Raw genomic sequence first — 71,201 nt, forward strand, 5'->3', positions numbered from 1 at the left:
AATCTTTAAATAAAATAAAAAGAAAACACAGTTGAATAATAACATCCATCTCTCAATTACATGTACTGGATATATGTGATTTTTTTTTCAATCATACACTTTGCTACACAATATATTTGGTTCATAGTAACACATTCACACAGTGTTTGTCCTTTTGTGTCTGGCTTGCTTCGCTTAACACAGTGTCCTCCAGGTTCATCCATGGTGTCATATGCTTTATGACTTCATTTCTTCTCACAGCTACATAATATTCCATCATGTAACTACACTACAGTTTATCCATTCATCTGTGGATGGACACGTGGGTTGTTTCCGATTTTTGGCAATTGTGAATAATGCCGCTATGAATGTCAGTGTGCAGTGATTGGTGTCACTGCTCCCAGTTCTTCTGGGTATACACCCAGTCGTGGTATTGCAGGGTCACGTGGCAGAGGATTTCATAGTAACTAAAATCTGAGCATTGTCCTGAAAACTTCCAAATCTAAGAGCTGGAGATGAACATGGTAACGTGCAGACCTCCCTAGCATGGCATGTTTCCGAGTCTTTGCCACGGCGCCCACCGAGGCAAAGCTTGTAATTTTGTCATGAGTTTTCTAAGACGATTCAGAGTCTGGATTCCACAGTGTATTTCAGGGCCACGTTCTGGGTAGGAACACTGGATTCTCCATCCTTCCCCTGCCTGCAGGCTGAGGCCCAAAATTCTACCCTCAGTGTCTCTTCCCTTTGGTAGAAGATTTTGATCCCTGATAAAATTTCAATACCCAGGGAAGGGATAATGCCTTATTCTAAAACGGAGGCAATGCTACCTCAGAGTAAACAATCTGACAGCCGACTTCCCTGAGGTGAAGAAAAGCTGGAGGCTTGCTGAGGGAGTGATCGTCTGAGCTCAGACTACAGGTGCTCCGTGGGGCGGGGTGATGGCGTGACCGGCACTGACCCAAGAGGCTTCAAGTCCAAAACAGGCGCCGTCCTTCGCCTCTTCCTTCTCTCTCTGTCCTCTTCCCTGAGCGAATACCTCAGAGAAGAGCTGAGTGTTTCCACCTGAGTCACCCATGAAGCCCCGCAGATGCTCTCCTGAACAGCTCACGGTTGCCAGGGTGATGTAGGGGGTGGCCATGGGAAGGTGGGGTTTGTTCTAACCTCAAAAACCAGTAGACTAAGGGAGCGGAGGGGGCTCACACGATTAGGCGCCTCCCTCCTGCAAGGGAGGTCCCAGGTTCAGTTCCCAGATCTGGTTAAAAAAAAAAAAGGAAAAACACACACACAACAGACACAGCGAGCAACTGGGGTAGGGGTGTGGGAGGGTGGGGAGTGGCAGGGAGAAATAAAATCTTTAAAAAAAAACAACAATAGATTGGGAGCAGATGTGGCTCAGGCACTTGAGAGCCTGCTTTCCACATGGGAGTTCCCGGGTGTGGTTCCCAGTACCTCCTAAAAACAAACAAACAAACAAACAAAAACAAAAAGAAAAACCATCTCAGGGGAGCTGATGTGGCTCAGTGGTTGAGCACTGGCTTCCCACATACAAGGTCCCTGGGTTCAACCCCCCGTTCCCAGTACCAAAAAAAACAATTACAATAGACCCTTCTACTCATTTTTTCTGTTTCCCTCTGCAATCAGTTGAGGATATGCAAACTGTGAATGCATTCTAACTCTTCTGGTACTTATTCAGAAATATGCATTTGCATTTATAAATGTGAACGGTTGCCTCATCTTTAAAGAAACAAAAATTATTCTAGACCAAATTCTACTTTTTCCTTTTTTTTAATAATTTATTTTTATTATCTTTTAAAAAAATAATACATAGATCACTCAAAATGTTACATTAAAAAAAATGAGGTTCCCATATACCCCACTCCCCACCCCACCCCCATTCCTCCCACATCTACAACCTCTCATCAGTGTGGCACATTCATTGCATTTGGTGAATACATTTCAGAGCACTACTGCCTTGCATGGGTTATAGTTTCCATTGTAGTTTACACTTTATGGCAAGATATATAATGTCCTGCATCTGTCCCTGCAACATCATTCAGGACAACTCCAAGTCCCCAAAATGCCCCCACATCACACCTCTTCTTCCCTCTTCCTGCCTCAGCAACTCCCATGGCCACTGTCTCCACATCAATGATACAATTTCTCCCATTGCTAGAGTCACAGTAGTTCTATAGTAGAATACCAGTAAATTCACTCTAATCTGCATTTTATCCCTCCATCCTGTGGACCCAGGGAGGTGATGTCTACTCCACCTCTAAATCAAGAAGGGGCTTAGATTCCACATGGATGATGGAAGCAATTCTCCTGCTTGCAGCTGTAGACTCTCTTGGTTCCCTGGTGTGGTGGTTGACCATCCTCACCTCCCTGTTAGCTGACCTGGGTCAGTCCAGCAAACAGGAAAGTAGGTGTTGCAACTCGGCTGAGACTCAGGGCCCAGTTTAGACCAAATTCTAGTATCAATTGCTCCCAAAATAGATTTCTAGTAACAGGATTGTTGGGGCTGAATGATGTACCCCACAAAAGACAAATTCTTAATCGTAATTCCTGTTCCTGCAGGTGTGAAGCCATGGTAAACAGGACATTTTGAAGTTGTTATTATTAGTTAGGGTGAATCAGGGTGGGTCTTAACTCATCTCACTGGTGGTCTTATAAAGGGAGGACAGTTAGATTCAGTCAGAGAAGCCACAGGAGGAAGCTAGAACCCAGAAACAGAAGTCACAGGAGGAGACCAAGGACATCTTCCTTGGACAGAGGTTTCCCCCTTCTTTTCCAGGTTTAGTTGCTTCAGCTTCCTGCTTGTGGCTTTCTCTCTGTTTTTCCTTATTTGACCCATTTATCAAGGCCTCCAGTAAGAGGATTAAGACCCACGCTGGTCATGCCTTACTGAAGTAACCTCATCAAAAAGTCTCACCAGTAATAAGTTCACACCCACAGGACTGGGTCCGCTCTAAGGACATGATTTTTCTGGGGTCCACAAACGCCTCAAACTACCACAGCAACCCGCTGTGTGGCGTTCATCACAGCAGCTCCGGCACACTAAGATAAATGCATTGACCACATAGCATTTTCTAGACCCTGCTTAGCACTTCGAAGCCGTCATCTCATTGATTTCTCACAACAACCCTGTGAAGTAGTTATTATCACCCCTGTCTTCGATGGAGTTAAACGGAGGGGCAGGGAGGCTCCGGAACGGCTCAGAGGGGCGCGGAAGTTCTGTGGCATCGTCGGGGTTTGAAGCCAGGTCTGTCTGACTCCACAGACTGTGCACCACTGTGCTCTGCGGAGGCCTGGTGTGCTGAGAACTCCTGTGCTACTAAAGTAAGATAGCGGTTATTAACAGTGAAGAAGTAACAGTAAAATAGCACTGGCCCCTGTTCTGATTATGGGACTTGGGAAACAGGGCAAGTTGCATACACAACTGCGCTTGGAAACTTTGCACATGAGAAGCAAGGCAGGCTCAGGAAAGAACGGGGGTTAGGGTATGCCTGGGGCCAGGCTGCCCCCCACGACCCAAATGGTCGTGGCCCTGCTCAATGTTAAGGTTTTAAATGGATTATTCCCATGACAGTGAAGTAAATGATCAAGTCTAATCCAGCCTCTTAGGTTTTTATGAAACGTTTGTGAAAATGGAACTTGTTGGGGATGCACCATTCACTCCATCACCCAAAGTGACTTCTACCTGACTGAGCCAGCCTGACCGAGCCAGGCACACAGGATGGATTTTGTGCACTCTGAGCTCTGTGTATGTGTGTGTGCTCACATCTGACAGAGAGAAAAAGAGAGGAGAGAGAGGTACAGGTTTGGAAACAAAAACAAAAACAAAAAAACAAAATAAACCTATGAAGCAGTGAGTCTAGTAGAAATGAGAAGCCCTGGCTCAGGGTAACACAATTTGATATTGGCCAATGAGGGGGCTGTAGTTCTGTGGATCATGTGGTCAGAGAGGGCCACAAGTCTCACATGAATCTTGGGAACAGAGTGCCTGGTGGAAAAAGGCAGGTGTCGAGCTCCATGCAGAAAAGACTGGGTTCAGGAAGGGCCCCCTTAGTCTGGAGCCTGGATGCTTCAGCGAACATGGCCTGAAGTCCAGCCTTACCAGTGAGCAAAGGTGGCAGGGGCTGGAGCAAAGCCAACTGCTCCTGGGGTCCATGTGTATTTCTGGACACCCAGATCACAGCCCACCAGCTAGTGGGGAAGAGTTCCTCATATCCAACAGGGTGTTGGGGGAGCAGGGCAGGGAAGGCAGGAGCTGACAGAAATGGCCACACTTTGGCAATTCACCCTCATTCAGAAGCCAGTTCCACCTCACTTTCTCCATGTAAACCTAGTCTTTGGGTAGTGTTTCTTCTGGAAACAAATGCAAAGGGAACAGAAGGTGGCATTAGTTGAGAACCTACTTTGTACCAGGTTCTGTGCTGGCATTAGCACACAACTGATCCCAATTCATCCTCATGCAATCCTAGGGACAGGAGTTTCTATCCTCATATTTAAGTTCTTTCCCTTTCTAGCTCAATCTTACCTGTAAGCCACCTTGCGCCTAACACTGGTTAGCTTTGTAACAAACCTGTTTCCTCTTCCTCTTGAGTACATAAGTCAACTAAGCTTTCTAGACTCCCTTGCAGCTAGGAAAGTGAATGTGACTACCTCCTATCCAATGGCCCCTTTCATAAAAATCCTCCCACTCATAACCCACTGTTATTTTTGTCCTTCCACAGGCTTGACGCAAATGAGCATGACAGCCTCAGCATTCCTGTGTCAGAGATTACAGAACCTCGGATGGGAGGAGAGCCCCCTGCCTATCAGAACACAGTCTTAGGACTTAATGTGAGTGAGAAAGAAATGTCCCCATTATGTACTTCGGGGGTCTGTTTGTTACAGCAGCAACTACTAACTGACTAATACACAACACAGCCTGCCTCAGACAAGCTCATAAAGGCAAGTCATGGATATCCCATTGCGTCCATGATGGTCATCCCAGCCCCTTTGCCCTTGCCCCTTTTTCTACCCTTTGTCTTGAACTTTCCCAGTCTTTCTCTTGGACTTCATGGTAGCATCACCTCTGGGTCCTGCCCACAGCACTCTCATGAACCAGCCTTGGGTAGATGTGCTTTAGTGTTTCTTGGGTTGTTTTCCTCATCTAACACTCTCCTTGAGACCCATATTTGGTCCAGGCTCTGCCCCACTACCCTGTCTGGCCACCTGAAGCCCTTGCAAAGTAGGTGGGACAAAAGGAGTCAAACCACCTTTGTTCTTTCCATTCTACTGAGCTTGCTTCGCAAAGTCTGGCACAATCTCAGCTCTTGACTGGTTTTACTGTTTTGTTTTGTTTTGCTTTGTTTTGTTTTTAAAGCACTCTTCAATAAATTACGAAAATCCTTTTGCTGGTCATCAGAAAGTCTTTGGATCTTCAAGAATGTATCAGTGCATACCACGCTGTGGGATCCATTGTGGGGGTGACTTTTTCATGATTTTTCCTATATAATATTGGCACAATTTTCTTTCAGCAATGATACAGACTAGGGGTTGGCAAACTTCTATAAAGAGCCATAGTACATATTTTAGGCTTTGTGGGCCATAAAATCTGTCGCAGCTACTCAACTCTGCCACCGAGGCACGAAAGCAGCCACTAATAGTATGTAAATGAAGAAGCATGATGGGCTAGACTTAGCCTGCGGTCCATCTTTTGCCAACCCCTGTTGTAGAAGCATCTGCTGAAATAGGTTTAACGATCCCATTGCAGCTGGCAGAAATAAGCTTCCATGAAAATATAAATACATCAGCAGCAGGGTGCATGAGATTCTTAGGAAGAGAAGGATTAGGCAGTTGGTTCAAAAATTATCTTCACAAGAGCACCTGAATCTTACCCTGTTGATTTCTTAATGGGTTGTTTTTGTTTTAGCATCTTTTGTTGGTGCCTTATGCAAAGTAGCTCCAATATCATATTTCTGGTGAGGTATCTTTTGGTGGCAGGCTTGTGGCTTTGCCATGTTTTTGAAATGCCAAGTAAAGATGGGGTAAGGGTGGAATAGGTGATTTGAGAGAAGTCTGGCTCCAGCCCAGCTTCAGTGGCTACCCCCATCCCACCCAGGTGAGTTGGGGAGCCTCCAAATCCGAATTTACTCCTCGTTCCTGATGAGAAAGGAAACGACCCTGTAGGGCAGTCCCCAGAAGATCACGCTTCCTATACCCCACTGCTCTGCTGAAGCAGATAAGCCAGGCAGGATGAAGGCATCCTGTCTACTTCCTCATTCTTTTTCCTTATTTTCTTTCTTGGCCAGTGAGAGGAGAAATTCTTTCGGGTGAGTGAGAGGTTGGAAGAGCCCCCTGGGACGTTGGAAGAGCAAGTTGAGCCAGATTCCTGAGAGGTAAGCACACCCTTTTGGGGCCACAGCAGTGTGCTACTGGGACAAATTGTTGCTCAGTCCACCTCAAGGCACCCTTCTAGGGGAGATGGTGGTGCCTAAGACACACGGGGTCTCTCACCTCACTGGATCAGGGGCTCTGATACTTGTCAGGCACATCCCAAGAGGCTCCAGCTCTAAAGAACGAAGCTAGGAAGCAGATGTGGCTCAACCATTTGGGCGCCTGCCTACCATCTAGGAGGCCCCAGGTTCGGATCTTGGTGCCTCCTAAAAGAAGATGAGCAGACGCTGCAAAACAAGCTAGATACTGCCCCCGCAGCAAAATGAGCTAGATGCTGCCCCTGCCACAATAAGCAGAGGCCACAAGCCAGCAGACGCCACAGCCCGCTGGGAGCAGGTGTGGCTCAGGCCATTGGGCACTCACCTCTCATGTGAGTTCCTGGTGCCTCCTGGAGAAGGCGAGCAAACAATGAGCAGACAGACGAGAGAACCATCTGGGTGAGAGGGGAATAAATAAAGAAAAATAAGTAAATACGTAGATTTTTAAAAAGAGAAAGACAGAGAGAGAGAGAGGGAGGGAGAAGCTCCCCACCTGGGCCACTCAATGTAACTCTCAAATCTGAGCTGGAAGTGCAGCCCAAAGTAGAGGACAAAGGCCCCACAGCTCTGTGTACTTGCCCTTCAGTCAGGAGTGGATTTTAAGCTCAGCCTGTCCTGTGGGATGGCCACTGCCAGAGATGGAAAGAGTCAGGGGCTGTTTCGACAACAGTTAGAGAACACCTTCACTTGGATTGCTTCCATCCTTTGGCTGTTGGAAGTAATACCACTATGAACATCCATGTGCAAATATCTATCTGAGTCCCTGCTTTCAATTCTTTAGGGGTGTACACCTAGGAGTGGGATTGCCAGATCACATGGTAATTCCAAACTTAACTTTCTGAGGAACCACCAAACCGTTATACAAACAGTGGAATATTATTCAGCCATAAAAAGGAATGAAGTTCTGATACAGGCTGTAGCATAGATGAACTTTGAAGACATCATGTCAAGTGAAATCAGCCAGACACAAAAGGACAAATATGGTATGATCTCACTGACATGAAATAATTAAAATTTGCAAACTCATAGAACCAGAAATTAGAATAAGGATTACCAGGTGTGGTGGTGGGGGTGGGGAATGAGGCACTAATAATTTGTGCAGAGTTTCTGTTGGGGGTGATGGCATAGTTTTGGTAATGGATGGTGGTGATGGCAGCACCACATCGTGAATGTATTAATAACTAACACCGCTGAATTGTAGACTTGAAAGTGGTTAAATGGGACGTTTTAGGTTGTCTAGATGTTACCACAGTAAAATTTTTTAAAAACCCATTGAACTGTACAAAACAAAGGGTGAACTCTATATTATGAACGATGGTTAACAGTATACTTATAATAATATTGGTTCAGAAATTTTAACAAAGCTACCACATTATGGCAAAGCGTTAATAACAACAAAACTGTGTGAGCGGGGGGGGGGGGGGGGGGGGGCGGGGGGGGCAGGGCATATGGGAACTCTAGACCTTCTGCATGATTTTTCTGTAAACCTCCAGCTGCTCTAAAAAATAAAGGTAAAAAAAGAGAAAAGTAAACCTTCAAATACCAGTTAGTCCTCCCACACCTTCTTGCCGTACTTATTTTACTCTAATTATTTTTCTCCACCGTCTTTCCTTTGCCCTCTCTCCTCCGCGGCCCCTTCCCCCTCTCCTTTTTCTCACCCAGTTTGTTTTGCATGCCTGCCTGGGGTCTGCTGAGGACAGAGGCAGCCCCTCATCCTCCTCCCTGCACACAAAGCCCCGGGTGGGGTCTGACAGACGAGAGGACGTTACTCTTTCCTCCCCCTCTTCCTGCTTCCTCCACGCTTTCTCAAGACTGGATGTAGGTGATAATAGTCATGTTAAGGCGACACTCGTGCCCCAGGGACTGGAAAAGCCACCTCTCAGAGCACTCGTTCACGGGTTTTATTACAGGTGCCTCTCCCCAAAACAGCAGGCTCCTCAGCCGACGCAAAGCAAGCCAACTCTGCTCATGAAATGAAAAATGCACATTGGGCAGGGGATAACGGTCAAGAAAGACTATTTTTCCATGAGTCAAAATTTCAAGTAGCTGGGGAACGTTTTTAATCCAGGCATCTCATGGGTCAGGGCATTTCTGAGCACTCTAGTTCTGATGATGCCTGTTTCCATGTAAACACATGAGCAGCTGAGATCAGCAAAAAGCAAACCCACTCTGCTGGGTCGGGTGGAATGCCAGAGGGATACCTGGCCATTAAGATCCCTGTGAGTGAGGCAAAGTCAAGTCCTTTGGAAAATAAAAAATGCATTTCAAAACCACAAACACGAGTTACGTCCCCTCTTCTGCGTCAGACCTGCACTTGACACTCAGAGTCTTTATCACTATGACTAGTTCTCTCTCTCCAGAAAAGCTGAGCATCAAAAAAAGAGGCTCACGCCCTACAGCAGAAACTGTTGGCATCAGCTGTTTCAAGTCCAATCAGGGCCCTGGAGACTGTAACTTGTTTACATCCCCTCCTAGCACAGCGCCATGTTTTGTCGATAAAGGGAACTGGAGTGATAAGCCCAAATACTTACCACAGAGAATCATGAAGGGGACTGTAGGAGTGGGTGGGCTGACAGCAGTAATGGACCCAGTGTGCTGGCACCAACCTATGCTCATGCCTTTTGGTAGCTTCCCATGCTGACTCTGGCCGTGTGACTCACGGAAGCCAACGGGCCAGGAACAAACGTGGTGCGGAGACTTGAAAGTCTCTTTTCATTGGGGAGTGCCCTTTTCTGCTCTTGGACCCATGAGGTGCCGTGTGGAAAAGCCTAGACCAGGCGGCTGGAGGAAGAGACCTCCTGGAGCAGAGATGATGAGCCATCCCAGCTGAGCAACCCTCAGCTAGTGATTCCCCGGTGAGCAACCCTATGCCAGTGATTCCCTGGTGAGCCCAGCGATACCAGCCTAGCCCAGTTCCAAAAAGCAGGGCTGCCCAGGTAAGCCCCATCCACACTGCTGACCCACAGAATGGTGAGCGAATCGCTGTTCAGCCACTGCGTTTGGAGCTTGTCTGCTGCAGCAAAAGCTAACTGGTACAAGGGCTAATTTCCCTCCTATACAAAGAACTCTTACAAGTCAAAAGGAGCATATTCCATAGACACATTCTTGTTCGTGAGATGTTAGTTATATTCAGGCATATCCTTTGCTTTTTGTTTGCAATGGCATAACATCTGAAACAATCTCACTCATAGTCCATCAGCTGAGATCTAGCTTATGTGTAATATTACCTATGGAAATGCAAACTGGAACGACTCCTCAGGAAGGTAATTTGGCAGTACCCACCAAGTTATAGATTGATTTGCCCTTTTACTCAGCAATCCCATTTTGGGGAAACTGTCATGTAGTTGCACTGACACATGTGCATGTAAGAAATCACCTTTTGAACAAGCCTTTTCGCTACAGTATTGTTTGTAATAACAAAAGATTGGAGACAAGCCAAATGTCTATCAATAGGGTGCTGGGCAAGGTACATCCACTATGAAATATTTGCAGAGGCCAATAGAGAATGAGGAAGAGCTTTAAGAATTGACAGGCAATGCTTCCATATGGGTTCATCAACTGCAACAAATGTGTACACTAATGAAGGATGTTGTTATTGTGGGCAAGTATGGGAGGGAGAAGGAGTGGGGCATATGGGAACCCCTTATATTTTTTATGTAAAATTTATGTAATCTAAAGTTTCTTTTAAATAAATAAATTAATTAATTAATTAATTAATTAAACAAAAAGAAGACTGGATAGGTAAAGATCCTGAAGGTACCTATCTAAAGTGAAAAAAAAAAAAAGCCAGGTGCGGAGAAGTGTGCATAGTATGTTGCCTTTTGTGTTAAAAAGTGGAGAATAGGGAAGTGGACTTGGCCCAGTGGTTAGGGCGTCCGTCTACCACATGGGAGGTCCGCGGTTCAAACCCCGGGCCTCCTTGACCCGTGTGCAGCTGGCCCATGCGCAGTGCTGATGCGCGCAAGGAGTGCCCTGCCACGCAGGGGTGTCCCCCGCGTAGGGGAGCCCCACACGCAAGGAGTACGCCCCATAAGGAGAGAGCCACCCAGCACGAAAGAAAGTGCAGCCTGCCCAGGAATGGCGCCGCACACATGGAGAGCTGACACAACAAGATGACGCAACAAAAAGGGACACAGATTCCCATGCTGCAGACAACAACAGAAGTGGACAAAGAAGACGACGCAGCAAATAACACAGAGAACAGACAACCAGGGTCGGGGTGGGGGGGAGGGGAGCGAAATAAATAAATAAATAAATAAATCTTTTTAAAAATCATCTATTAAAAAAAAAGTGGAGAATAGATATATTCACCTTTGTTTACCTTTGCTTAAAACTCTTGATCTACAGATAAGAAATAAATAAAAGCAGCTATTGAGGTGGAGGAGGAAACCAGCAGATGGTTTCCAGGAGCGGGAAGGAGAATCTTCACTGTATTCTTTCACATTCCAGTCAGGTCTTCGCCCTTTCCATTTCACTGAAGCTGCTCTTGTCAGGGCCAGGAAGGATCTCCCCTTTGCTTGAGCCCGTGTTTCTCCTGTAGTCCCGCCATACTTGATTATCACCAAATGAAGCGCATTCCTGACTTGCAGGACTCCACATTCTCTAGGATTCCTCCTTACCTGGCTGCCCCTTCCCTTCTCACTCTTCCCTGCCGATTCCCTTCTCTCTCCCAGTTTTGAAGAGCCCCAGGGTTCAATCCTCAGAACTCTTTTCCTTCTAGCCCCACTGGAAGGAATCACTGGCTTTGATCCCTGGCTTTGGGGATCACTGGACTTGGTGAGCAGATTCAGTCTCAAGGCTCTCAATATTTTCTCTACTCTGACAATTGCCAAATGTCTGCCTCCAGAGTCGATGTCCTTCCCAAACTCCAAAACCCAGTCAATAATTAATATCAGCAATCATCTCAAATTTCACATGTCCAAGGCAGAATTCCTATACTTTTTTCCCAAAACCTGCTCTACTTTACGAGTTTCAGTTGAGAGAAACCTAATGATGTGGTGCTCAGGTCAGCCTTGAGCCTCTCTTATAACCCGTGCCCGATCTGACTGCTGCTTCCTATTTCCAATATTACCATCATGGTCTGCCAGTGGCCCTGACCTGGATACTGCAGCCTAACTGGATACCGTCTCCTTACAACTCCCCTGCTTCCACACTTGCCCCTTATCGTCTGTCCTCCACCCAGAGGCCAGAAAGTGAAAGTACTGGTCACTAGGACTCCCAAGTATTCTGCTTTCTGGGTCACTTGCTCCTATTGTAAATAAACGATCGGGGTTTCGGAAAAGTTCTTGGTACTGGATGATGACAGAGGTATAACGTTGTGAATGTAATTTGACATCACTGAATCATACACTTGAGGGTGGTTAAAATGGGAAATTTTGGGAAGCGGACTTGGCCCAGTGGTTAGGACGTCCGCCTACCACATGGGAGGTCCGCGGTTCAAACCCCGGGCCTCCTTGACCCGTGTGGAGCTGGCCCATGCGCAGTGCTGATGCGCGCAAGGAGTGCCTGCCACGCAGGGGTGTCCCCCATGTAGGGGAGCCCCACGCGCAAGGAGTGCGCCCTGTAAGGAGAGCCGCCCAGCACGAAAGAAAGTGTAGCCTGCCCAGGAATGGAGCTGCACACACAGAGAACTGACACAACAAGATGACACAAGAAAAAAAAACCCACAAATTCCTGTGCCATTGACAACAACAGAAGCGGACAAAAAGAACACGCAGCAAATGGACACAGAGAACAGACAACTGGGGGTGGGGGGGAAGGGGAGAGAAACAAATAAAATAAATCTTTAAAAAAAAGATGGGAAATTTTATGTTATATACACACAACCCAATAAAATAAAACAAAACAGTACAACACCAAGAATGAACTATGGACTTTAGTTAACAGTATGATTATAATAATGTTGGTTCATCAATGGTACTACATAAAGCAAAACGTTAATAATCGGGAAAACTGTACAGGGGAGCTATATGGGAACTGTGTGCTTTCTGAATGCTTTTTCTGTAAATCTACAGCTGCTTTAACAAAAATAAAGGGGCAGGCATCACAGTGCCTCAGGATTGTCTCATAGGAGGGCACCCACTCGATAGTTTGCTCTCGGGGTTTACTCTCTGAAGACCAAGAGCCAGTCCTTAGCTTGGGGGAAACTTGCCGCTTGGGGGAAACTTGCCATCTTCTCCTGCCTCCAACTACCCCTTTCTTCGCCTTCACCCCCAAAACAGACAGGAGAGACTACAGAAATCCTAACACTTTTCTCAGAAGTCTAATAAGATGTGGCGTATCTAAGATTTGGCAGTTACCCATTTTAAGATAGAACATGCCACGTATCAGCCAGCCTTCATTCATTCACCCTTCTTGGTTAGAAGCCATACTTCTCAAGTGGAATGCCTTGAGCAGAATGCCCGTTCCTAAAGTGCTTCACATAGAGATACATGTCTTCTCGATGCATTTGCATTGGCCACAAACACCAAGTTATATAAAGATCCAGAGGAATTCTTTTAGTTAGCGTCTAGAGAATATGCTCGTATTTTTTTGGTGTTTGCACGAAGAAATACTGGAAGGCTTCAAGCTAGTGGCCAGGAATGGGGAAGAGATTTTCTGCTTGTTCTGAGTACAGCAAGAGGACAGCTTCCCACCAACCTGGGAGGGATACGTCAGGCCAAAAAAAAATACCCGGACAGGTCCAGCTGGGCAAGCAAGTGAGCGCTTCTTAGGGGGCTTACGTGGGCCTCGCCGTCGGGGGTCGAGGGGAGATTCCTCTCTTGGAGAGCCCGAGCGCGGCCGGGGCCTCGATCCCCGTCCTTGGTGGCGGGAGGAGATGGGCACTCCCGAGGCTGGATGCTGCCCTCACTGCAGAGTAGGACACATCTACGTCTTACAAAAGCGTGATTCCCACAGAATGCAGTGTTCAGAACAGGCGTGGGCAGTCTCTCAGCAGCGCAGAAGTCACATTTTCACAGAAACTCCATAAAGGATCTACTGCCATGAAGGTAGTCAAGCAGCTCAGAGAACAGGTCATTCTTAGAGTTGAGACATCTAAGCGTTCATGATACAGAGTCTACTTATCAGTCACGAGTGCACAGTGATTTCCCAAGGCTTGCCGTGTAACTAGTAAGAATTGGAACGCTGCTGTGACTAGACGAGGAAAGAACTGGAGGGGCTGTGGGGACAAATGCAAAGCCCTAAAAGTTGGAAGTTGTTTTGGTGTTTGGACGGTGTGACTCTATTATCCAATCAGATAAGAAAAAGTAACGCCTAGATGCATATGGGGCCTTGTTCCTGCCGGGAGGTTCTTTACGCACGAGGCATTCAGACGTGTCTCATTTTTTGGTTTTCCCTGTGGCCCAAACTGGGGATAAAATCAGCAAACCAGGGGCTCGCAGGGAATCGTATGAGCCTAACGTCTAACGCTGGTGTGTGGGAGCTCACATTTGCATAGCTGCAATAAAAATACTCACCATTTGACAGAATGTCCTCTTAAATGATGGCCAAGAATGTGCTCTGTCCCCAGGAGGAAAAAGTGGGGAAGGTTAGACTACGTTGCTCGGGGCGTCGGGCTGCCAGCGTCCCCGCGTGTGTTTCTATTAATAAATGTTACAGCCATGAGAACTGTATGTTTATTAATGAGCTCACATCTGCTCTCCTGCTCTCCCACAGTGAGGGCGAGTCCCAGAGATTGTGCCACCTCCGCAGCAAGAGCCTGGAAGCAGACCAAGTCAGAGTTCCAGTGGTGCTTTTTATTTAAGCTCACCATCCAGGTGAAAAGCAGCATTAATTTACAAACACAGAGGGGATGTTGCTCTGCTCATCACCGGCATTTGCTAAAGATTCCCTCCAAATAGGAAATCGCCTTTAGGATGACTAAAAATGAGTTGATTGGCCAGAAAAGAATTTTTAAAAATTGCCCACCATTTTCCAGGAGCCTACCTAATGTAGAGAGGAGGTTCCTGAGAAAAGTCCTCACAATTGTTGGTGCCAAGGGTTGTGTGAGGGACGAGGCTGCAGAGCACAGGAGAGAAGCAGGTTATTCTAAAGCAGACTGGAAGAATAGGTGGGCAGCAGTGCAATTGTGTGAGCCGGAGCTCCGGTGCTGTGGATTCTTGGAATGGTCTGTGTAGAGGCTGAAAATTCCTTATGCTTTTACTTGGTCAAGTTTCATATTATGGTTGTGTTTTTTGTTTTGGCAGGATATTTCACATAAAAATCCAGATTTCTAGCTTCCATCAAAAAACTGGGAGAACTGGCGAGAGTGTGCAGTGTGTGAGCTTTCCATCTGCCACAGTCCCCACCATTCCACAGTGCCCTTCCCCATGCTGAGGCGGATTACCAGAGAGGACTACGCGTAAAGAAAGTTACCGGCACTTATTGTCTCTTTCAAATGGGAGAACAAGGGTAGACCTAGAAGGTTGTGTTTTCTTTTCCAGAAGAAAAATGGAAGCCAGAGAATCCTCTGATTGTGTTTAGACGGAAAACAAATATCCGAAGGCCTTACTTGGGAGACTTGATTGTGTACTGATTGGAAAGCCTTCAGCTTCCTGAGTGAAAGCTTAGAGCAGGGCTTAAGGAGCTGACTTTGGGTCTTGCTGGGGAAATAACAGTCCAAGCAAGAGGAAAGTAGACGAAGTGGCCTAGGGTCTGAGATCTGTGGTACATGAATAACGAGGCTAATCCATGACTCACGTAGATCAGAGTCAGACAGTGCTTCACTGCACGTTTGACTGCATCTAACTCAACTGCCTGGCAAGAAGCCCCATCCTTATACACTTAACACAGCTGGAGGGAAGCGGATGTGGCTCAACTGATAGAGCGTCCGCCTACCACATGGAGGGTCCAGGGTTCGATCCCCAGGGCCTCCTGACCCGCGTGGTGAGCTGACCCACGTGCAGCACTGCTGCTGTGCAAGGAGTGCCGTGCCATGCAGGGGCGCCCCCATGTAGGGGAGCCCCACACGTAAGGAGCGCACCCCACAAGGAGAACCACCCCGTGTGAAAAAAGTGCAGGCCCACCGAGGAGTGGCACGGTACACAGAGAGATGACGCAAGATGACACAACCAAAAAGAGACGCAGTTTCCCAGTGCCGCCGGGTAATGCAAGTGGACACAGAAAAACACAGTGAACGGACACAGAGAGCAGACGGGGGGGGGGGGGGGGGGAAGGGGAGAGAAATAAATAAAAAATAATTCTTTAAAAAAAAAAAAAAAAGAAACAAAAACACAGCTGGAAAGCAAAAGGGGAAGGCAAAGTCAGCAGAAATTCCAGGCGCTGGGCAGTTGGATCAAAAAGAAGAGGTTTCCTGCGGCTGCCAGAGAGGAAACTGGAGGTGGTGAAGACCCTGCCCGCCAACACAACGCTCATCTCTCAATTGGGACCAGCCATTCCCTAGGTGAAAACGTAACACACGGTCTAGAAGAAAATAACCGGGCAGCGCCGAGGGGGCGGCCGCGTCTGGTGGAGAAAAGGAACCGCACCTTTACACGCAAGCGTCCTACAGAGAAGTAGAGCAATATATTTTATTTCATTAAAATAGATTAAAAAACAGACCGTGTAAAAGAATTAGGATCCTCAATAATTTACTGTTATTTACAGTAGCAGATGCTGGTTGTTAGTCGACGCTATGAGAAAGCAAGCACACGGAACCCAGGTCCTAACCCCGGGGTCCACGAGAGGCGCAGAGCCACCCGCTGGGCTCTGCAGCGGGACAGGGGTGAGCAGCTGACTGCAGGTGGCGGCGGGCTTGGTGCGCCTCCCCGGAGGGTTGACGGGGAAGGAGTTCTCCCCTGGATCCACTCCCGTGAAGAAAATCACCCCTCGAGTCCACGCTCGTCTTGGTTGATTTCCCTCTCTCCCCGGAGACCACAGTCCCTGCTGGGGATCAGCCTTCTGTAAACATGCCTTCTGGCAGATCGCACGGCCCACGGATAGGAGAGAGGAAACAAAACACAAGCCACACGTCCCGGGCCCTGGCTGCCGTCCAGCATTTGGCAGTGTGTCAAAAGCTCCCTTGAAATGTTCTATGCATCTGCCAAACGAAGGGGTAAGGGGGCGAGGAGGGGGGCGCCCAGGCCACTTGCTGGACGGGGACGCTCCTCCGAAGGAAGCAGTAACGAGAGAAGGGACGGGGGAGGCGCCCAGGCAGCCGCTGCTGTGGCCACTCCTGTGGGCACTGGCGGCTGCCTCGCAAGCCAAGCATGAGCCGTGGGTCTCCAGACACTGCAAGAAACAGAGAGGACCCCTCAGGAACAGTGGGCTGCGGGGGCATCCTGGGACCAGGAGCTCAGGTTGCTGGAGACTGCCAGGAACCATGACCACCACGAGCCCCCGTCCATCTGCTCGCAACACGCTGTGCCCTCCCTGGGTCCGGCTCTCTCCGGAGAGTGGGACCCCCGCTCTGGGGCCACCGTGGCACCATCTCGGATCCGAGGCTGCATGGCCAGCGTCTGGCCCTCGAAGGCCGGCGTGGGAATCAGCAGCAGGACCGGCCGTGAGTCGGCCGAGGCGGGGGCGGAGCTCGAGGCGAAGCTCAGTCCAAAATGTCCGTCTCGAAGGGCACCAGGTGGTAATAGGACAGGTTGGTGACGTAAGCCGCCGGGTCCTCGCCATCCTCCAGCTCCGGGGCGAACTCACTGCCATTCTCGAACCTGAAAGCACAGAGAGTAGAGGTGAGGACCGGCCTGCCCACCCCCAGCTGAGGGGGGCAGGAGGGCAACGGGAAGGAGAAGCACGGGGGGCACGTCCAACCCCTCAGGGAAGAGGCCCTGCGGGACGTGCAGGGAGAACCAGGAGGACACATTCACTCCTTTTTTTTTTTATTTCTCTCCCCTTCCCCCGCCACCCCAGTTGTCTGTTCTCTGTGTCTATTTGCTGCATCTTCTTTGCCCGCTTCTGTTGTTGTCAGCGGCACGGGAATCTGTGTTTCTTTTCGTTGCGTCATCTTGTTGTGTCACTTCTCCATGTGTGTGGCACCATTCCTGGGCACGCTGCACTTACTTTCGTGCTGGGTGGCTCTCCTTACGGGGCGCACTCCTTGCGCATGGGGCTCCCCTACGCGGGGACACCCCTGCGTGGCAGGGCACTCCTTGCACATCAGCACTGCGCATGGGCCAGCTCCACACGGGTCAAGGAGGCCCGGGGTTTGAACCGCAGACCTTCCAGGTGGTAGACAGATGCCCTAACCACTGGGCCAAGAAACGGATCCTGCCCCAGCGACTGTTCCGGCTCCTGTATCTGCTGCCTGAGATAGATTCCTTCAGCCTCATTCCTTTGGCCAGCGCTTCCAGGCCTTCCCTCCCTTGCAGGTGCACTTGTGGCATTTTCTCTGTCTCCGTCCTCAGGGCCAGGAGCCCGCCGTGTCCTGGGTCCTGCGGCCGGCGCAAGGGCGAGCAGGACACAGCTGTGGTGGGCAGAGGCTCGCGGCCGCATGGCTTCCCCGGGGCCTGCGTGCATGCCTGGGGGAGGCGAGCCAGGGGAGGTGGCCTCCGGGGCCAGGGGGTGGCGGAGCAGGGAAGCTGCCCCCCGGGAGCCGCGCTTCGTGGGCTCCGAAGGACGAGGACTGGAAGGCAGTGGCCTCCCACAGGAGGGGCAGGAAAACGTGAGGGAAGACGGCGTCCCCACCTCCGAGGCGACCCCGGCACCTGCGCGGCCCCGGCCCCCCGTGAGCCACCTTGGAACCCCCGGCCTCAGCCATGGAGCCAGGACAAGGCAGGCTTCCGCTCCTCAGCTAGCCACAGCGGGCCGCGGGGACCCGGAAGGCCGCTGCCCCCGCGGGGACAGGAGAGCTGCTGCGGGTACTCCTTCTGTTTCCCTCGGGGCACGGGGGAGGCGGGTGCACAGGAGCAGGATCCCCTCCACCCTGGCAGGGACCTGGGGGGGTCCCCGGAAGTGCAGCCCTCCCATGGCGTCCTGGGAGGACAGCAGGAGACGCTCAATTCTACCTGGAAAGCCCTTGGTCGCCCAGCAACTAGCCTCCGAGATGGACTTTTTTTTCCTTTTTTAAAAATTAAAGTTAATAGATCACAAGGAATGTTACATTAAGAAATATAAAAAAAACAAAAAACATAAGACGTTCCCATATAACCCATTCCCCACTCCCCACATCATTTTTGTAAACTATTTTTTTGATGATATATACATCACAAAAAAAATGTGACACTAAAAAACATAAGAGGTTCCCGTACACCCCCACCCCCACCCCCCCACTCCTCCCACTCCAACAACCTCCCCCATCATTGTGGCACACACATTGCACTCAGCGAACACATTTTGGAGCACTGCTGCTCCACATGGATAATAGTTTACCCTGCAGTTCACACTCTCCCCCAGTCCATTCAGCGGGTTATGGCAGGATATATAAAGTCCAGCATCTGACCCTGCAATACCATTTAGAATAACTCAAAGTCCCAAAAATGCCCCCTCATCACATCTCTTCTACCCTCTCCCTGCCCTCAGCAACTACTGAGGCCACTTTCTCCACCTCGACGCTAAAATTTCTTCTATTACTGGTCACAGTAGTTTTACAGTAGAACATCAGGAAGTCCTCTCTAGTCCATACTCTATTCCTCCAGCCTGTGGACCCAGGGGTGGCACTTTGGGGAGGGGGAGAGATGGGCTCCAGCCTATTGGGCTAGATTCCAGCAGCCACTGCTGAAAGGTGAGTTTTCCCAAGTCCACACAGCAGGTGAAAAGCAGAAAAGGAGGCCACTGCAGCTTTAAAGTGTTTGACCAGAAAAGGCCACCAGGGTGGACTTTAGCCCACCAGCGAGGAGCAGGTGGCGACGAGGGCCCCTCCCTGCGTGGGGGACGGGGGACCACCCTGGCCTACCCTGTCGGGGCCATGCGGCAGGGCGGAGGCTCCCGCCACCCTTCCTCATCCTCACGACAGGACGCCGTCCCGCTCAGCCTCCTGCCCTACAGCCTCAGAGAGGGCCTCGGTGCCCTGGGAACGAGAGGGTGGAGGAGAGCTGGAATGTTCCAGAACAATGCATGAGCAAGCCCCCTACCCCCCACCCAAAGACCCCAGCCGTCGTCGTGGGAGGTCCAAGCCATGTGGCCGACGCGTCCCGGCCCCACACGAATTTCCCAGGGGCCTGGCCAGCCCTCAGACACCTGAGAGAGCCGCGCGTGCAGCAGGCAGCTCCCTGCAAACCTGCAATCCCCTCACAGCCTGCTGGCTGCGGGGAGGGCTCTCCCTGGAGGGGGGTGGGACTGCCTGCTGAGACGCCCTCTCTGCCCCGAGCAAGTCTGACAACCGTGAATTCACAGGGCTGTGGGGAGCAGAAGTGGTGGAGCGCCTACTTCCCACATGGCAGGTCCCGGGTTCGGTTCCCAGGGGACTCCTAAGAACAAACAAGCACAGCAGGCTCAGGGCCAGGCCATCCCTCCCAGGGCCCCGGAGATGGAGCCCCCAGGGACTCAGGCGCCCCCTCCTGCCAACCCGGCACCCATTCGACAGCCCCTGGAGCTCCTGAGAGACAGAACTCGCCGGGCGAGGAGCTAGCGGAGATGCCGCTGCAGAGACGAGAGTCCGATCTGCAAATCCGACTGAGTGTGGGCTGGCTTTCAATGCTCTCCCCGGTCACTCCGTCAGCCGGTTTTTAAGCTTTCCAGGAATGTCAAGAGGGAAGTTTCCCCCTCGCTCTCTCCCATGGCCCACCATCCCGAGCAGGCACGGCCAGCCCAGGGCTGGCTGGGAAAGTCATGTCGTCGCCCTCTCTCTGCGGGTTTCTCCTGGGCTGAAAAGTATTCACACTTGAACTTGCTTCTTAAACCTGGCCTCATTCCAGCATGTGGAGACCTTCCTGGGACAGAAAGGAGTCCCCAAGGAACAAGCTGGTCAACACCGGCACCCAGAGCTCCTGGAGATGACAAGGAGGCTCCCCATCTGCCTTCTCCACGGAGGCAAACGTGAGCCAGCATCACCTCGTCCCGTGGAGCTGATAAGCCTCTCCTTCCCTGCATGGACCTGATCAACATTGGCCCCAGAACTACACGGGGGTGCTGGGTTAGACCGGAAGATGCCTGGGTCCATGCCCTCTACAACTGTATAGCCCTGACCTCAAAAGACAATCAGCGGGGAAGCGGCTGTGGCTCAATCGCTTGGGCTCCCGTCTACCATCTGGGGGTTCACTTCCCAGGGGCTCTTGGTGAAGGCAGGCTGGCCCACGCCTGCGGAGAGCTGACGGCCCGCGCCTGTGGGGAGCTGGTGCAGCAAGATGACGCAACAAAGGGAGACAAGCAGACACAGAAGAACACACAGTGAATGGGCACAGAGAGCAGACAGCAAGCAAAGCGGCAAGGGGAGGGATAAATAGATAAAATAAATCTTTGGGGAAAAAAAAGACAATCAGCGCATGTAGAGTCAGGCAAAGCAGGCAAAGGGCCACGGCCGTTCCGAGGGCCAACTCCTTGTCCTTCTGCCGATGAATCTTCTGACACTGCCTGTGGCAGTTTGAGATTATTTATGAATTCAAAGAGATTGTTTGTAAACTGGTCTGTCCCTCTGGGTGTAATCCCCTGACTGTATTAGATTCAGCTGAGATGTCTTTGATTCCATTATGTTATGATTAGGGCTTTGATTTCAGTCCTGCCCCCTTGGGCTGACAAAAACTGGACACTCACCCAAGAAGACACACAGAAGACACTCGGAAAGAGGAAGCTCCATAGATACCAGAGAAGAGAACTTGGTCATGACACAAGGTAGAAGACACTGAAGAGGAGAGAACTTGGCCATTTTGGTCCTACCACGTGATGGAAAGGAGAAGGCTCAAAGAGCTAAAGCCCCAGAGGGAGCTGAGCTATTCGCCTGACAATTTGCAGCTGAGGAGACCAGAGCCCTGAGCAGCTGAGAAGGCCTGGAAAGAAACGAGCCCTCCAGCCTACAGCTGAGAGCAGAAGAAGCTGAGCCCACGGAGCCTTAAGAGGAAGAGGAAAGCTGAATCCTGGCAGGGACTAGCAACCATCTTCCTTCAACACATGGCAGCAGATTTGGTGAGAAAGTACCTCTTCCAGTACGCTGAGCTGGACTCTGTAGAGCCTGGTAACTGTAAGCTTTTGCCCCAAATAAATACCCTTTATAAAAGCCGGTAGATTTCTGGTACTTTGCATCAGCACCCCTTGCACGCTGCCTCTTCCTGAAATGGTGCTTCACAAAGGATTCTTGCACTGTCTGCCTGAGACACATGATGAGAACTGTAGAGACAGAAGGTGCCACCTGGGTGCCTCAAGGGCCAGGCCGGTTTCCTTCTGGGGCCCATCGTCCAGGTGCAGGCAGGTGAGGATGGGCGGTCTGCAGGGAAGTGCTGTGGGGGGTGGGCTGGGCCCCCAGGCCACACTGCCCCCGGGCATGCGCAGAAGGCCATACTTGGGACTGCGTCCCCGCAAGCTCCCGGGCCAGGCGCTTCGCGGCCACATCTACAACGCTGCTGACCACCCCGTGGGAAACTGTATCTCCCTTCTGAAGACAGTGACACTCAGAAGGGGCTGACGCAGAGACCCCAGCTGGGGGGCGCGTGGGCTTCTTCCCCCCACGACGGTTCACAGGAGCTGCGCGGGGGCTGCCTTTAGGTGAGACCGTGGCCCCTGCGGCCCAGTGACCAGCCAAGGAGATGGCCCGGACGAGCACCCCAGACGGCGCTGCACCCCCGCCCCCTGCAGAGGCTGCGCATTCTCGACGCACCCACTGGGATCAGAGATCAGCAGCGGGGAGCAGAGCAGACAGGGTGTCAGTGGCCGTCCATCCTCGCTGACCGGGCGCCTGCTCCTCCTCCCCAGGGCTGCGCCAGGTTGCAGGTCAGCCGCCGCCGCACGGGGCCCCCAGCCCATCACCTGATGCGACCGTTCACCAGCATCCATGAAGCTGTCCCCACCCTGGGAGGCCTGAGCCTGGAGACATGCCCATAGGTGTCAAGACTCCCTCTAGGGGGGAGTGTTTGTGAAAAAAAAAAAGAAGAAAGGAGTCAAAGGGGGTGCAGGCCCCTCCTTCCCGCTGTGGACACTCAGTGCTTTCCAGCAACAAGAACTGTCCTTGGTCATGGAGAGCACCGTGGAAACAAATCAACGCACCTGCAGGCACCAGGCTCTTGAAGAAAATGTCACATAAACTTTTTTTTTTTAAAAGACAAATATTCATAAAGAGAAATAAAATGTAATTTTAAAGCAAAAAAAAAAAAAAGGAATCAGCCCTCGGATTGTTAAAACACAGATAGCTGGGCCCCAGCCTCAGCATTTCTGATTTAGGAGGTTTTGGTTGGAGGGCGAGGCAGAGAAACAAAAAAAAAGATTCAACGTCCCAATGAAAAGAAGGAAAATTGCAAAAGGTGTCCAAGAGTTCTTCCTTGAAAAAGCACAGGAGTTAGACTTTTTCACAACTGAGTTTTCTTTTAGGGGGCAATTCCTAGGGAATTCCAACTGTTACTGTTCATGGAAAAAGGAGTCAGTTCTCCAAACCATATTAGCTTAATTCTGACATCAAAACCTGATGCAGGCATCAAAAAAGAAAAACAGCTGTCAACCCCACCACCACCGCCTCTGAGAAAAAAGGGGAAAAAAAAGAAAAGATTCCCTCGGGGGCCCAGCCGGACTCAAACCCTACAGCTCCCAACTTTCCCTAAAGGCCCCTTCACAGCCATTTGTCCAAGGAACTTTGCCCCACAGGACTCTTGAGTCCACACCTCACCACACTCAAGAAATGGTAAAACATTTGAAATAAGCATCCAGAAGCAGCGGGCATGGCTCCTGGCCACTAGTATTTCCTCCCACGTGGAAACCGAGCTCTTGGCGCTGACCACCAGCCAAGGTGGTCACTCTTTTAAAACGTGGCTATTCAAATCAGGGCACTCACAGATGTTCCGTGGAATCCACGTCCAGATGTTGGTCTTTGCCGTTGGGTAGGCTGTGGTCGATGACGATCGTTTCAGTGTTTGCTAAACAAAATCCATTGGACCTCATGATTTCTGCATATCAAAGCAATGAAGGCAATGCTCAGCAGGAGTTACAGGAAGAAAAGTTTCTCTAAAACTATCAACAGCACTTTCACCCATCTCCCTTACTTATGCTCCATCGACTGCCCCGCACTGCCCCTCCTCCACCTCCAGAGGAACACTGTGCACCCCAGAAACCCACTCAGGGGTCTGGCACGCAGATAGAGGGGCTGACTGCTAACCTCCGTCCTGAGCCTCCATAAGCTGAGACCCCAGAAAGATGCTGCCCCCCATATCTGAGAAATGGGCTTATGGTCAAATGCTCCACTGCCCATTAGCCACGGGGCTCTGGACTGGTCACCCAATAACCCTTCTGAGTTGAGATGGGGACAGCAATATCTGCCACCCTGGCTCGAGGATCAAAGAAGCAAACGCCTGTGCTAACGCAGGTGGGAGCTTTGGCTTTTTTGCCTTAGGTGACTCTGCATTTTTTCCAAAGAGCCTACATTCAGCTAATTTAGAGAAGCCAACGAGAAGCAACTTGTACTGCCTCCACGGGCCTGCGAGGGCAGAAGGGGTGTTGCCCACCTCTCTGGGTGAGCTGGGAGTGGAGAAGGTGACTCTGGGGTTGAAACACTACCAGGCCCAGTGTAACACCAAGCTCTGAATTCTACCTGGACTGTGGGATTTAGCTTCAACTGAAAATTCCAGAACGACGTGAATCTTGAAAATCTCTTCTAATGCTAAAATCCCACAAACACCTGGATTTCATCACATCATCTGAGTCCAAAGAAGTAGCAAATGTTGCCTGGCTTGCAATTAAAACGGTCCGGTGTTCCTGGGAACATCTGGTCTACCTTGTGTTTATATTTCCCACGGCCTGGCTGCCACCACTTGTCCCCGTGTATGGCTGTCTGCAGTGCAGGCCTAGCTCGGAACCTCTGCACGGAGTTGCAGGCTCATGACCGCCTTTGTCTGCTGACTCAAATCAGGTTTTCTGTTTACCTCAACTTCAAAGACATGCCTAAGATGAAATCAAATTCCTGGTGCATTCTCAGATCCCAGAGATTGTCAGCTCCCTGCTAAGATTCTAACACACAGAAACACACAGTCCAAAATAGCCTCCCCGCTCTTCCTGCCTCGGCGCCTGGTAACAGAAATGTGGTTTGTTGCCCACAGTCTTACTGGGTGTCTAATGGCTTTGTTGTTTCAGGGATTCTTTTTTTTTTCCTTACCTTGGCATAATTTGGATTATTTTATGCCTGTGTAAGAATTTACCTTTCTATAAGGGAAACTCTCACTTCCTGCTGATATTACATTTTGTATCTTTCTAGGTATGTGGTCCTCAGTTTCATGAATTTCTCTCCAAAGGAAGTTAGGGAAATGACACAAAAAAATGAAGAATGGAAAACAGAGGTTTTCAGCTCCCACAGGCTTAAAGTGACGATTCAAGCAGATGTGCCAAGTGTAACGGCAACCATTTCCACTTGACTCTCTGGAGCGGTGACAGCTTGCATTCCCTCAGTCTTCGGCGACACCTTCCAAGTCGGTATCTCTCACCTGTGCAATCAGTATGTCGCTCAAGTTCCTCCCGGCCGCCCCTGGGGGACCCTACCAGCCGTGCCCACCCCTAGAAGCAGCGTGTGCTCCGTGGCAGAGAGGAGCACATGGAGAGAGGGAGCCCCGGCAGCAAATTAAACGCCAGGGCACTTCCAGGGGCCAGACTGGCAAAATGGTTACCAGAGTCTGGCTCGGAAAGCCAGACCCTTCGAAAATGTCAAACCCCTCACGAGCCGGCACAATGGCCTCGGCGATCGATTTAAAATGTACGGCGGCGCTAAACCACTTCCTTCGTTTCTTTTGTTAGCTCTGACCCAGATCTGTCTATTTCAGGAAGCAGGACCCTCTTAGCAACCTCAGTACAGCCCACTGACGCCCCCCCTTTCTCTACCTGACCAGGGAATTGGGGATTAAAAACAAAAAACAAAAAAAAAAACAAAAAAAAAACGCTGCTGCCAAACATTTTTGAACAAATTTCTGAAGAGTACCTGGAATAGGAAGTCTGTGAATGCGAAATGTGGAGCTCTAGAAAACGGACTCTTCACCAGCCCCAGATGAACAGATTTGAAACAAAGCAGCCCTTGATTGCCTCCGAGAAGGAAGCCTCGTGCACGTGAAATGTGGCTTAGCTGTTGGCGAGGCCAGGCTGGGCCCTGGATGGATTCAAGGGAATCAGGTCCTATCTGGAGACAGAGTCCCGCTCAGACTGGTCTGTTTCACTGAAGACACCCCACTCCTTCCTGCATCCCACCCTTAGCCCCGGGGAAAGCCCCAGATTCCAAACAAGCTGGGGGCAGCCCAGGCTTTGTAGCTGCAGCACCTGCCACCACCTTGAGAACTCTCCAGATTCCCTTGGTTGATTCTGGTTTGGAAATGGATCATTGATTGAAACCTAATTGTCTTTTTTTTTTTTAAGATTTATTTTGTATTTATTTCTCTCCCCTCCCACCCCCCTGCTCCGTTGTCTGCTCTCTATGTCCGTTTGCTGTGTGTTCTTCTGTGTCCGCTTATATTCTTGTCAGCGGCACTGGGAATCTGTGTTTCTATTTGTTGCATCATCTTGTTGTGTCAGCTCTCCGTGTGTGCGGCGCCATTCCTGGGCAGGCTGCACTTTTTCCGCACTGGGTGGCTCTCCTTACAGGGTGCACTCCTTGTGCGTGGGGCTCCCCTACCCGGGGGACACCCCTGCATGGCACTCCTTGCTTGTGGTAGTGCTGCGTGTGGGCCAGCTCATCACATGGGTCAGGAGGCTCTGGGTTTGAACCCTGGACCTCCCGTGTGGTAGGCAGACGTTCTATCGGTTGAGCCAAATGTGCATCCCCCAATTGTTTTCTAACATATAAACAAGGATCAGGTCAAGAGGTACTTAAAACCCAGGGAAACATCCATGGCCTTTCTGTGCCAAGGCTAGTTGAAAATGGAGCAAGAACTCTGTGGCTAGTGAACACTGGTGTTTATTTGGTCACTTATAAAAATAAAAGTTATAGAGTTGTACAAATCACCGGTTGCCTCAATTTAAAGGGAGAAAATGGCAATTAGTGCCAGCAAGCCTCTAATTATACATTCCGCAGGTTTATGCAGATTATCTGGTGGTCCCTGCCCCTTTTCCTGCATAGCACACGATACAGCAAAGACTTAATGGGAGGGGGCCACAGTGTCAATTATCGAGCAAAAAGTGTTCTTGAGGTTAATGGCTATGGGACTAGTGAGACTAGTTTATAACAGCACTACCAAGTAGAGAATGGGGAGTTTCCAGGAGGCATGGGGCAGAGGGGGCTGCATGTGGACTTTGGAATTAGGAAGGCTAGGTTCTGTGACTCAGTGGGAGAGGTTACTTCTTGCTCAGTTTCTTCATCCGTAAAATGGGCAGATCAGATCCAGTTTCAAGGGCAGGGCTGGACATGAATGAAATGACATCTACAATGACACTCACAAATGCTGGGGGCTTTGAAGTTATTGCTATCATTTTCATTGCTACCATCTTCACAGCTGTTACGACGTGAGACTTAGAAGGATGGATGGAAATGTTAAGGTTTCAGAAATGGTAAAAGCAGGTCTGAAGTCTAACTTTAAGCATACGTAATATGTGGATTCTCCCTGACAAATTAGTTTGCTATCCACACCAAGAATCACTCGGCAATTTAAGAAAATCCAGGACAGAGTCTGTGAAACTCATTTTCAAGCTCCTAACCTTTTGTCATTTATGTTTTTGTTTTCCATAGGAAAAAGAGTCCTGCATGATCACTTTTTATAGTAAGGCCAGGAAAAAAAAATCTATTGGGACCCTTGCATTACCATTTATTATTTTTTAATTTTGAACTAAGTTTAGAATTGCAGAAAAGTTGCAGAAATAGCACAGTCCCCACCCAAAACTTGCCTAACGAACTTTACATGAATATTTTACATAATCATGGCACAAGGATCAAAGCCAGAAAACAACCAGTGCAAGAGCATTACCTAAACTCAGAACCTTATGCGATTTTCACCCAGTTTTCTCACTAACATCCCTTCTTCTGTCCCAGGATCAGACTCAGGACCCAACATGACATTTAGTCGTCGTGGCCCGTCCCCTGCGACCTCTGGCATTTCTTGGTCTTTCCTTGTCTCTCCCGGCAGTGGGTGCTTTTGAAAAGACCCGGCCAGTGATTTTGCCAAAGGTCCCTCAATTGGGCTTGCCTGATGTTTTCTCCCAATTAGAATGAGGCTGTGTGTGTTTTGGGCAAGAAAACCCTAGAATGGAAGTGCCCTCCTCAGTGTACCCAAATCACGAACAGTGATGCTGACACGTCTTATTACTGAGACGCTGGCCAGGAGATGCCATGGTTAAGAAGGGGACTCTTTTCCCTTTGCAGTTAAGAAGTATCTTAGGGAAAAAAGACAATTATATAAAAATTTAAAAATTAAAAAAGAAACACCATAAGCTATCAAAAAAAGAAAAAGTATCTTAGGAGAGGAGTACAAAATCCTGTTTCTCCTTAAATTTTCACCCACTCATTGGTGGATCTTTTCTGCAACAATCATTATTGTGTCTTTGCCTCTCGTGAGTATCTATTTTCCTATTGAAGCTAGGTTTTTATATGCTTCCAATTACCACCACTCCTTCATTTTATTAATTCATACATTCATTCTCGTCAGCATTTAGTCTCAAGGCAGTCAAGTATTGCTTGTCTCCCTTTCCAATCCTCTCCCCTGTTATATTTTAACTGTACTCCAAACACAGAACAAAACCCAAAGCAATGCCTTGTTTGTTAATTTTGGCTAATTGCCATGCCCGTGTAGTCGAAATTAAAGTTGAGAATAGACAGCTGCCTGAGGAATGAAAACTGAGATTATAACCCAATTCCAGTTTCCCCAAACCCTAATGATCAGATCTGGTGGCTGAACTGGATTAGTCCAAGTAGCCAGATGCTGCCGTGATACAGAAAAGTTTATAAAATTTTTGTGCTCTTAGGTTTGATGTATATTTAGATTAACGAGCGGTAAAGAACGTTTACGATTATGTTTGCCCAAAGCCATAAACCCAAGAGGCCACAGCACACCCCGAGCGAGCCCGGGGTGGCCCCAGGATGTGGAAATGGGGCTCAGGGGCGACGTTCCAGCAGCGAGCACCCAGCGCCATCTAGCGGAGCCGCTGCCCGCTGTCCTCTGCCGGGTCTTAACAAAAGGCACCAGGGCCTGGCTCCAGGTGGGGGGTGCTCCGGCCCCCACGGCCTGGCCTGTGACAAAAGAAGGCGCCAACTTACCGGTATTCTACTACAGAACTACTGTGACTCTAGCCATGGAAGAGACTGTATCACTGCTGTGGAGACAGTGGCCATGGGAGTTGCTGAGAGCGGGGAGAGGGAGGAAGAGATGTGATGTGGGGGCATTTTTGGGACTGGGGCGAGTTGTCCTGAATGATATTGCAGGGACAGATGCTGGACATTATATATCCTGCCATAACGCACTGGGGGAGAGTGGAAACTACAGTGGAAACTATAATCCATATGGTGCAGCAGCGCTTCAAAATGTAGTCAACAAATGCAGTGAATGTGCCACACTGATGAAAGAGGTTGCTGGTGTGGGAGGAGTGTGGGGGGTGGGGAGTGGGGTATATGGGAACCTCTTATATTTTTTAAAGTAACATATTTTGTAATCTATGTATCTTTTTTAAAAAAAGGCAATTAAATTTAAAAAATAATTTAAACAAGTGAAAAAAAAGGAGGCACCAAGAGGGAAGGAGGGTGGAGTTAGGGTAAGTTCCAGCAGTCCAAGAGAGATTTCTGTCATGAAAGACAACGAGGGGAGGCAGACGTGGCTCAACTGATAGAGCATCTGCCTACCATATAGAAGGTCCAGGGTTCAAACCCAAGGCCTCCTGACCCGTGTGGAGCTGGCCCATGCGCAGTGCTGATGCGCGCAAGGAGTGCCGTGCCACGCAGGGGTGTCCCCCATGTAGGGAGTCCCAAGCACATGGAGGGTACCCTGCAAGGAGTGCCGTGCCGCGCAGGGGTGTCCCCCGTGTAGGGGAGCTTCACGGCAAGGAGGGCACCCTGCAAGGAGAGCCGCCCCACGTGAAAAAAGCACAGCCCACCCAGGAGTGGTGCTGCACACACGGAGAGCTGATGCAGTTTCCCAGTGTTGCTGGATAATGCAAGCAGTCGCAGAAGAACGCACAGCGAATGGACAGAGAGAGCAGACAACATGGGGTGGGGGGGGGGGGAAAGGGGAGAGAAATAAATAAAAAATGAATCTTTAAAAAGAGAAGAAAGACAATGAGGACTATCAGGCAAGAGAAGCCTGCTACTGGCCCACAAGCCCGGCCCAGCCAGAGAGGCCACTGCAGGGGAGGGGGAAGGGGGTTGGGGGAAGGGGAGAGGACCTGGTGTGGAGGGTTCTATGGGCGACAAAATCGAAAAACTGCAGCGGGCCAGACTTGGGCTTTATCCTTAGGGTAAAAAAGGTTAACGTTTGCACATGTTGAGGACAGCTCCAAGTCAAGAGTTTTGGATGATTTGACATCAGTCTTCAGGAAGCACTTTGGAACAAGGGGAAAGGCTCACAGAGAAAAAGGTAGATTATTCCCAGTGGCTGCCAGTGTTCACAGATTCTGGAGCTCCAACCCTTAGGTAATCCAGGAACCCATCAATATACCAAATATGGGATGAGGACTGAATGACATGATGTGGCCAGATGTGGACTATTTTTCCAAGGTTTGTAGTAAAAGCATTCCTGAGTTGATCATTTCTGAATTTATCTGCTGCTGTCTGTGCTCCCATTTGCTCACTGTAAACAGCAGAACAGAGATGCTAATGCCAGGTTTAAAGAAAGGGTGTTTCCTGACCTCCACGTAACAGAACCCAAAATGCAACTGGACAATTAGGATTCCAGGGTTTTTTCTAGGCTGATAGGATCAGCATCCAAAGACTTCCAGCCAGGGTAAACGATTCTGCCATTTGCTCTCTCCTGTAAAGAAAGTTCTGGACAAGGAGCCGCAGTCAAGGGGGAGCTCCTGGCCTTCCCTGCTCCTCAATCTAAGAACACCCAGGAATCTCTAACGCATAGATGTCAAAACCAGCAGGTACAAAGCCTGGGAGTTCTGCATCAATGGAGATGACTGTGGGGATTTTATCTTTCATTCAACTAACATGGTATATTACAGTGATTGGTTTTAGGTTGACCCACCCTTGCATTCCTGGGATAAATTCCACTTGGTCATGATGTATAATCCTTCTAAACATGCTGATGAATTTGAGGCACTCGCAGTTTGATAATATTTGCACCTATGGTCATAAGGGAAAATGGCCTATACACCATCTTCTTTTCTTTTGATGACTTTATCTGGTTTTGCTATCAGGGTGATGATGGCCTCATAAAATGCATTAGGAAGACTTCCCTGGCTTGTCTTACTTTGCCAGGGCTGCTGTAACAAATACCATGATGGGTTGGCGTGAACAGGAAATTTTTTTTTTAAGATTTTTTATTATTTATTTCTCTCCCCGTCCCCCGCTCCCCAGTTGTCTGCTCTCTATGTCCATTTGCTATGTGTTCTTCTGTGTATTCTTGTCAGTGGCACCAGGAATCTGTGTCTTATTTTGTTGCATCATCTTGCTGCATCAGCTCTGTGTGTGTGCGGCACCACTCCCGGGGGGGCTGTGTTTTTTTGTGTGGGGCGGCTCTCCGTGCAGGGCACATTCCTTGCGCGTGGGGCTCCCCTATGAGGGGGAAATCCCTGCGTGGCACGGCACTCCTTGAGTGCAGCAGCACTGCATGTGGGCCAGCTCACCACATGGGTCAGGAGGTTTGAACCACGGACCTCCCATGTGGTAGGCAGACGCTGTATCCATTGAGCCAAATCCGCTTCCCACCAGGAATTTTTTATCTCCCAGTATCGGAGGCGAGAAGACCAAAGTCACCGTGTTGTCAAGGCCATGCTTTCTCTCTGGAGTCTGGAGCATTCTGGTGCTGACTTGCTGCAATCCTTGGAGTTTCTTGGCTTGCGTCTCTGCCTCCATCACATGGTGTGTGTTCTCTCTCTCTCCTTGTATTTACGCCTGTGGTTTTCTCTGACTCTGGCTTCTCCTTCTTCTGGTTTCAACTAACTGAAAGCTAACTGACAAACTTGATTTCCTCTTTACGAGCTCTCCAGTAATATCGGTTTTAAGACCCACCTTGATTCGATTTGGCTGCACCTAAACTAGTAACATCTTCAAACAGTCCTGTTTACAAATAGGTTCATACCCCCAGGAGCACATTTAAAACTTGAACATGTCTTTATAGAGGGGCATGATTCAATCCCCAACACTGATCTTCAGTTTTCTGGAAGAGTTTGAGGACTGGTGTTAATCCTTCTTTGACTGTTTGGTAGAATTCATTACATAAGCCATCTGGTCCTGAACTTTCATTTGATGGGAGGTTTTTTATTACTGATTCAATCTCTTTCCTTGCTATAGGTCCGTTGAGTTCTATTTTGCCCTGAGTCAGTTTAGGTATTTTGTGTTTCATCAGGTTATCTACTTTATTGGTGTTCATAGGATCCTCTTGGAATCTTTATTTCTGTAACCTTTTATTACAGAAATAAAAGATTTTAGTTATTTGTGTCCCCTTTACTTTGTGAGTCTAGCTAAAGATTGTCAATTTCATCAATCTTTTCAGAGAACCAACTTTTGATTTTGTTGCTTCTCTTTACTGTTTTTCAGTTCTCTAGTGCATTTATCTCTGCTCTTTTCTTTATTATTTCCTCCCTTCTATTGACTTCACATTTAGGTTGCTCTTTTGAACTCCTCAAGATGTGAAGTTAGGTTATTGATTTGAGATTTATTTATTTTCTTTTAATATAGTCATTTACAGCTATAAATTTCCCTCTGAAAAAAAAAAAAAACAAAAAAAAACAAAAAAATTTCCCTCTGAACAATGCCTTTGCTGCATCTCATAAATTCTGGTATGTTATGTTGTAATTTTCATTTGTCTCTAAGACAATTTTCTGATTTACCTTGTTGATTTCTTCTCTGGCTTGCATGTGGTTGTTCCACATATTTGAAAAATGTCCAGTTTTCCTTCTGTATTGATTTCTCGCTTTATTCCGTTGTGGTTAGATAATATACTTTGTATGATTTCTATCTTTTTCAATTTATTGAGACTTGTTTTGTGACCTATTATATATTTCATCCTGGAGAATGTCCCTTGTGTACTTGAGAAGAATGTGTAGTCTATTGCTGTTGGGTGGAAAGCTCTTGCATGTTTGCTAGGTCTAGTTTGTTTATGGTATCGTTTAAATCCTTTGTTTCCTTATTGATCTTCTATCTAGATGTTCTATCCATTATTGAAAGTGGTATATTTAAGTCTCCAATTATTACTGTAGAGATGTCTATTTCTACCTTTAGTTTATGTCAAAGTTTATGTCATGGATTTTGGGGCACATATATTAGGTGCACATATATTAATAAATGTTAAATTTTCTTGGTGAATTAGCCCTTTTATTAATATAGAGTCATTTTTCTCTTGTAACAGTTTTTGTCTTAAAGTTTGTTTTGTCTGGTATTAGTATAGCTACCCCCAGCTCTCTTTTGCTTACTGTTTGCATGGAACATTTCTTCCATTCTTTCACTTTCAACTTATTTGTGTCTCTGGGTTTAAGTTGAGTCTTCTTTAAACACCTTATGGTTGAAGCATGCCTCTTTATTCATTCTGCCAATCTTTGTCTTCTGATTGGACAGTTTAACCCATTTAAATTCAGAGTAATTACTGATAAGACAGGACTTACTTCAGCCATTTCACTCCTGTAGTGAATTTTCTACTTGAGTTACTATGTTTTTCATCACCAGAATTTCTATTGGGTTCCTTTTTAAATTTTCTAATTCCTTCTTTTGTGCATACACCATTTTTCTGATTTCCTTTAGTTCTTCATCCATGTTTTACTTCAGCTGACTAAACTTATTTAGGGGAGTTGACTTAATGTCTTTGATTAGTTGTTCCAAAGCCTTGGCTTTCTCAGGGATAGTCTGTCACCTTATGTTGTTCCTGTGAATGGGCCATCTCCTCCTGTGACTTTATGTTGTTCCTGTGAATGGACCATCTCCTCCTGTGACTTTCTGCTGAAGTCTGGACTTTTGACTCTTTGATGTGTTAACTCTGGACGTCACATTCTCCCCCTTCTACTCTTGCCTTTTTTGTTTTGTTTTGTTTGATTTGGTATTCATTGTTGAAGGCTGTGGTGTCGACTGGCACTGTGTTTAGGCTCTCCAATACTTAGCCCAGTCTATACTGAATCTCTGTATCAACCTGCCAGGGACAGTTAGGTTTTTCTCAGGTCTTTCTGAGCCTGCATCTTATGCTGGGCCTGCACGGTGACTTTCAAAATCCCCCAGGATGAGCAAATGATCCTGGATGTTTTAGTTTCCAGTCCAAAAAAAGGGGATTCTCCCCCCAGCCTCTCTTCCTGGACTCCAGGCCCTGAATTTTGGGCCTCGACCTCAGTTCTGCCCCAGGAGGCCCTGGTTTGCTGAGCCCCACACCGTGGCTGCACACCACTTCTCCACCCCAGGGGATTTCTGGGTCAGATGACCCAAAGGAGTGCCTTTAGCCAGTCCTTCCGGGAGTGGGCTGGAGAGGACACACAGACACGTGGAATTCGCACATTAGAGGTGCTAACCAGAAACCGGAGACCCGCAGGCGACATGAAGGGCTGCAATGGGAGCAAGGCCAGTGGCCACCGTCTGTCCAACAGACTGCTGAGCTGAGCTGGAGGAGCAGGAGGCACCCGGGCATGTGAAGGCCCCCACACCTCTCCTGATTTCAAGTTTTCCCCTTTCTGATTAAGCATTTGCTGGGCTGCTGTCTACCCTTGACTGGGCAAGTGTGTGGAGACTAATTCTGCTTTTATTCCCATGTTTCTGTTGGCAGTGGAGGGGAGGGGGCATTCCCAGAAACGACTTTCTCCACCATCTTGCTGATTCAAAGCCCAGGACTTAAGGTCCATCCTGTTCGTACACAACCATACATAAAAGCATCTGCTCTATTCCAAGTTCTCCAGACTTGCCTGTGGTTTCTGTCCAGTTCACCCAAGCACACCATTAGGACTCTCATCCTTCTTGTGGCACACACATAACTCAATAGTACCAGTCATTCCAGCATTTGCCCTCTTCTCACTCATGGCCAAGCTCTAAACTCTTTCGTAGCACAGGTCTCGTCTCAGATGGCCTCTCATCTACTGACTCTTCTACATCAAGTTCCTTCTGAGTTTCCCACCATCCCCCCCTTTTTCCTTCCTCCTCCATTCAGAAATGGAGTAATGGAGACATACGCTCTCCTTTCTAGAGGTGCAAATTGTATCTCCTCTTATAACTGCCTTCACTCTCTTTCTCCCCAGCAAACTCCCACAAGACCCCACTTAAATGTCACCCCTTGGACCAAAACAGAGTTAACTGTCCCTTGCCTAGAAAAACAGATGGAATTCCAATACTGAGACTCCTAGGACAGTGCTCTTTTCCTACAAAACGCCCCTGAGCAGCCTTCATCAAAACAGTACTACAAAAATATAAGTCTAATGTTCTAGTGACGTATGCAATCCACATCTCCTGAAGATGCCAAATAGGGTTTGTTCCTTTTTCATCTAACCCACAGGTGAGTGAACCAGCTGGCGACTACCTGCTACAATCGGTTGACAGGACGATCTTACTTTTCCTGACCTCTGTGCTTCTTCAAGGGATGGAAGCGCCGTCTAGGGTCAGCTCTAACAATTCCCAAATTCTGGGCTTCCTTTTCTATCCTAGTTGTCCTAAAACCAAGAGCCAAATTCAATGCCAGATTACAGTAACTAACTTATTTTAGCAGGCTAGATGCACTGATTCCCGTAGTGCAATTTAACGTACCTCATTAACGTTTTCATCATTATACTATTTAAGTTCATCCCATTTTGTATGCTATAAAAAATCCTTTGGATGTAGGAAGAAAATAAACTGTAGACTGGTAGAAAACACACTGTTTAATAAAAACCAGGTATTAGATTCTCACCACTATTTTCATAGTTCCACTGAATTTTTTCTTCCCAGATCCCAAGGGTAGAAGGAAGGGTTTTGGGAAACCACACCCATCCACAGCCGCACTCCCCACCTCCCTCCCCCCTTGAAGCTCTTACCTGATATTTTGACGGGACTTTGAAAGCTGGGTTGAATTTTATGTACATTATCATTTTTTAACACCTGATCCAGAGGAGATCTTTCAAAGAAGGTGAGCACAACTTCTGACCTAGAATACTAGAAAGATATACATTAATTACTAAAAATTCGCACCTACCTCCCTCAAGTTGTCGCTGTCTGTCCCTAAAAGGTCAGTGCTCCACCTTCTGTGTGACAAGTGACCCAACAGCAACACAGTGTGACAGGTCCACCTTCCTGGACCCCCCAGGCCCGGAGGGTACCCTGCAGGGCTGCCACACTGATATCACTCCAGTCCTGACACACATCTAAATTATTTAGGGTCCAACTGAATCAGGTTGTTGAAATGCAAAGCTACAGGGATTTGGTGTGTTAATAAAATAAGAGCTATATTTTGCTGAGTGTTCTGTAGGTACCAGGGGTTTCCACATATAGTTTCCCTTCTTTATAAGAAACTGTGAGCAGATGGGGAACCAGAGGCTTAAAAGGGTTAAGGAGCTCTTCTGACTCTCAAATCAGCTCACAAACGTAACTCGAAAGGGAGCTGATGATACTTGAGTCAATAGATAAATGGATAAAGAAAACACAGTATATGAGTTTAATGAAATATTACGCAGCCATGAAAAGGAATGAAGTTCTGGTGCATGCCGCAGCAGGGATGAACCTTGGAAACATTACATATGCTGATGGAACTAAGCCAGACACAAAAGGACAAATAGTGCATGATTCCCTTTATACGAAATATCTGAGATGGGCAAATACAGAGAGACAGAAAGTCCACGAGAAGTCACCAGGGGCTGGGCTGGGGGGAAAGGAATGGTGAATTATTGCTTAATGGGTACAAGTTTGTGTTCGGGGTGATGAAAACATTGTGGTATTGGTTAGTGATGCTGGTAGCCCAACATTGTGAATATAATTAATGCCACTGAATCGTACACTAAAGATGGTTAATTTTATGTTGTATATATGTTACAAGAAAATTCTTTAAAGAAGGGGAAAAAAAGGTGGGAGAGCTGACGGCCAAATCCACGGAAGTATCACCCACTAATGTTGGCAGTTCTTGTTCTAAAATCCCCTCAGAGGAAAGAAAGTAAAGACCACAGACGCTAGAGAGGGCCCTCGTGTCCCTTCTGTTTCACTCCTCCTTGGGCCTGTCACTTCCACGTCTTCCCCAAGGAAGACTAAGCAGTCCACAAAAGTCTTCCTTTCCTGAGTATATTCTCCCCTTCCAGGAAGGAAGTCCAAGGGCTAAGTGGGGAGATGAGGCCAGCAGGTTCATTCTTTGGTGGGGGTGTGGGGGAGATGGACACCTTTTAAATGTGGACGACTGGTCACCCCCAGCCCAGTTCTGGAGCCACTCACTTTACACGGCATGCTAATGACGGCCTTGAGAAGCTTCTCCACCTCGTTCAGCCGGGTCTCTATGTCCTGAGCATCCTTTATGGCCACCAGTCCTAGAATTGAGACGGAAATGCCTGAAGTCAGAACGAACAAACCAGCCAGCCGACCAGGAAGCGAGCTCATAAACTAAACCCAGAGGAACCGTCATCCCCCAAGGGGCTGGGAGCGGGAGGTGCGTCCGGCCGCGCCATCCTCCAGAACGAGTGCTCTGGGAATGTTTACTCCATCTCTATCCGCAAGCTCCTGCTCTGAGCTCCATTTCCGGTTTCAAGGACGTAATGAATGACTTACATGTGCTGGAGTCAACGCCGATGATCCAAAAAGGAGTTGTTTGGGAGGCCAGGAACAGTGGGGCAAGAGGGGCAGAAGAAGTAAGATCCCTCGGAATGGGGTGGGCCAGGTCAGTTCCTAAATACCCTTTGGATATAGCCAGAGGTTCGTGGGGGAACTTGCAAGCCTCCGGCCAGAGTGGAGGCTGCAGTGAGAGAGGGAGGTGGACCCAGATCCACCCATCCCAGAAACACACCACAAGGGTAAGCGCTGCTGGCTGGGACCAACATGCCAGCACCCCCCCCCCATAGACCCTGTACTTAGACAAGTCATTGAAGCGCCATGTTGGGAAGACAAAACAATCTGCCCAGAGAAAACCCACGTGGGCACAACTCCCGGTATTTCCAGGAATCTGAGCCTCTTCTGCAGTTCTGTGTTAGCAGGAATCTGGAGTGGCTACTGGCAAGGGAGGCCGGGCTGTCTTAGGTACAACCCACCTGCCTTAAAACATGGAGACCGGGGGGCTTTCCTATCTCCCCACAAGCAGTGAATAACCAAATCTTCGCACTAGAGCTTCCTGCTACAGTTTTATACCACATTTATTCATGTGGTGGTTTGAAGCTGATGAACCCCAGAAAAACAGGTTTTTAAACTTAATCCATTCCTGCAGGGGTGAACCTATTGTAAGTAAGAGATTTTCATGAAGTTAAGACCCAGTCAGGATGGGTCTTAAATCCTATTACTGGAGTCCTTTATAAAAAGAATGAAATTTAGACAGAAAGCGAGGAAGTCACAGGGAGCAAGGAGCTGAAATGCAATGGAATCTGGAAGAGAATGGAGAGGCCAGTAGAGGCCGCCATATGCATTGCCTCGTGACAAAGGAGCCCACGACAAAGGATCACCAGCAGCCAGCCCAAAACACCAGGACAAAGCATCGCCCCGATGACACCCTGTGCTGAACTTTCAGCCTCAAACCCGTGAGCTAGTGAATTCCCATTGTTCAAGTCAACCCACTGCACGGCGTTTGCTTGAGCAGCCCAGGAAACTAACACGCCTGCCCTCCTGAGGGTAGAGGTGATGAGGTCCCCAAGGACGAGCAACCGCCCATGCTGGGCACGGCTCCCGATGACAGTGCTCTGAGCTGCGGTCATTCCGCCGACACCTCACTCCCAGAACCGTCCTCAGCCACCAAACCCAAGTTCCTCAGAAGTTCTGGTTCTGCTTTGCTTTACCAGGGAAAGGGCTGTCCACTTCCCAGTCAACTCCAAGATGAGTAATTCCCTAGACTGATTGAAATTAGGAGGCCCCAGAGCATATGTTCCCTAGAGACCCCGCCAGGAGCTTCCAGACACAGGGCAGATCAGCTCTGTGTCGGGCCACAGCGGGGAGCCCTGCTCAGGCACCTGCTGTCAGGGCAGCAGCTAAGCCGGGGCTCTGGGGGCACTGGTCATTCATAAGCCACGCTCCGGGTGCTGCTTCCGGTCCTCATTCCCCGCACCCTCCACCCCCACCCCAGGCCTCAGCCCCGGCCATCCAGGGACCGAGTCACAGAGGTGGCGAGGGAGGAGGTGGTGATGCCCCTGGAGAAAGGCCCGAGTGTCCCCAGCCTGGACGCACACCCAAATAGAACATCCCCAATGCCAAGAGAAGGGCCACGCCCCCTTCCCCTTCTCCCACCACGCCCTCTGCCTGCTGCGGGGAAGCAGGGAGAGGCAGGAGGAGAGAAAAGACCGAAGACCAGGTTCTTGGGACAGCTCGTCCCCAAGCCCTGAATCCCGTCCTGAGAATTTCAAATATTTATAGACTGCAGTACACCGCATGTGCATGAGAATGCTGCTCTCCGCAACAAAATGATTTGATTCTCTGCTTGCTATAGGGAAGTCTACAGAGGCAAAGAGGACTGATCCAAAATTCTCTGATGAGGTTTTTTAAAGAGATGACAGCTGGATCAATCACCACCAAAATGTGTGTTGTTCTAAGACAAGCAAAACTACTTCATATTTTGGCTACAATATTAGTTTTATTTCTTTTATTTTTTGTCTTTATTCATTTTTTTAATATTACATTAGAAAAATATGCGGTCCCCATATATCCCCTACCCCTCTCACCCCACTACTCCCCCCATAGCAACATTCTCCTCCATCATCATGAGACATTCATTGCATTTGGTGACAATATTAGTTTTAAATGCATCAAATTTATGACAGGGTAGTTTTATAATATATAGGTATGATATACAGGAAGGTTAGCCTTTTGCACAATTAACATATACAGCATCCTTATACCCACTGTATAGGACATAGAGCAGAATCTAATAATATAACATTTTTATAAAGGCATAGAACTCCTGTATCTTTGCTTTAATTTTTGTTGTTGTTGTTGTTTTGTTTGTTTTTTGTTACGTCTTCAATTAACGTTCAGTCCTTGGTTAGGTATATAACCTCAAAGGGTAATACTATACGGAGGTAAATCCATTCTACTTCACATTTATCTTCTTTAACGACTGCCAGATTTAGCAAATAAAAATACAGGACACCTAGTTAAATTTGAACGTGACATAAACAATACATACTCTTGCACATTTTATACCTAAATGCAACCGGGTGTCTTGCATTTTCCCTGGCAAGCCCATCTCCTCCGTGACCCATTTTCCGGAATGAAAACCTGCTGGCTCTGGAAGAACGGCCCAGCTGCCTTTCCCTAATCCAAGGTCAGGTGTGGGAAGCCCCAGCCATCCCGGAAGGGCTGGGGTAGTGCCGCCCGGTGAGGCCTTCCCCACACCAGCCTGGTTCTGCCCTGGGCCCCGGAGAACCCCAGCTTCACCTCGGCGGCCACGCCCCCCACGGGAGAACTCCTTGAGGACCTAGGGAAGGAGGGGCGTTTGGCTCGCCTCTCTCCTCTCAGCAACCAGCACAGCACCTGCCCACATGCGTGCAGGGTCTCTGAGAATGCCGGCCCTTTGCAGACAGAATCCAGCTGTGCCAGAGGCCCAGTACTTGTTCTCCTCTCGTGCCTACTCCCTCTTCCCCATGGGGCCAGAATCCTAGGGCACCACGCATCTCAGAACCACTCGGAATCACTCACGGGGCTTTCCCAGAGCAGAGCCCACCTGGCGGCAGCTTTTCGGCCACAGGCCTCGCTGGAGAGCAGCTGGGGCAGGGAAGCAGGGAGCTGCCGAGCCCCCAGCCTTTCTGGTTTTAACCTGCAGAGCCTTATGGCCTCCTTGCACCTGTTTTCAGGTTTGCTGAAGGGAAGCCAAACGGTTCTCCCTGGAAACGCAGACATGCTTAAAAACCAAAGGGGGCTGAGGATGTCCAGCAGGCCTGGACGAGCACTATGGCAACAGAGCAGCTGACAGAGGTGGCACCCTGCAGGGTTCCCCGAGCCGGCTTCCCCAGGAGGGTCAGGGCAGAGTCAGGGCACGGTGGGACTCACACCCGGCCAGGAGGCTCTGCTGGCCCGGCTCCCTGAAACTCACATTTCCCTTCTCTTCACCCTGGACACCACCACCTTCCAATTATTTTTAAAATGTTCCCCCAACAAATGAGTGGGTGTATTAACTGTGGAAGAAAAACATTAAAAAGTTTTTAAAAATTGTATTCCGGGGCCACGATGCATCTACATTTTGAAAGATTTCATTGTTTCATACTCTCTGGGGTTTCTTCTTTCAGTTTCTAATTTCACAACTGGTGGAAACCCTGAACACCTGCTGGTCATGCTCAAAATTATTACAGACTCTCAAAATGGTATAGAGCTGAAAGGTGAGGTTACGAGCTTACCAGAATCCACATTTGGAACACTGAATTTTTTTCAGGGGCAGGTGACAAGAACTATGAACACAAGAAGTACTGCTTCGTCCACACTCATTATATCCATCTGGGTTCTTTCTATGCTACCCGTTGTACCTCTTCTTTCATGACCCGAGTGCTTTGGCTTTTAATGACAGTACAGGTTTTCTAAAAGTCACTTGACTCTAAGTAACAACTTTAAATCTCATTTACAAAAATGTGTTCAGATACAATTATTTAGGAATAACTCAAACTTCTGGGGTTTTTTACATTCCAAATATTCTGATGGTATGAGAATTCCAGAGGGTTCTTGTTTCACTTAATTTACCCTCTGAGATCGTTATGCTGCAACTGCAGGAGGCAAGTGGTTGCAGTAATTTGCACAGTTGAAAGAACCACACGGAAGACCTCTTGGTTGTAAGGTCATTCTGGAGACCAACCAGCAGGGGGTGCAAGTGCGCCGTGTAACCCGCACTTGCATTTGGAAGGGACAATCATCCACCGCTGTTTAAGGTCTTCCTTCAGGAAGGCATCACCATTCCCCCAATTTTCCTCATTTCTGATAAAGTATAATCACTAATACACCCTCAGACTTTTATAATTTCACAATTTGCGATCGTTTTACCCAGACTTGGCCCAAATACTTAAGTCCTTGAAACAGGAAAAACTGGCAATGCTATTTTAAATTGCAGTGTGCACATCTCACATGCATTTAGGGGCTAAAAATCAGCCTTGAGCAATTAAGAGTACCCCTTCTCCCTAAACCAGCCCACCCTGAAAACTGAGAATGCAAAATGCATTTCTGCTGGCTGAAGGATCAGCTTCTTTATGCAAACACAAAACGCCTGATTTCTTCTTGGAACCGAAACTGCCATGTGCTGGTATCAGCACAAAGACCCATCAATAGGAACAAGCATAAACAAACCCACCTCCTCGTCTCAGAAACACAGGCCCAAAGACCCACGTTTCCAGTGCACGTCCACTTTGGGCTGAATACTTCTGCTAACTGCCCCAAGCTTCCACCAGGAAGGACTTTGGAGGTCTGAATCTAAGTTGAGCCCTTTCTGCCACCATAATACCGAAAATGAAAACAAGATGTTTCTGGTTCAATTGTGAAGGGAAAGACTGTTTCAAAGCACACTGAGGAATGCTTCTTACTCCACAGAACAGACATCACTTAGGAGAGAGGAAGCTTCCCGTCTTACACACAACAGACAATCCCACAGAAATTTCCTGCAAATTGAACTTTCAAACCGAGTCAGACAAATGACATTTAAATAGCTGCTTTTCCACTTAACAAATGTGTCTCTCAACATACTCTACACACACAAATAACCAACGAGCATATTGCTTGGGTGAAGCAAGGAAGGAAGGGTGGTTCTGTCTGCAGAAGACAGAGCTATTCTGTAAAGGCCGAGTGTGATATGGAGAGGCAATTTTGGAAACAAAGTTTTAAATGTTTGAAGAAAACTTTCAAGGCTTATTTCCTAAGTGTGTGTTTTCTAAGTAGATGCTCTACACTCATATATGTTGAGTTCTAAGAAGCAGGGAGTAAGAACTGATGAACTTGAGAGCATAACCAAGTTCATTCCTCTGTGCACAACTAAGCAGCCTAAAGAAAGTTTTAACTACCTGAAAAACTTCAGTGATTCTAGGTGGCCCTCGCTTGATTCCATCTCGGGGGCACCACATGGTATAATATAGCAAGAGCGAGTGAGAATGCATGGCTGTGTTTAAAAAGGACCCTCACACCTCAGCCAGCTCTAGATGAGCAATGCCCAATTGGCCAGCTCATCTGGCACCTATTTAGCCAACCAGGCACAAAGATGCTCCTGTCCCATTTATAAGAGCAGCAGAATGGTGATCAACATTCATTTCTCCTCGTTGTCCTTCCAAGAATGAAGAGCAGGGCAGAGGATGTAGGAGGAAGAGAAAGAGGAAGCTGAGAGGAAACCAAACTTCCTGAGGCTTTCCTCCTCTCCGCTGCTACTCCTCCTTACCTGTGAGACCTTCTTCAGAGAACCCACTGTTTAATCTGAGTAAAAACATAAGCTTACCAGTCTTTGCTGTATCCGTCCCTGAATCCTCCCCTCTCTGGGCCTCCGTAAGGCTTGACACAGCCTGCTTGGGCTCAGGGACACACTGGATGGCACTTCAGCACTACACTTCAACAGCGAACCCACCAACAGAAAGCACACGAATGCAAGCGCCATAGCATTAAATACACCCCAAAAAGCCACTTGTATACAGTTGGAGAGCTGCAACCAGAAGACAGAGCATTGCCTTGTTCAACGTCAGCTGGGAACGTGTGCATCTGGCAACTGGAATTTTTTTACTGCTCCGTGCATGTCCATGGATGGCAGGCAAAGGAGCACAAACACTGACTTCAAAGTTACAAATACATTTTAGCAAGTAGGTGAATTCACAAATGCAGACACTGCAAATTATGAGAATGGAATGTACTGTTTTCAGGTCTCACTGTCACCTATAGCATAAATTTATTGCTATTTTATCAACTAAGGCTATGAGGAATTAAGCAACTTGTCTGAAGTCACAAGGCACGTAGCAGGTGACAGGGCCAGACTCTGAATCCAGGCCTGATTCCCAACCCCACTCCCACCCCATCAACTTGCTGTCTGCCCAGGTGGGCCACCTAACCTCTCAGGCCCTCGCTTTTTCTCACATGGGAACAGGGGATGGTTGGTGGGATTCAGAGACAATATACCTAAAAAGCAGGCTGCCAATTATTACACGTTCATTTCTCCTCTCCTCCCTTTCAGCCCTCCACCCAACTGTGGCTCACTGTGTTTTTCCTACTGATTTTAAGTTATAGCTCAGCAAAAAGTAATCAAAACGTTTTGTCCTTAAGACAAAAATAAAGCAAAAATTGCAAACACGAGTTAGCAAGAAAGTGAGGCAGCTGCGTCCACCCTCATCCCTTATTTTGGGGGTGGGGTAAAAGTGAGGAAGGGTTGGTAGCTGTCTGTTTGAGGAAGAACGTCAGGAGAACATAAGCTCTGTGCTCCCATGTGACATTACTATGTCATTTAACAGAGGCTGGAGGCTGACCAGAAAACAGAGCCTTCAGAACCCCTTTGCTACAAATTTGTCCCCTGCTTCTCAAGAGAAAAAAAATAACCAAGTGTTCTCCAGCTTATTATTGTCTTCTGGCGCTCAGGCAGCTGCACTGAATAAACCGTGGACCTGCCATCCTAGGGGTTTTCGCTTCCCAGATGCTAAAGCAAATACCACCCAATGGGTTGGCTTAACGACAGGGATTTATGAGTGCACAGAAGCCAGAAGGCTTGCTTCCTCCCAGGTTCAAATCTTCTGGTTGACCGGCAATCCCCGGGGTTTCGTGGCTCCTCCACCACATGGTGATACACGCGGAGGCATCTTCTCCTTTCCCTTCCAGATCCAGCTGACTTCCGGCTTCTGGCTCCAGCCCGTGCGTTCCCTCTCTGTGCCCATTTCCCTTGTTCATAAGGACTTCGGCCATACTGGGTGAAGGCCCACCCTCGTTGGGTTTGGGCACCGTAACTAGGAGCATCTCCAAAGGGCCTGCTGACAAATGGGTTCACACCCACAGGACCAGGGGTGGGGACCCGAGCATGCCTTTTGTGGGGGACGTGACTTAATCCATGGGGCATGCACAGATCTGTTCAGTCAGCCCAGGGCGGCGGGGCTGAGGGGCTCGGAAGGACCTCCAGACAGAGCCCACTCCCCGGAGGGGCTGCAGGGTGGGCCTGGGACGGCCGTTCCTGATGATGCTCTCTGACATCCAGCCACACCAAGAGCCCCTCCCGAGCTTTTATCACTGAAAGTGGTTAAAATGGGGAATAGAGACGCCAGCGAGCACCTCATCAAGAACGGCCACCCCAGGCCCACCCCAGCCCCTCAGCGGGGTGAGCTTGTTCGGAGGTCCTGCTGGTACAGCCTGAGCCCCTGGGGACACGGCTGCCCTCGGCCGACTGTACAGGTACACGCGCTGCCCCGTGGACTACACCATGCTCCCACAAAAGGCTTTTCTTCTGTATACTTGTGTGTGTATGTGTATATATATATATGTATATATGTATATATATGTATACATATATATATTATCCTAAAAAATATTAAAAACAGCAGAGGGCCACCAGACCCAGAGCAGTTTTGAAAGGGGAAGGGCCCCTGTGGCCCCAGGAGTCAGCCCGGGTGACAGCCTGGAGTGGCCTCAGTGGATCTTTCGGGAAGTCTGACCTGAGAAGCAGGTGCGCACTCTCCTTTGGACTCTGGTGGAGTAACAAGCTGGCGGCCAGCTGCAGCTCATCAGGCAGGTCCCTCGGCCACTCTCCCTCCAGCTCGGGGACCACCTCAAGGCGTGGGGCCCTTGGGACCGCCTGGGACCCAACAGGATGACACTGGGGCGCAGAAATCACGCTCAGCAAGTGGAGTGCTTACGGAGCAGAGGGGTGGCGTGTGCGGTGGGGGCTTGGGAAAGAAAAACAAACGGAAAGATGGAGGAAGAGCAGGCTGCGCACGGGTGGGTCGTGGGGTCCCCTTGAGTGGGTGGTGGGGTCCCCTCCAGGGCTGGGGCTCTGCAAGGCTGGCCTGCTCCACCCACGCTGCCCTGAGGCCTGGGCAAAGCGGGCAGGAGCCCTATATATGGGAGAAATGCAAAAATAGGCCATGATTCAGAGCAGCCACCCAAAATCCCCCGGAGTCGGAAAATCCACGGAAGAGGCAGGAATGCTCTAAAGTTAAAATGGGGGTGTGGGAGACAGCGTCAGCGGCTGAGTGCACGCCCTGCATGCTCACCCTGCCCACTGAAGTGAAGGGGGGCGGCCTGGAGCTCCCAGCACCAGGGGGGCCCTGAGTGACAGGGCAGACGTGGCAGGCTCTTTTCTAGCTCCTCTCAGTGACCAAGTAAACGCAGGGGCTCTGCAGTGTGCCTCCCTGGCCACCAGGTGGCACTCTCCCTCCTCTGACCACGTGGACAAGTGTTGGGGGGCCTAGGTCCCCCGGAACCAGCACAGCTTTGCCAGCCTGTAGGATTTGGAGGGTCTGGAGGTGATATTTGCATGCAGCCCTTTCTGGTAAACTCTTGGATGCTTTTATTCGCTCTTACTCTGAATTCAAATCTAAAAATATAGGCAGTCTACTGAGATGGAGGTAAATTAAGGTCCTCAATGACAAAACTGAACACACACATGTACACCAGTACCACACAGCCTCAAAATTATGGGCCGCATTTGGAGAAAATCCTAAAAACCAGGTCCAAAGCTGGGATCTTAGACCACCTCCCTCCACTAAACTGCCAAGCCAGCTCCTCCCTGAAGCCAGCTGCTCCCCAAGGCCAGCTCCTCCCCTAAACCAGCTGCTCCTGCAGGCGTCCCCATCTCAGGGAATGGCAAGTCCACATTTCAGGCTAAATCGCAGGCTTTCTCCCTGATACTCCTTTACTCCCCACAACAAATCTCTCTGCAAATCCTGTGTTCTCCCTCCAAAACCTCTCAGTGGCTGACATCTCTCACACCGGCTCTGCTACACCTGGCACAGAGCCCCAGCACCCCTCACCTGTCCACCCCACTCTGATCTTTCTCAACACAGCAGAGCATGAGTCAGATCAAATCCTCTGCTCCTGGCTCTCCTGGCTCAGATGGCCATCTGAGCAATGGCCCAAATTTGAACTGCCCTACTCCCCACTGCCCTGGCCTGCTACTCCTCTCCAAGCCCTTCTCGCCTCTCCATGGCAGCCCCAGGGCCTTTGCACTCGCTCTCATCTCTGCCCAGATGCTCTTCCTCAGGTAACCACGTGGCTCACTCCTTTCCTTCTTCAGGTCCCTGCACAAACGTCACTTTCCTGGCCTTCCAAGTTAAAAGTTAAATCCCTCTCCTGCCCCTACCTGCCATAGCCCCTTTCCCCTTTCCTTGCTTACTTATTTTTCCTTCTTCACATTTATCACCATCTAACAGTTTCAACCTACCTCATTTATTACTGGATTTCTATCAACCAGAATATAGGAATCATGAGGGCAGGGATTTTTTTGGACGTTAGTCCATGCTGCATCCCGAGCACCCAGAAGGAGGCTGCCATGTGATAAGTGCTCAACAAATATTTGAAAAATGAAGGAATATAGACCCAAACCGCTGATACAAACCAATCCAGAACCAAAGATAACCTAACTAACTTTGGAAGTAGAACCTGTTGCTACAGTGGTGTGCAGAAAGGCTCCGACTGCACAAGGCCTGAAAGAGGTGCTAGGGAAAAAGGGATCGAAAGTGTCCACGGGCACAAAATGCTAGCTGGAGAAATCCTGCCAGAGGGGTGGGACGAAAGGAAAGCAAGAGACTCTGGGCGAGGGTCTGGTAAGGAAAACCTGAACCACATTAGGAATTGCAGACGGGGGATTTAAACATTAAACCCAGACACTTGAGCACACTAGGGGTAGAGTGTGTGGGAAAAGTCCAAAGAACACCGTGGTACCCCAGAAATGATGGGAAAGGAAGCAGCTGCCTCCCTCCCCTGGGACGAGAGGAGAAGGAAAAAGGTGGAGCATATCAGATCCAGACCGAGAGGGGTGTGGGTAAGATTCAGACTTCATGGAAAAAGACAGACACAGAGGCTCCGGAGGCCAGCAACCGTCACCCGACCTCGCCTAGAGACAGATGCCTGACGTCGCCCAGCAGTCACCCAACCTCAGCCACAACAGTCGCTCAAACTCAGACAACAAGAAATTCCCAACTTCATCCGGCAAATGGCCCAACCTCAGGCAACAAGAGTCACCCAAACTCAGCCAAGGACCGTCGCCAGACCTGAGCCCAACAGAAGGCGCAGGGAAGAACTGGGTACTGCCCCCCAGGAAGGAGGGCCAGTAAGCCTGGTGCTCCCCGCCCAGGCAGAAGTACATAAAAAAAACCCTGCTCATGTGTCACTATGTCACATACCAGGCTCACTGACAGCAGCTAAGTGTGACACCACAGGGTGTGTACAGAAGGAAGGAAAAGTGCAATCTCTCCAGATAAACAATCCCCCGACTAAATAGTTGAGACCAAGAAAACAGGCTGAGCGTCCCTTTAATGACATGCAGATTCCAAACTGCAAGGAAGGGCCAAGGCTTTCCCAGCCTCCCAGCGTGGCCAAACACACACATCCAAGAGCCACCCCGTCTGCTGCCAGCATCATCTGGGGAGCCCATGTTTCCTTGCAATTAATGAAACCAGAGAATGTAAATCTATCTCAAGCCCAGAACTATTTCAATAAACTTAAACCAGGAGAACGTGATGTGAAAAGCTGGCGTTTCCAACACAACACGCATATCTGGCTGCCTTTATGCAAATAAAAAATCTGCATAGAAATAAGGTGGAATTTTCCTTTTACGTGACTGTGGTGTGTTTACTCAGCAAATAATTTCCCAGGACTTAAAAGGCTCAAAAAGAGGAAAAAGACTTCCCTGGGGACCGTACAACAGAACTCTGGGAGTGCTGGGGAGGGTCTAGCTTAAGACGGCGCAGGGACCTGTGGACTAGAAAGGGGACCCGTCTTGAAGGTCATCCCAGGCCACCGTCTCCATCCCCACCAGGGGACGCTGGTCAAACGCTCCTCCGGACAAGGCAGTGCTTCCTCTTGGGCTGTTAGAAAGTCCCTGGACCCAATTCACCCGTCCTCACCCTAAGAGCCTGCCCCCACCCCAACCCCTCCCCAGTCTAATCCCACTTCTGACAGCCTTCCCCTGCGGGTACCTGACGGCAGCTATCACCTCTCTCTGAGGCTTCTTTGCTCCCTGGTAAACCGCCAGCCCCCCAAGCCTTCCTCCACTTGACCATGGTCCACGCCCCGGACACAGTCAAGTGTGCTCACACATCCCGTGAGCCTGGAACCCACACAGCGTCATTTGCTCGTGCCCGGGGGGAGGCAGTGAGAGCTCCCACTTTCGCCTCCCTCCTGCTCCAGGTAAGGCATTTTCACAGCTGCATCCTTGGAGACTGGACTCCCCCGCCCCCCACGATCGGCCCGACAACCCGTGCAAGCAGCAGCTCGTGGTGACAGTGACAACTGGCATCCGTGGTGGGTTGACAGACGCTGGACACTCTACCAGGCAGTTGACTCCTCCCCTGAACGTAGGTGATTGGTTCTACGTTGACAGGTGGAGAATCAAAAGGGGAAGTCAGGGTTCCGACGAGGTGCCTGGGATTCCAGCGGAGCTGACCGGGGCGCCAGGGGGAGGGTGGGCTCTGCCAGCTCTCAGGGGGGCTCAAATCTGTTCATGCCCAGGAAAGACTCAAGTCATGGAATAAAACGCTCTTCCTTCATCTGAGGCTTTCCTGACTTGTGCATTCATTAAGTTAGAAATAGAACTTCACGTGCACCCTGACAGCAAATGCAAGGAAAACCGCTGCTGGGCTTGAAATACTACTAAACTATCTTAGCGATGATCTCACGACCTCACAGGCGGGATAATACATATAAATATTTATGTGGCAAGTCCGCTGTCCTTTAAGGACACCCTCAACTTCCCTCCGCGCCAAAGACTCCGTGAAGTCTGTGCTTAGAGGAAGCACAAAGAGCAGGGCGGCTGGACCCGGCTCACCCCGCGTTCAGAGGCGCAGGTGCTCCGGCTCCCGCCCCCGCTCCCAGCCTTGCCCCCCCACCCCCTTGTCCGCCGCAGCAGTCACCCTCCTCCCCCCTCTTCTTTCCGTCTCAACTTCAGCCTCTCTCAGGCTTCCTCCCCTCCTCCAGCCTCCCTCTCGGCCGTCCTCCAAGTGGCAGCCCCGGGGAAAAGGGCGCCGGCGGGGAGGAGAAAAAGAAGAGAGGCCACCGCGCTGTGGCGAAAACAAGAGTCCCGTGCGCCGGGATCGGTCCCAAGGCTAGGGAGGAGGTGGCGGCAGTTAACCAGGCCCAGATGCTCCGACCCAACCCGGGGGTGGTGACCCGGCGGGCTGAGTCGCCCGCCTCCCCAGCCAAGGCCGCGTGGCGCGCTGCAGCACTCCGGACGCCAAGTGTCACTTCCTACGGGAGGCGGCGCAGGGCTCTCCTCCCGGGGAGAGTTCTGGAGAGCCAGACAGCGAGAGTTGGAGCAGCAAGTTCCCAAAGCTCCTTCCAAGTCCCCTCCCACGGGCACGGCCGGGGTGCGGCGGGGGCCACGTCTGCAGGCAGCTCCTCTCCAGGGTAGAGAGGGTGGGGGTCGCCGGCCCGAGGCCACGCTGCCCACCCAGCTGGTATGGGTGACAGCGTCTCGGCGCCCCTCCAGCCCCCGCCCCTCCTCCCACCTTTTCACCGACTCCCCCGAGATGAGAAAACTGGGGGTGCCACTGGATGCCCCGGACGGCCACTCGTCCTCCCGGCGTGGCCTCTGTGGGTTCCTGTCATCGGCGGGCTGAGGGTCTCCGCGTCCCCCGCCCCGGTCTTGGTTTTTAGCAACTCTTGTACCGCTACTTGCCTCCTCCACCTCCCCTTAACTGCATTTTAAAACTTACGCAGCATCCACCTCTGGGCCACAAAGACCCCACTGTCGCTGCTGCCCCTTCCCCCGCGGTGACCGCGCGTTCCCGGGCAGCCCGCGTGTGGCCGGCGCGCACCTGGCAGCAGCGGCGAGCGCGCCAGCGCCGGCCGGTCCTCGGGGAAGGAGTCGCGGAGGCGCCGCAGCAGGCGGCCCAGGTCGGCGTAGCTGCGGTGCAGGTAGAGCACGTTGCGGTCCGACCACTCGGTGCGGATCTCGAAGAACTCCTCCTCGTCGCCGCGCCGGTTGATGATGAGCCTGCGGATGCCGTTCACCCAGCAGCCGCGCACGAACATGTTCACCAGCGACGTGCCCTCAAACACCGCCGAGGCCATGCCCGCGCGCGCTCATGCCCGGCCGCGCGGGGGCGCACCCGGGGCGCCGCGGCCGGAGGGGCGCGCGGGGCCGGGGCGTGGGGCGGGCGCAGGGGGGCCTCGGCGCGCGCTGTCCCGGGCCCTGAGATGAGAGTCACCCGGGGCCGGGCTGGCCTGGGTGGCCACTCGGGGGAGTGGGTGCTCGGGACCACCGCGCGGGGCGCGTCCCGGCTGCGCCCTCCGCCGAGCAGGCAGGCGGCGCCTCTCGGGCCGGGCCGCGGCTGCAGCGGCTTTATAAGGAACTTCCCGTGGCGGGCGACGCGCTCGACGACGTGGGGGCCGAGATTGAGTCCGCATCCGCCTTTCTCCGCCTCTCAGGGAGCACCCCGGCCGCGGGGCCACCGCGCGGAGGGGGTGGCCTGCGGCGGCCGCGCCCCCTCCCCGCGCCCGCCCTCCACCCCGCGCCCGCGCCCGGGGGATTGCCTGATCCCGCGGGGGCCCCGCGCCGCCGTCCCCTCCCTCCCAGTGGGCAGGGGCGCCGCGGGTCCGGCCGGGGGTGGGTGGGTGGTGGGAGTAGGCGGCGGCTGAAACCTGAGCGCGCGATCCCGCCCCCGGCTCTCGCGGCGCGCCCGCCCCTTCCTTCCCCTCCCGGCCCGCGGGTGACTGGAGCGCGACCCGGACGGGGGCGGGGACCGTCCGCGGAGGAGACTAGTGTTTTTCCGTTTCCACGTCCTCGGGCACTCCTCGGGCTCCCGGCCGCCGAGCGCCCACCAGTGCTCGCCATTCCCCGGCGCGGGCACTCGCCTCGGCCCCGGGGCGTGGCCCGCGGACGGGACGCGTCAAAACAGGCCTTCGGGCTCCCGCCGGCTGGCCCGGGGCGCCGCGCGTGGGGTGTGGGGCCGTCGCTCGCTTTTCCGCGCCCCGGGCGGGGACCGGCGCCCTGCCGCACGTTCCCCCGGTGCCTCCGCTGGGAAGCGGACGCGGGGCGCCGGCCACCGCCCGCACCCGGGACAGACGGACTGGCCAGCCCGGGACGGGCCGGGGGCGCCCGCGAGGGCCTCGGCAATCCGGCTCGGAGGTCGCTCTTTTAAAAGGGGAGGAGGCCACTCTGCTGGCAGGTCGGGAAAACCCGCGATGGGAAGAGGGGTCTCCTCGGAAAGCGAGATGCGACCGTCTCCCGGGTGGGCCTCTCTTGTTCCTAATCAGGTGGTAGCGTAAAAATCAAACTCCAAAGTCGATTCCAGAAAAGTCTTCAGGCTCAGCGTCGGCCCAGGCAGGAGTGGGTGGAGGAAGGGCATTCTTGGAAGTTTCCAGAGCTTCACTATAGCGCAGAAACTTTAGCGGCTCGAAGGCGCGTCACGTGTCCCTTGAGTTTGAGTCAAAATGACCTCCAAACACACACCACCACTTTTTTATTCAGCCTTTCCCTGTGATTTGCGGACCTCACCATCCGGGTTTTATTTGATCTCTGTTGGCCAAATTCTCCTCTTTTACACTGGGGCAGGAGGCGTTCACGCTCTGAAAACTCCCGCCCCCTTCCCTACCGAGGATTGGGAACCAATAAGTGTAGGCTGCTGGGTCGGGGCTTTGGACCCGCGTGAGCGAAGGGATCCGGCCTAATTCAGAGAGAGACAAACCAGGCAGAGCTGGCTCCCTCCTGTGCAACGCTGCGCCGTGGAGGCCTCTGGTGGCGCTGGAGGCCGGCCCTCTGCACGCTTCTGGACACGCACCCCTTGCTCTTCCCTGGGCTAAGCATCAGAATCCTGTGGGGGGTTTTGTGTTTTTGCTTTTGTTTTTTTCAGCACCTTTTGTGGTGTAAAGTCTTTACTGGGGACAGCCAGGTCTCATCCCCCGGTTTGCTTAGGGCCTACTTGTGAAGGTGTCCGTTGCTTTGTGCCATGCATTCCTGGTGGCCAAAGAGAAAAGAGTAGAAAAGAGTGCTTTCTTACTAGTGATGTCTGTTTGTCTAAAGAAACCTGGAACTAGAGAAAACTAAACAGCCAGGTGAAAATAACGGGTCCCCCAAAACTCACTGGTAACTACGGAAATTCAGATTGAAATGCAGTGAGCATCCCTTAGCAGCTTGGACTTTAAAAATCTGTTAAGAAAAATTATCTGAAATCTGGAAATAAGGTCAAGAGGATGACTGTGTCCTTTCAAGGTAACACCAAAGCATTGCTTGAGGGCCTGAGGATAACTTTATTTTCTAGGAGAATTTAATATTAACCAGAGGTTGAGACTGTGAGTTATAGGCTACCTTGTAGATTTGTGTCTGGTAGAGAGGCAAATAATTTTTGTCCCAAAGAAAAGATAACCTCAGAGATGACAACTTACTACCCTGTAGGACATTAACCAGTTTTATATCCAGTCTAGCAATCTTGTCTTGACACTTTGAAGGACCTTATAAACCCATTTTCTCAATGGTCTTTAAATCAGCCTTATCTTAATGAGTCGAATACATTTTCAGCACATGTGCATTCTGTAATTGTATGTGAGTCATATTTTTAACTCTTGAGAATCATACTTGGACAAGTATGACAAGAACAAGAATTTTTGCTGGAATGTGGACCCTCGTTCATGGATATTAGGTACATTGACTGGAACCTGCTCTTTGGAGGGCAATTTAGCAGTAGTTGTTAAACTAAAAAGGTGCATGGCCTTGTGACCCAAGTGATGTGATTCAATCCTAGAGAAATAGTTCCACATCTTGCACTAGGAGAAATGTACAGGGACATTCATTGTTGCCATGTTTGCCAAGGCGAGAAATCGGAAATGACTATCAAAAGGAGAATGAATCAATTAGTGACATCTGATGGGATACTACACAACCACAAAAAAATGAATCAGTTATAAAAGGACGAATAGCTCTCAGGAACAAAATGTCCTTGGGAAAAGCAAGTTGCTGGCTGATGAGTCTAGATGTCACAAGATACTAAGTTTGGAAAGATACCTGCCACATTCATGTAGGTGCCTCTGGGGTGGTGGACAGATGGATGGGAGGCTGTGTGTGTATGTGGATGCTGTATCTGTACTGTTCCAATAAATTTTTTTTAACAGAATGAATGCACATATTGCTTGTGTAATTTTTAAAAGGGATTTGGGGCAGTGGGAGGCTGGAAGTAAATGCAGTATGAATAGCATTTGACTCTAGGTGGTGGAAATAAGAGCTCCTGATATTTTCTTAGTATTTTTCAGCACTTAAATATTTCTGACGATGATCTTTGATATCTTAGGACTTCAGGTGCTTCGTCCTGCCCAGTGACTAATGGCTATGATATCATCTCAACTTCCAACTTGAACTTTCTTAGCCTCTATCTGCCTTCCCATGAACTGGCAATTAAAAACAAAAAACAAAACAAACAAGCTCATGACTGTCGTGAAAACAAATAAAATGGTACATGGCTGAAAGTGTGCTGTGAACACCTCGAGGATGTGTGTTATATAAATACCAGTAACCGATACAGAGGCGGGTGAGTGGTTTCAGGTTAGTAAAGCAAGCTGAGGAGCTACTTCAGTGCCTGAAGCTACAAAATAGAATGGGAAAGTGGAGAACAAAGAGGCGCTCTCCCAGATCCTCTGTCCCTGGTCCAAGCCTGGTTTAGAATTACAAAGGTGTAGCCCAGCAGGGCGGGGGTTGTAGGTAAGAGCTTTGGAAACCAGATACTTCCATCTGATTAATAAGAGTAAATAAAGGGAATAAAGGCCTTCATGAAATTCAAGTCCTTTATTTCCGAAGGGATGTCTGGTGCTGCTTGTTTTTCATACTCGATGATGTGGGCTTGGCTTACATTTTTTTTTAAGGCCTGCATTTTCTCTTTAGCCCTCAAAGTCGACAATGCGTTCACCCCAACCCTCTTTTTTCCACCCTTTCGGAATCTGATGGCATAATAGGAAGCTGAGGCTGCCAGGGCAAGTGAGAGCGGGCGGGAAGAAAGTGGGGTGCAGGAGATGCTGGCCCCGTGAGCCTAACCTTGCAGACTTCACAGTCTGTAGCCCCCTCCACCCCGCAGCGATATGCAATGCTGGAGCTGAAGAGGGTCTTTGTTCGCCACTGCCTGTTCTTGGGAATGAGTGTGGAGCCCCAGCTCTTGCTCTGATAGCCGCTCACAAGGGTTTACATTTTGCATGCCATCACCACCCGCTGTCCTAGACAAGGTGAGGTAGGCTGGGAAGTTCCTGCAAAGTCCGGCTCTTCTCCACTTCTCTTCAGGACACTAACAATGATGGTGCCTGCCTCAGTTTACCCAGGCTGCTTTAGCAAGGTACCACAAACTGGTTGGCTTAAAGGACAGACATTTGTCACAAGGTTTGAGAGACCAGAAGCCTGAAATCTAGATATCAGCAGGGCCAGCTTCCTCTTGAACAGGAATCTTTTTTTTTTATTTATTTCTCTCCCCTCCTCCCCCCACCCTGGTTGTCTGTTCTCTGTGTCTGTTTGCTGCGTCTTCTTTGTCCGCTTCTGTTATTGTCAGCGGCACAGGAATCTGTGTTTCTTTTGGTTGCGTCATCTTGCTGTGTCAGCTCTCCGTGTGGGCGGCACCATTCCTGGGCAGGCTGCACTTTCTTTCACGCTGGGCAGCTCTCCTTACGGGGTGCACTCCTTGTGCGTGGGGCTCCCCTACGCGGGGGACACCCCTGCATGGCAGGGCACTCCTTGCGCGCATCAGCACTGCGCATGGCCAGCTCCACACGGGTCGAGGAGGCCCGGGGTTTGAACCGCGGACCTCCCATGTGGTAGACGGACGCCCTAGCCACTGGGCCAAGTCCGCCGCCTTGAACAGGAATCTTGAACCCGGCTTCCCGTGGAACCCAGCGAGCCCCTTACTTTGGGGCGGCATCACTCAATCTCTGCTCCGTCATTCTGTCTCTATCTCCCAGCCTGTGCCCAAATTTCCTCCTCCAGTCACCCTAGTCGTATTGCCTGAAGGCCCATCCTCATCCAGTTTGGCCTCTTCACTAATAACAAGGTCCTAGTTCCAAATGAGGTCACATTCACAGGACCGGGGGCATTAGGGCCGGGACATACCTTTGGGGGGGGGGGCACAGTTCAGTCCCTGACTGTGCTTCAGAGCCGCAGAATAGATTTACAGAGCTGATCCTTGCTGCAGCCCGAGGAGAAGCGAAGCAGAAGGGAAATTGCCTCTGAGCAGCTAAGGAAACCCAGAGACCCCGTGAGGTCTCAGCGTGGCCCCCAACCAGAAGGCTCCGACGCAGGCTGGATGCAGCCCCTGCTGCGCCCCCCAGCCTCATCGGTCCTGGGGCCCAGCTCCTGCTCAGGGGCTTGCCAGGACCCTCAGCCTGGCATGGTCTCAGAACGCTGATTCCCACTCATGCCTTAAACCAGCGCTTCTCAAACTCTCCCGTGCCTGAGAATCGTCTGGAAACTGGTTAAGATGCAGATTCTCAGTCAATAGGTCTGGGGTGGGGCCTGAGAAACTCCCAGGAAGCCAGCTCAGATGCCTGCAGGCCCCTTGTGGGATCAGTAAGGCTTTTCCTGGCAGAACCCTGTATGCACAGAGCCAGGAGACGCTGCTGCCCGGTTAGAAGCCCCTGCATTGGTTCATTATTGGAACGCAGCTTCGTTGTGCTTCCCTGGCTCAAATGTAATCTCCGTGAGGGCAGGAACTGAAACTGTCTTGGTGATATATACACCTAGTGCCTACTCCAGTGCCTGGCATGTGGGGAATGCCAATAAATATCTGTTAAATGAATAAGTGAATGGCAGAGCCAGAGAACCAGCTCGCTTTCCCACCGGAAATGGTGCCATTCCTAGATTTCCAACAGTTGGGTTTAAAAAGGCAGACATCCAAGCATCGAAACCTACTTGGGAAGATTTCAGAGGCCATCAACAAACACAGATTTGCGCCTAGGCACAGAATCTTCTTAAAAGGTCCAAACCAAAATGTTCATGGTAATTATCTCAGGAATAGGATTACAGCTTTTTCTTTTCTGCACTGCACTTTTTAGGTTTTCCAAAATGTGTGCAGTAAATAAATCACATTGGAAAGTGATTTAAAAGCTCATCTAAGGGAAGCGGTTGTGGCTCAACTGATAGAGCGACCACCTACCACATGGAGGGTCCAGGGTTCAATACCCCGGGCCTCCTGACCCGTGTGGTGAGCTCGCCCACGCGCAGTGCTGATGCACAAGGAGTGCCCTGCCACACAGGGGTGTCCCCCGCATAGGGGAGCCCCATGCGTAAGGAGTGTGCCCTGCAAGGAGAGCTGCCCTGCACAAAAAAAGCACAGCCCACCCAGGAGTGGTGCCACACATACGGAGAGCTGACACAGCAAGATGATGCAAATGCAAGTTTTCCAGAGCTGCATGGTAAGAATGCAAGCGGACACAGAAGAACACACAGTGAATGGACACAGAGAGGAGACAAAGGAGGGAAGGGGAGAGAAATATAAAATAAATCTTTAAAAAAAAAAGCTCATCTAAGCATCTCGTGGTTTCTATATGATCTCCTTTTTCATCCACACACATAGTGAACTAGCCGTGTGGCCACGGTAAATTGCGTGTGCTCACTGTGCCTCAGTTTCCTCAAGTGCAAAGTAAGGATGGGTGAAGACGACCCAAGAGATCTCCTCTGGAATTAACAGTCTGTGAGTGTGCCTTTTACCCATGTAGTCAGTCCCTTCATCTCCCACCCACAGGGGCTTGGATTGGTCCCCAATGGCATCCCCAGTCGCAGAGACCTGCACTGTGTCGGGAGGAATTAGGAGGTTTGTGGGTTCACGGAGGCAGTTCTGAGGGAGTCCAGGGGTGGACAGGCAGGTATCTGGCCCAACAAGGACAGAAAGCGCCCAGTCTCCCAACCCCGTGCCCGGCAGTGGTGCTCAGGAGCGGCTCAGCTCCACGCCCCAGCACGTGCTGGCCGTGGGTCCTTCCCAGTTCCCTCCCTCGCCTCCAGGGCATCCTCCACCGCTGTCATCCCCAGGTGGCCGAGCTCTTCCTCGTCCTGCTTCCTAGGATGTTCCCTGGCCCTGGGACCTTCCCTTTGGAACCGCAGGAGCCTAGTTCTGGCAGGAAGCCCTGGCTTGTTTCTCTTTGCATTCTTGACACAATAATTCCATTTCTCCCGGGAGTCATGATCAGGATCGTTCTGCCTGACAGAGGAAGTGGGGAAAAGAACATACACCGAGAGAGTACGTGAAGAGACCTTGTTACTACAGGACTTTAAGGAGTCCTGTGTGAGCCCCCCTCCCCTGCCCCTTCTACAGCAAATATCACATTCTCATTTCCGTTTTGGCTTTTGTGTATATTGTATTTTAATGTCCGGATTTGCTTAAAAGCAGATAGGGTCTAATGGAGCCTTCTCATGTTTTTTAAAGGCTACCTTTAAAAAAATTTTATTTATTTCTCTCCCCTTCCCCCCATTGTCTGCTCTCTCTGTCCATTTGCTGTGTGTTCTTCTGTGTCCGCTTGCATTACCTGGTGGCACTGGGAAACTGTACCTCTTTTTTGTTGTGTCATCTTGCTGCGTCATCTTGTTGCATCAGCTCTCTGTGTGTGTACGGTACTGCTCCTGGGCAGGCTACGTTTTTTTCACGCGGGCGGCTCTCCCTGCAGGACACACTCCTTGCGCATGCGGCTCCCCTATGTGGGGGACACCCCTGCGTGGCAGGGCAGTCCTTGTGCGCGGCAGCACTGCACGTGGGCCAGCTCCACATGGGTCAGGAGGCCCTGGGGATTGATCCCTGGACCCTCCGTATGGTAGACGGATGCTCTATCAGTTGAGTCACATCTGCTTCCCGGGGCCTTCTCATTTTATTCTTTCCTCTTTTTCTCTAGGTGGCCAGGAAATTTTTTTTTTTCCTGTAGCAGCCCAAATTCCTTACCTCGTTCGTCTCCCCACCCTCAGAATTGCAGCCAGCCACCCGATTTCTGCAGTAGGTTTTCGGTGCCTGTGTTCCCTCACCAGTGGGGCTCACCTGGCTCTGCCCGGACAGTCAGTGTTGAGAGAGCTGACATCAGGAAAGATGCTCAGGGCAGCAGAGCAGGTGCCGGCGGCTTGGCTCACAGACTGACTTTGGTAGAACTAAGCACATTCGTACTAGTTGTTCTGCTGAATTGTTCCGACAGGTAAATAATTGAAGTTTCTCTAGCCAAGGGCTCTCTCAGTCACACATTCAAAGCAAGCTGTCCTCTGATGGTCCAAAACCCAAGTCTTCAGACCAAGATGGGAAATAAATAGTCAAAATTTTTAAGAGATGGCAAAAGTACTGCTTTCTAAACACGTCCTATTTGAGCCAGTGATTGCTTTCTCCTTATTAAAAAAAATATATATATATGTATAAGTAGTTGCTTGTGTGCCTGTTTTGAACCTCTGAGAGAAGCGTGTGTCCATGTGTTTCTATGTGTGTGTGAAAAGTTTATGCTTGAGATTCTTTCTTTCCACCACTATATACTAGAAAACCAATCCTAGTTCTGATGACCAATTTTGGGCTACCACTATAGTTTAGAAGCTAAGCAATTACAGACTACGCTGGCAGCTTTTGCTTTTCCTTAATAACCTATTTTAGAATTCAGCAGACCGACGTCTCCTTGGATTCTGATTATTCTCCTACTGAGTCTCTACTCTAAGTTCAACGTCAGCAGATCCTGGTCTGACAGTAAATTAGATGGCTTTCTTGGTTTGCTGGTGTGCTGCATTTGAAAGACAGACTCAACACAGATGTAGCTGTGGAGCCCACACAGCCCCCTCTCAGACCCTGTGGCGAGGTGGCTTGACGTGGAGGCCGTCTCTCTGTGGCCACTGCCAAGCCAGGAGGCTGGGTGGACATGCTTTGGGGCAAACGGGGTGGGATCCCCAATCTCTCACCCCTAACCACGCCCTCATGTACTTTTAAGCCCTGTCTAGTCTTCAGAGACCTTTACGTAACTTTGTATTCAATGATGATGGTGCTTGATGATTAATTTTGCTGCTTTTGCCCCTTTTTAGGGAAACAAGTTTTGACAGGTAGTCAGTGTTTTTCAAATTGAGTGGAAAGGGAACAGAGGAGAGTGACTTCAAATGGACTAACTCCAACAATGTTCGACTCCCATATGGAGAAATGTCATTCCTCTTAGAATGCAGTGACATGGGTACTTGAGCTATTTATGGTAACTGTTACCGTGGAACAGGAGGTGAAGTCCCCTCCAAACACACACACGCACACCCCCAAGAATGAAATTAATACATGAGGAAATTGGGCAGAAACTGGACCATATAAGAAGGATTTCACTCACTGGTTGCTCGAGCGGTTCCTTTTACCTCAGCGAGGTGTCATAAAAGGAGGAAGGATGGCTGGTCAGGGGAAGTGGCCCTGAGTCTGGAAATACCCTCATCTGAATCACAGGTTGTGACATTTTGAAGCATTAAGGACCCCAGAAAAGTATGTTCTTAACTAACCCATTCCTGTGTGTGAACCTATCGTAGGTAGGGCCTTTTGATCAGGTTGCTTCAGGTGAGGGATAGCCCAGGATGAGTCTTAATCTTCTTACTGGAGTCCTTTATAAGAGAACGTAATTCAGAGAGTGAGAGAAAGGAGAAAGCCATGGAAGCAAGAGGCTGAAAGCAACAAAACATGGACGAGAAGGGAGAGCCCAGCAGATGCCACCACGTGCCTTGCCATGTGCCAGAGGAGCCCAGGCTCCAGCAGCTGGTCTTAGGTGAGAAAGCACCCCTGGATGATGCCTTGATTTGAACATTTTCCCCAGCTTCAGAACTATAAGCTTGTAAGCCAATAAATCCCCATGTAAAAGCCAACTCTTTTCTAGAATGTTGCTTTCTGCAGCCTAGTGGACTAAAACATAGGTCAATAAGAAAGTAGGTAGGCCTGAGTATGTTATTTTGGCCCTTTTTCAAACCATTTAAGAATTTCATATAAATATAGAGTTAAGAGGACTTGAAAATGGTGGCAAAAATATTAACACATATCCCAAATTTGAAACTCCGCTGTATGAGAAGTTTGCACCATCTCTTCCAACCTTTCCATCTCCTTCTTTGGAAACTTTACACCTTAATAGGGACTGAAGTTTCCCTGGGCCTGGCTACCAGCTGTGAGGAGTCCTTCATACTTTCAAACAAAAGACATTTCCAGGAACTCTATGTCAGAGGAAGGATTTCACCCCAAGTCCTTTGGGCTGAGTTAGGAGGAGGGGCCAGAGTTGTGAAAAGGGGAGGGAGGCATTTAGGCATTTGTATTCTCCTCAGTGGTCCCACGGTCTCCAGTCTTCTTCAGCAGAACAAGAAAATAGTGAGAAAATAACATTTAAAAATGTTCCTGTGACAATGTGGTGTGAACGAACAGACTTCCTGAGGAAATGAAACTCTTAAATGCCACTGTAACTCTATTGGTGATTTTGAGGGAAATTGTCTTTTTTTTTTTTTTTTCCAGTTCACTGATGACAAGTGCAGGAGCAAAACCTATGACTATTTCCCCAATTAACTGGTTATTTTTTTTTTCCTGTATAAATTGTTTTCAATTTATATATTCATTCAACACTATCTTTTCCTCTTTGGGAAAGTTCCAGTTTGCCCACACTTCCATCCTTTCACTACTCACTCATTCATTCATTCATTCAGCAGAGCAGACCTGCTCATACATGCGGTGAGAGCAGCACCGACTGAGCAGAGCATTCTGCTGTGCTTCTGGCCGCTTCTGCATCAGAGAGAAGCAATTACTTTGGGCCTTAAGAAATAATTAGGCAGTCAGGGCTTTCATTGATCTTATTTAAATTTAGGTTTGTTGACCTAAGAGATCATGACTTCCTGGCTCTTGGGGACAAGAGCAAAGGGAAGATGATAGTTTAGAAGGTGATCATCTAGGCTCTCTGGTAAGTTGATATGTCAATGTTTAATTCCAGCCTGGTTTTGTGTTCCAAGTAGGAGAAATTTGTAGTGTAATGTAAGCTACAGCCACCGCATCCCTGCCTGTAATCAACTTGGTCCTTTAGAAGGTTATTTAACAGTGAGTAGGCGGCCGGGCTATACCTACTATTCAATGCTCCCCAGAAAATGGCATCTTTTTTTTCTACGTACCCAGACATCAGACCATTTATTTCTGTACCAATTTCCTCATTCATTTTAAGGGGTACTTTCTCCATGGTAATGAGCTCTTAAAGACTGAGTTCACATTCTGAGAAGCATTTGTTTTGGACCTTTCTAGTCAGTTTAAAACAACAGACTAATTTTGTCATAGCAAATATCTCATGCTCTTATAAAATTCACTTAATATACTTCTTGCCCTGGATTTAGTCTGTCTATAGATGGGGGGGGAACTGTCAAGTACAGAAACTACGATACATAACTTCATGAGCAGGAATGGCCCAAGCTTCAAATTTTATTCTTCTGATGTAAAGCCTGCATGCCTCACCGTGTGGCATGCTCCTGCTGTAAGAATTTCTGCTGAAATATGCTAATAATGTTAAGCAGTTAAGAGCATCCTGTCTGAAAGAACAGTAGAGATAGGAAAACACAATCAACTCCAGCAATAGATGGAGAGGAGCCATGTCTAACCACAAGGGATAAAGACGAAAATAATAATTACGTTCTTTTCCTTCCTTTCTCTCTATTGCCGCAGCTCAATTTGCATCTTGAGTGTGCTCGGCTGAGCTGGGGAGGTGGGGTGCTTTTGGGCGTGCATTGGCCTGCACCTGGTCTTCCTGGAGCTCACAAGCCATGTTCTCCCAGCCAGCCAAGACCACAGAAGAGGTGTGACCTCACCCTTGTGATCGGAGCTTGCCAGGCTTTTTTCTTTAAGGAAAAGGAAGGTATCCAGATCACTTTCTTTCTATGTTTCAGTACTTCCTTAACTAATACACACACTGTATTTGCTTAAGATATTTTTGTTCTCCCCCTGGGAGCTCATCCTTGGCTTACTGAAGGGTAAGGGAGGGCATTTGAATATGTATTTTAGTCTGCATGATGTCTGCGAGTTGATCCTCTAATCTCATTACCAGCCTGCATGCTTCTGTGAGTTATTCTGTGAGCTTCAGAATCGTGTCTCCAATTTGTGTGCCTAGCTAGAAATTACATTTGCATCGTTCAATACAAGAATACTTTGAGGTGAGAATGAATGAAACATTTCTGCGTGTGCAGTCCCCAGCTTCCCAGCCTGACTTCTTTACTTGCTAAATAGAAATTGGCATTAGAAAACTCTCCTTCTCTCCTCTCCTTCACCTTCACCCAGAGAACCTCGCAGAAAGGACATTTTAAAAATGCACCGTTTGGTTGTTTCCCCTCCACTGTTTCACCCTATTCACCCAGATGTGGCACCTTGGTCATCCCAGAAAACAATAATTTCCAGGCTTGGAGGTAGTGTTGAATTACTTAAGCTCCAGTTGAGTGAAATGGCATGGATTCCCAGATTGGTGGGATTTATGAAAAAAATGGTCTGTCCCTAAAACAGCAGGGCAACAGACAAGTCAGAGTTTCAAATTAAATGATAATAATGACTTTGCCAGGACTGGCACAGGCAGAGTCAACGAGCACTCTTCAAAATTATTCCCAGCCTCGTTGTTTTTCTACTTAGGCTTAGCCGCTTTAAGGCCAAGTGCCTTACCTGGATGATTTCATTCCACCCTTGCCACAACCTTAGGAGGTGTTTTGTTTATTTGTTTGTCTCCATTATACAGATGAGGAACCTAAAGCAAGTAACTTTCCTGAGGTTAAACAGTCAAGAGACAGAGCTGTGATGAGTAGCTGGGTCTACCAGATGGCAACAACCTGTGTGTTTTCTCCAGTCTGTTCTTTCAAGTGTATCTGTCATTACTCTGGCTTTCTAGGATCTTCCAAGGCAGAATGATGCTTGGGTCTGAAATTCTCCTCCCTAATGTGCTTCAGAGCCAGCTAGCAAACTTGCTTTCTGGCCTCTTTTTGCCTCAGGAACCTGCCTCCTGGTAGCGTGGGAGTTTCCCACACCAGGGTCATCATCAGAATCATCCTGGTGCTTATTAAAAGTAAAGGTGCCTGGGCATCTCTCTTGGAGACTGATTCCCTGAATTTAGGTGGGATAGCCAGAAATCTCTTTGCTTAGCAAGCTTGAGGTGTGATTCTGATAACCAAGTTATCAGAAAAGACAGTATTTCCAATTTCTGTCTCGTGCACCCCTTTTGCCTATGTATAATCTTAAAAAGTGCCTTCAAAATGAGAAACACACTTGGAAGGAGGTTTTACAAATCAGTGACATAAAGTTATTTCAACTTTAGTATCTTATTTTAAATCAATATTATACGAAAGGAAGGATGCTTTACAAAGTATGACTAATGTCATTAATGATGACCATAATTTGCATTTTAATTTTTCTCATTTAATAAGTGGCTTGTGCTATTTAGCATCCTTTAATTTTAATTTAATTTTACATTAAAAAATGACAATTCAATGGCAAATCAATTTTAAATGACCTGTTATATTGTGCATGTGTGTTTATGGTAACGTACACGTATAAATATAATATAAAATTGCCATTTTAACCACTTTCAAAAGTATAATTCAGTGGCATTAACTAAATTTACAATGTGGTAAATCACCAAAACTCTTTCATCATCTGAAACAGAAACTCTGTGCCCATTAAGCAATAACTCCCCAATCCCCCTCCTCCCAGTCCCTGGTAACTCCTAATCTACTTTTATCTCTATGAATTTACTTATTCTAGATATTTCATGTAAGTGCAATAATTTATTTGAAATATAAGTTGAATCATATCAATCCTTTTGTGTCTGGCTTATTTCACTCAGCAAAAAATGTTTTCCAGGTTCATCCTTTTCATGGTTAAATAATATTCCATGGTCTACCACGTTGTCTGTTCATCTATGGATGTGCAGTTGGGTTATTTTCACCCTTTGGCTTTGGTGAGTAGTGCTGCTATGGACATGGCTTTCAAGTGTCTCTCTGAGTTCCTGCTTTTAATTCCTTTGGGTACATACCTAAGAGTAGAATTATTGTGTCATATAATAATTCTCTGTTGAACTTTTTGAGGAACTGCCAAACTGTTTTCCATAGCAGCAGCACATTGTACATTCCCACCAGCAATGGACGAGAGTTCCAAGTTTTCCCTCATCCTCACCAACACTTGTTCTTTTCCATTTAAAAAATTATTTATCTTTATTACTTCCCCCCCATCACCACCCCGAGATGGCTCCCTTGTCTGTCTGCTCATTGTCTGCTCGTCTTCTTGAGAAGACACTGGGAACTGAACCCAGGACGAACCATGTGGGAGACAATTGCCCAACAGCTTGGGCCACTTTTGCTCCCTGCTGCTTGCATGGTCTGCTGGTTGCAGTGTCTGCTCATTGCAGTGTGTGCAGCGACTGCTCTTTGCAGCATCTTGCTGGTTACAGTGTCTGTTCATTGTGGCATCTGCTTGTTGCAGTATCTGCTCGTCTTCTTTAGGAGGCACCAGAAATAAAACCCAGGACCTCCCATGTGGAAGTCAGGCACCCAATTGTTTGAGCCACATCCGCTCCCCTGTTTTTTTCTGTTTTTGAAATAATAACCATCCTAGTGGATGCGAAGTGGTAACCCATTGTAGTTTTCATTTGCGTTTCCCTAATGGCTAATGATGTTGAGCATCTTTTATATATTTATTGGCCATTTGTATATCTTCTTTGGAGATACAGCTATTCAAACCCTTTGCTTATTTTTAAAGTGGGTATTTGTCTTTTGGTTATTGATTTGTAGGAGCTCTTTATATATTCTGGATATTAAATCCTTATCAGATATATATAATTTGCACGTATTTTCTCCCATTCTGTAGCTTGTGTTTTCACTTTCATTGTAGTCCTTGATGAACAAAAGTTTTTAATTTTTCTTTTTGGAGGTACCTAGGATTGAAACTGAGACTGCATACATGCAAAACAGGTACTTGATCACTGAGCTACATCACACCCTAAAATTTCTTGAATTTCTTTTTTTTTTTAAATGGGGTACTGGCAATTGAACCCAGGACCTCATACATGCAAAGCAGATGCTCAACCACTGAGCTAAAAAATTGCAGTTTTTAATTTTTTATGAAGTCCAGTCCAATGAGAGTATTTTTTCTTTTGTTGCTCATGCTTCTGGTATCATTACTAAGAATCTATTGCCCAATCCAGGGTCATGCAGATTTTTTTCTCTTACGTTATCTTCTAAGCGTTTTATAGTTTTAATTTTATATTTAGGTCTTCGATCTTCTTTGAGTCAATTTTTGTATATAGTGTGAAATAGGGATCCAAGTTCATTATAGCATTCTTTATTGAAGAGACTATTTTTCTCCCATTTAATAGGCTTAGCACTCTGGGTTAAAAAAAAAATCAATTGTCCATAGATTTTTTTTTTTTTCTGGACTCAATGCTATTCCATTGCTGTAGCCTTATGCCAGTACCACACTGTTTTGTTTAAAGTAGTTTTGTGATAAGTTTTGTATTAGGGAAGTGTGAGAACTCCAAATTTGTTCTTTTCCAAGATAGTTTTAAGTATTCAAATTCATATGAATTTGAGTATCAGCTTTTCTATTTCTGCAAAAAAGGCTTTTGCAATTTCGGTAGGGATTGTGTTGACTATCTAGATAAGTAGTATTGACATGTTAACAATACTAAGTCTTCCAATTCGTGGGAGCAGAAGTCATTCCATTTATTTAGGTCTTTAATTTCTTTCAGCAGTGTCTTGTAGTTTTCAAATCTTTCACCCCCTTGATTTAGTTTATTTTGATAGATTTTTTTCTTTTAGATATTACTGTCAATGAAATTATTTTCTTTATTTCCTTCACAGAATTTTCATTGCTAGTGTACAGGAACATAATGGACTTTTATGTGTTCAAGATATATCCTACAGTTTTGCTGAATTTGTTTATTAGCTCTAGTAGCTTTCTTGTGGATTCCTTAGGATGCTCTATGTGTAGAATCAAGTCTCATGCAAATAGAGATTATTTTACTTCTTCCTCTCCAATCTGGATGCTTTTATTTCTTTTTCTTGCCTAATTATTCTGAGTAGAACTTCCACTACAATGTTAACTAGTGTTGGTGAAAACAAGCATCTTTTTCTTGCTCCTGACCTTAAAATGAAACTTTTAGTCTTCCAACATTGAGTATGATCTTAGCTGTGGGGTTTTTCATAATGCCCTTTTTTGTGTTGTTATATTGTGTTTTTGTTTTGTTTGTTTGTTTGTTGAGGTACTGGGGCCAGGGATTGAACCTCAGACCTCATATGTGGGAAGCCGACACTCAACCATTTAGCCACATCAACTCCCCTGAGTTGGGTTTTTTGTTTGTTTGTTTTTGTTTGTTTACTTGTTGTTTGTTTTTGTTTTTAGGAGGCATTGGGGACTGAACCTGGGACCTCCCATCTGGGAAGCAAGTGCTCAACTGCTTAAGCCACATCTGCTACCCTTATATGTGTTTTAAATTAAACATTTATTGTTTTATATTAAAATGCAGCTCAAAATTTAACCATGTTTAGAGCATCAAAAATAGATGGACTTAGTTTTTTAAATATAATTTTCATATATTTTTTAAATGGTAAGAGAGGATATTTATTTTGTTAATTTTTATTTTTAGTAAATTGGAAAGCTGTTGGATAAGTGAGTCACTATATTTTCTCTTGTAGGTAGTGATTTTGAGGTACAAGAGACTTTTAAGTCCTTTAAGAATTTCAATTCAATTAAGATAATTGGTAACTTTTTGAAGACTATTTGGGGAATGATTGTCATTTTCTTCATAAACTTGTATATAAATGCCAGTATTTCACAATCCTTGTTAATTTAACCTATGGCTCATTATGGGTGTGATTTAATCAATGCGAAGCTAAGATTAAGAATCATGTAGAGGGAAGTGGATTTGGCTCAACAGATAGAACGTCTGCCTACCACATGGGAGGTCCAGGGTTCAAACCCAGGGCCTCCTGACCCGTGTGGTGAGCTGGCCCACGCACAGTGCTGATGTTGCAAAGAGTGCTGTGCCACGCAGGGGTGTCCCCCATGTAAGGGAGCCCCATGTGCAAGGAGTGCATCCCCTAAGGAGAGCCGCCCAGTGCAAAAAAAGTGCAGCCTGCCCAGGAGTGGCGCTGCACACACGGAGAGCTGGCGCAGCAAGATGACGCAACAAAGAGCCACACATTCCCGGTGCCGCTGACAAGAATACAAGCGGACACAGAAGAGCACACAGCGAATGGACACAGAGAGCAGACAACTGGGGGCAGGTGGGGAAGGGGAGAGAAATAAATTTTTAAAAATATAAAATAAACAAAAAAATAAGGATCAAAAATAAGGATCATGTAGAATTAATTGGCCATCAGAAGCACCTCCGTGGCTGGCAGTGCTCGGCTGGCTGAGTGACAAAGGCAGGGACATCTTCCTGCCACATGAACTCACACTACCGACCTGGAGGCCGTACCCTGTCGGGCTTTAAATGGGACAACCCATAAATAATTATTTTTACATTATTTTCAAATGAAAGGGGAAGCAAGGGCCATCCGCACCCTCAAGGACAGGAAGCCTCTTGGAACACTTGCACTAAATGCTGGTGGGGAACCCCAAAGCCTGGGAACTGATGGAATCCTCTGTGCTGGTGTGTTAGTGAGGGCCAGCGCTCTCAATCTTGGTCGCCCGTTCCCATCATCAGGGGAACTTTAATTAAAAAAAAAAACAGAAAAGAAACCCCGTGCCCGGGGCCTACCCCAGACCATCAAAAAGGAATCTTTCCTGGAAGTTTCCAGTATGAGCACTTAGCTCCCCAGGTGAGCTGTAATGTGTGGTCAAGGTTGAGAACTAAAATAAAACCAAAAAACAAACAAACCCGAAGAGACGTCTCCAACGTTGAGAATAACCACCACCGCGACAAGCTTAGTAGGTAAGAGAACATGTGGGGGGCAATTAGGCCTTGTAAAGACCTTAAGTCCCACCCCAGGGTCCTGCCCAGCTCCCCTGGCCTGCCCCTGCATCAGGAGCCACACGTGTGTAGATGGGTGTAAAGCAACCACTCGCATGGGAAAAAAGTATTGTCTGAAGGATTTTGGAAACTTACCTATGAGTTTACATTCTTTTTTTTTTTTTTAATTCTTTTTTCTCTCTCTATTTTTTTTAAAATGTTACATTAAAAAAATATGGGGTCCTCAAACTTTCAAGAGTTCTTTGGAACTGTAGGCTTAAGGAGGCTTATCCAAAATCACTGATCGCCTCCACTCCCCGCAACTCCGCCTCCCATCCAGAAGTGCTTCCCAAATCTGTGGCAGCATGGAATCTATAGGGACATCAAGGATTCCAGCCCCCTGGGATTAGAGCTGTAATAGAGCTGTGAACAGCGAGCCAGGGGACTGGAATCTCAAACCACAGGAGCCTCACTCCCCACCACACCCCGAAACTTAGAGGGCAGAGAGTCAGCATTTAGACGAAGTCCCCTTCTCTTCCTATATACGTGGGTGATATTACATAGGCATAATATATTTCATATGTTTGTACGCACGTATATATCATTGTTGTTTACAGATCAACCCAACCACAAAATATTCCACTGAGAAGCTCTTTTCACTGCCCTTGGTAAGCTTACTGCACATAGCCCTTACTTGTGTCACCCGGAGGAGGCTTTGCAAGCTGGCCTGCGGATGGCTTTGAAGTGTCCTGCTGATTACAGCGAAGAGCTGGCAGGCGCTTGTGCGAACGTGTGTCGGTTGTTCATGCGTGCACGGGTCGTGTGTGTGCTTTGGGTGTGTGGTGCATGGGGATCTCGGGGGGTCTTGGGTGTGTGTGTGTTGTGGTGTAGGGGTGTGTTAGGGTATTGTGTGGGCACGGGTGTGGTGGAGCATGTGGGTTGGGAACGTGAGGCGGTGCTAGGCGTGTGGGCCTGTGTTTGCTGCGTGTGTGTTGTGTGTGTGACAGGTGTGGACGGTGGGGCAGCAGCCTGGCCAGGGCAGGAGGCAGCTGGCACGCCCCGGGCCGCCCGGGACCCCGTGCAGAGCAGCTGTGGCCCGGGAACGGAGCCACCCGCAGGGAGGGGGCACTAGCCCCTTCAGATGCTGGGGGCGCAGCAGGAGCTCTGCGGAGAAGCCAGTGCCTCCGTTCGGGGCTGGGTGCGAGGTAAGAGGACTTGAAACTCAGGATTTCATTTATCCATTTACTTGAGAAATACTGGCTCTCGGATGGTGTGAGAGAGGGGCCTGTGCGGGGAGGGCGAGGCACGTGGGGTCCCCTGGCTGGCCGGCCGCCCCCTCCCCACCGGGGCAAGTGGCTGCCCTGGAGCTGGGGGGGAGCCTGCGGCCGGGACGTGGAGACTGTTAGCTGGGAACCCCTGGGGCACCCAGAGCCCAGGGAGCGCAGCTTCTGTAGAAAGCGGGGGGGCCTGTGCTCTCTGGGTGCTGGGGCAGGGGCGCTCCAGGCCCCTTTGCATGGGCGAGGGCAGGCCACCAGGTGGGCCGTAGCCTCAAGGGTCTGCTTCCCTCTGTGTGGCACGTTCATCCACCAGCCTGGGGTCCAGGAGGGGCTTTCTGTCAGCTCTTTTCTCTCCAGGTGCCTGGATCAATAAGCGACCATGGCCAGCCAGGCAAGACATGGTTCTCACTCCCCAACTTGCTCCCCTCCCCAAAGCAGGTCGAGAAAGCCTCTTTTTATGCGCCCCTTGCTTGTTTCTTTTTCCCACCACCAAAGTGTCATTTTCATGCAGCAGCTTGAAGTTTCCTTCCAGGCAAAGGCAATGAGATGAAATCAGCAAAGGTCTGTAACTCAGAGGCTTCTTGGTGCTGACCCATGTGTCCGCGTGTCTATCTTAGGCAAATGCTTCTAGTGGAAAGGGGGTCCAGAGAAGCGGACATGGCTCAGTTGATAGAGCGTCCGTCTACCATATGGAGGATCCAGGGTTCAAACCCAGGGCCTCCTGACCCGTGTGGTGAGCTGGCCAACGCACAATGATGCCGCACGCAAGGAGTGCCGTGCAATACAGAGGCGTCCCAGCATAGGGGTGCCCAACGCACAAGGTGTGCGCCCCGCAAGGAGAGCCACCCCGCATGAAAAAAAACGCAGCCCACCCAGAGTGGTGTCGCACACACAAAGAGCTGTGGCAAGATGATGCAACAAAAAAGAGATGCAGTTTCCCAGTGCTGCAGGATAATGCAAGCGGACGCTGAAGAACACACAGCAAATGGACACAGAGAGCAGACAATGGGGTGGGAAGGGGAGAGGAAGAAATCAAAATAAATCTTTAAAAAAAAAGAGTCCTCTCTTTACCAGAACAGCAGCATGGGTCCAAGTTGGTCCAGTTAAGCCTGCCTCACTGGCCATTTCCATTTTACTTCCCTCTCTCCTAAGTGCAATCACGACTACTCTTGAACCCACATCTGCATTGACATTATCAGTACACAACGCGAGGGCATGCACCTTGTATGAAGCCTCGCTGGTGTGTACGTAGTGCGTGTGTGGTTTCTTTTGTCCGCTGGG

General features: G+C 49.0%; 1 protein-coding gene across 2 annotated transcripts; it reads right to left on the bottom strand.

Annotated features, from left to right (window-relative positions):
• Positions 1–15,953: 15,953 nt before the first annotated feature.
• On the bottom strand, positions 15,954–50,914 carry PXDC1 (PX domain containing 1). Of its 2 annotated transcripts, XM_004473571.4 has the most exons (5): positions 50,583–50,914; positions 36,928–37,019; positions 35,547–35,664; positions 23,293–23,404; positions 15,954–17,095 (listed from the first exon to the last, which is right to left on the bottom strand). In XM_004473571.4, exons 1-5 carry the CDS (start codon positions 50,836–50,838, stop codon positions 16,978–16,980), a joined length of 696 nt encoding a protein of 231 aa, XP_004473628.2. In that variant the 5' UTR covers positions 50,839–50,914; the 3' UTR covers positions 15,954–16,977. The 2 variants fall into 2 exon arrangements, with proteins under 2 accessions (XP_004473628.2, XP_058141167.1); XM_058285184.2 differs by lacking the exon at positions 23,293–23,404 and having other exon boundaries at positions 50,583–50,913.
• Between the last annotated feature and the right edge of the window lie 20,287 nt (positions 50,915–71,201).

This window comes from Dasypus novemcinctus, chromosome 22, assembly GCF_030445035.2.
Source record: "Dasypus novemcinctus isolate mDasNov1 chromosome 22, mDasNov1.1.hap2, whole genome shotgun sequence".
Lineage (NCBI taxonomy): Eukaryota > Metazoa > Chordata > Mammalia > Cingulata > Dasypodidae > Dasypus > Dasypus novemcinctus.

Bases quoted from the DNA above. Each gene is read 5' to 3' on its own strand.
- PXDC1 (XM_058285184.2), bottom strand. From the start codon at position 50,838: ATGGCCTCGGCGGTGTTTGAGGGCACGTCGCTGGTGAACATGTTCGTG. The intron at 37,020-50,582 runs GTGCGCGCCGGC...TCTCAATTCTAG, and splicing joins GCGCTCGCCGCTGCTGCCAG to GACTGGTGGCCATAAAGGAT. The intron at 35,665-36,927 runs GTGAGTGGCTCC...ATATCTTTCTAG, and splicing joins TCATTAGCATGCCGTGTAAA to TATTCTAGGTCAGAAGTTGT.